General features: G+C 29.2%; 4 protein-coding genes and 2 long non-coding RNA genes across 9 annotated transcripts in view; 4 read left to right on the forward strand and 2 right to left on the reverse strand.

The window, feature by feature from the left end:
* The first annotated feature begins 1,788 nt into the window (after positions 1-1,788).
* Positions 1,789-2,277, forward strand: LOC132926214 (protein GVQW3-like). Its single transcript, XM_060990557.1, has one exon. The coding sequence runs from the start codon at positions 1,789-1,791 to the stop codon at positions 2,275-2,277; it is 489 nt and encodes a 162-aa protein (XP_060846540.1).
* An 847-nt stretch (positions 2,278-3,124) lies between these two features.
* Positions 3,125-44,432, reverse strand: LOC132917720 (signal-induced proliferation-associated 1-like protein 1). Its single transcript, XM_060978603.1, has 22 exons — positions 43,884-44,432; positions 13,582-14,107; positions 11,308-11,821; positions 10,480-10,742; positions 9,585-9,736; positions 9,365-9,489; positions 9,053-9,291; positions 8,876-8,979; positions 8,655-8,812; positions 8,460-8,566; positions 8,236-8,370; positions 7,930-8,170; positions 7,574-7,838; positions 7,380-7,495; positions 7,160-7,318; positions 6,976-7,090; positions 5,877-6,206; positions 5,684-5,807; positions 5,367-5,614; positions 5,134-5,291; positions 4,599-4,805; positions 3,125-4,524 (listed from the first exon to the last, which is right to left on the reverse strand). The coding sequence occupies exons 2-22, from the start codon at positions 14,096-14,098 to the stop codon at positions 4,332-4,334; spliced, it is 4,470 nt and encodes a 1,489-aa protein (XP_060834586.1). The 5' UTR covers positions 14,099-14,107; positions 43,884-44,432; the 3' UTR covers positions 3,125-4,331.
* A 5,615-nt stretch (positions 44,433-50,047) lies between these two features.
* LOC132918620 (uncharacterized) lies at positions 50,048-58,334 on the forward strand. Its single transcript, XR_009660523.1, has 4 exons — positions 50,048-50,178; positions 51,616-51,761; positions 54,837-54,952; positions 58,197-58,334. It is a non-coding gene; the product is annotated as an uncharacterized LOC132918620 (long non-coding RNA).
* Positions 58,335-58,459: 125 nt separating this feature from the next.
* On the forward strand, positions 58,460-59,816 carry LOC132918114 (uncharacterized). 2 transcript variants are annotated; one of them, XR_009660381.1, is made up of 3 exons: positions 58,460-58,961; positions 59,042-59,168; positions 59,246-59,816. It is a non-coding gene; the product is annotated as an uncharacterized LOC132918114 (long non-coding RNA). The 2 variants fall into 2 exon arrangements; XR_009660380.1 differs by having other exon boundaries at positions 59,042-59,164.
* A 1,572-nt stretch (positions 59,817-61,388) lies between these two features.
* LOC132917506 (probable ATP-dependent RNA helicase DDX28) lies at positions 61,389-65,752 on the forward strand. Its single transcript, XM_060978273.1, has 12 exons — positions 61,389-61,678; positions 61,930-62,067; positions 62,155-62,301; positions 62,357-62,470; positions 62,532-62,732; positions 62,821-62,971; positions 63,043-63,149; positions 63,270-63,368; positions 63,449-63,606; positions 64,273-64,456; positions 65,295-65,447; positions 65,538-65,752. Exons 1-12 carry the CDS (start codon positions 61,529-61,531, stop codon positions 65,649-65,651), a joined length of 1,716 nt encoding a protein of 571 aa, XP_060834256.1. The 5' UTR covers positions 61,389-61,528; the 3' UTR covers positions 65,652-65,752.
* Positions 65,753-68,371: 2,619 nt separating this feature from the next.
* LOC132930180 (RAC serine/threonine-protein kinase) overlaps positions 68,372-72,089 on the reverse strand; it is an 8,943-nt gene continuing 5,225 nt past the window's right edge. For all 3 annotated transcript variants that reach the window (XM_060995918.1, XM_060995903.1, XM_060995911.1), the window contains exons 7-9: positions 71,836-72,089; positions 71,609-71,773; positions 68,372-71,521 (exon numbers count right to left, since the gene is read on the reverse strand). The exon at positions 71,836-72,089 is cut by the window's right edge and continues 13 nt beyond it. In XM_060995918.1, the coding sequence (XP_060851901.1) occupies positions 71,291-71,521; positions 71,609-71,773; positions 71,836-72,089 (650 nt within the window). In that variant the 3' untranslated portion in view covers positions 68,372-71,290. The remainder of the gene's footprint in view (positions 71,522-71,608; positions 71,774-71,835) is intronic.

The following is a 72,089-nucleotide window of genomic DNA, read 5'->3' on the forward strand; positions in this document are numbered from 1 at the left end:
AACAGCTTATATTAATTTTTTTTTTTATAAATTATTTCTCACTGATTTAATTGTTTAAAATTTAGTTTTAATTAATGATAATTGGTAGTAGTCATTTTAAATTAAGGTGCTTAAAATTTAAATTCAATGTATGAATTGTATTTATAGATAATGACAGTATCATAATCAAATTCAAAGTAATAATATTATTGGAAATATAGAAATTTAAATATAAATGTTTGTTAAAAACTGCTATTATATTGCTATTAGTTAAAAAGAGATAGAATTATTTAGAAAAAAACTATATTGTTTGCATTATCTGGGTAAAGAAATACCTAAGTTTAAAACTTCGAAACTTCACATCCACGATAAAGCGTGTGCCGAAACGATAAACGTATATAAAATAGTAAAAAAAGTCACTATATTATATTCTTAAATGGAAATACTGGGCATAGTCACCTATTGACGGTTTTGAAAAATTAAACTAATTTGTGACACTTAAAAAGTATGCTAAAATGTAAAAAAAATATTGCCTTAACTTTTAAAACAATAATAATGATGGCAATAATTTAAAAACTTACTACTAAAGGCCTTAAAAAGCAGTTTTTTTTAAAAATATATTACGTTTTGGTATTTCTACTTTTTAGGGTGTAGAAGTAAGTATTTGACTCTGAAACTTCTCATCCATAATTGGGTGTATTGTCAAAACAATACGAACACGTAAAAACGAAAAAAAAAGTCAATTTCATATTTTTCATATTAGACACGTCCACATGTGGCCGGTTTTTTCATCAAAAACTAATTCTTCGTCGTTTTGAGAGTAGATATCCTCATACATTTTTATTAATAGAAATAATAAATTAAATTCAGTGAAATTCAGTAACATTTTTTTATATTTGTTTGAATGAAAAATGTTAATGAGTTTCGCTTAAATCACAAAAGTTTACTTATGATATTGAAGTTAAAAATTAATACAATTTTTAATACTCATTTCTCAGGTTTGTAAATGTATTACGAGGTTCTTATAAATTTTTTCAACCTATATTAAAAAATAATCCTACAAGTCAAATTAATATTTTATAAGTTTTTGAAATTCAATTTTTTTTGATATTTCATGATTACTCATAAAATAACTTTTTCTCCTCAACAGTTTTTGATAGTTTATGTTGATTAAAAAGAAAAAATAACATTAGATACTTGAAATTTTCACTTTATGTTTATAATATTGTTTTCTATACATCTTTCAATTTTCAAATCATTTTGATTATTATAGTTATAGACAATTTGAATTTTTGACTTTTTTTAGTTAAATTAGTGACACACCATACACCTATTGAGCATTGGTTACTGTTCAGCAAAGCGATTCCCATTTGTCCATTTTTTTACCTTGGTATTTGTACTTATTTGCCATATATATATATATATATATATTACCTAATTATCACATTCAAATGTTTGATCATTGTAATTTTTTTTAATCATTATATTTGAAGTTTTATAAGTCTATTTTCTTTTATACTTTTTTTTACATTATACATTTATAGATTGTGATTAAAGTGAAGGAACAATTTTACAACTATGAGAGATTTTCTATTAATTTTTCAATATTCTAGAATCGAACAATATAATATACATAGGCATGTCCCAAAAGTAAGGTCTCCAACTTTCTAGCGGCCAAGGAAAATTTTATTTTTATAAGTTGGTACCGCTGATATAACCATTAACTTCTTATCTGTTTATGTAAGTTTGAACTAGATGAATCGGACGTTTACTGTTTAGTAGTTAGTACCTTCGTAACACGTGAACGAGATGAGCGCGTCAACCTCGTCAGCGTCCGCCTCCTTATTTGTCCATGCTCAGTGTGAGCTTCGCGCGGTAATCCGTTTTCTTCACTCGCGTGGCGAGACGCCGGCGGCCATCCATCTACAACTTAGTACCTCTTATGGATCGACGTCTATGTCAATTAAAAATGTGAGGAAGTGGTGCAGAAAATTTTCAAATGGGAGGGCGAATATCCATGATGAAGCCAGAAGTGGAAGGCCATCTGTTTCAGACAATCTCCAAGAACAAGTTGAGTCTGAACTTCGTGAAGATCGACGAGTGACTGTTCGAGAACTTGAAGAAAAGTTGCAGATACCCAAGTCCTCGATTCACAGAATCATAAGTGATTTGGGATACCGAAAGTGTAGTGCAAGATGGGTGCCAAAGATGCTTACAGAGGATCACAAACGCCAACAGGGACCACCATTAATTCGGCATCGTATTGTGAAACGCTTGAATAATTGCGTAAAGCCATAAAAAACCGACGACCTGGAATGCTAACGAAGGGAGTGCGTCTTTTGCACGATAACGCTCGACCTCACGTGGCACGCAACACAAAAGCGCTTTTGGATAAGTTTGGTTGGGACATTCTCCCCCCCCCCTACAGCCCAGACCTTGCCCCATCAGACTATCACTTGTTCACCAACCTAAAGAAGCATTTGGGAGGGAAAAGGCTGAATTCAGACAAAGAATTGAAGACTGTAGTGATGGAGTACTTGGAAAAAGAGGTGGACGGAGAGTTCTATGACGCTGGCATACAAAAGCTTCCAGATCGACTACAAAAATGTCTCGATATGAACGGTGATTATGTCGAAAAATAGTGTACGAGTAGTATAATATGACCATGTAAACATTTTTTTAATAAAGCTCTTTTTCGATTTTTTATATTAATGGAGACCTTACTTTTGGGACAAGCCTCGTATATCCCCAAATATTTTGGGTGGAGTTAAGTCAAATATACAATTTTTAGAAATTAAAGTCTACTACCACATAAAAAAAAAGTTAGTACTTTCTATTAGATTTGTATTCTCACTATATTTGACAAAATTTAACCATTTTCAGTACATCATTTATATCTGTAAGTTAAATTAAATAAAATCATTTAAAGATTTTTAATACTTCATTATCATGTCATAGGGGATTTTATTATTAGTTAGCAGAATAATTTTGTTACATTTGTTACTCAATGTTATTACTAATTAATACTATAGTTTTATTTATTTAATTAATAAAATAATAAATAAAGACATAAAGTTATAAGTTATCATTATGATTCATGAATCGTGATCATAATATTGTTTAAAAAATAAGCATCAACACGACATACTGAGACAACATTGTTGTTTGATAATGACCTGTATTTAATTTCATAAACTATTTAATGTATACAAATGAACAGAAAAATTCTTACTTAAGCAAATTGCCCAACAATTAAATTTGTTATTACATATATAATATGGTGTTTATCTTGAATGAACACATACATTAATTAAAACGTCTAAGTATCACTGTTCTAAGACCATGTGCTTGTGTGCATAAAAAATGACAAAATAATAATTATAATAATTACTAAGTTTACAAAAAATAATTAAATGTTATATAAATAACTATTATGTTTCACTTGCTTAACAATATTAAATTCAATAACAATATTATTTTAATAATAATACAATGTGTCAATACTCACACTTGGTGTTTACCAAAAGGCACAATGATAGAAATGTTTATTTAAAAATAAATAAACAATTTTATTATTAATTAAATAATGATACTGTTATGTGTAACAAAATAATCATAATAATGTGTATTAAAAGTAGCAATTGTAATAATATAATATAATAAGTAATGATAAAAAATACAAAAAAAAAAATTAGTATAACAACTTAATAGTTAGATAGCTAGTACCTACGAGTAGTCAATTTGGTAGGTACTGAAATATATTTTGTCTTTTAATAACAGTACATTTTTGACGTTTCTAAATGAACAATAATAAGTAACTTTAATGATAATAATACTGTTAGTCGTTTACTCGCAAAATAGAAACATAAAATTATTTGCGCTTATCCAACTAAACAAACGACAAACATTACATAATATTTATGGTTTTGATTATTTGGGCCGATAATTTTGGTAAAACATTAACTCCGGATAATATACCGACAAACAAATTTACAAAAACATAATAATAATAATAATAATAACTATGTAAACTTAGTTAATCTAAAATTATTAATTAACATAAAAGACAGTCTTTTGGCAATGTAATGTGTTAGTAAAAAATAAATAGCATTTACTTTGAATATAAAATAATAACTTAAAATAATGTACTCAACTAATTCAAAAATATATAAGAAGTTAAATTGTAACGACACGAACAACAGTGACTATGAGCAGCACACATTTCTTTTAGTAAAACATTTATACACATATAATACATATAATGTAATATATTAATAATATATATAAAAAAAAAATAATAATAATAATAATAATAATAAAAAAAAACAAAAAAATATAAACAACTGTTACTTTCAGTCAGGGTGTTTATCGATGTTTTGAAAAAACCAGTGTGTGAAGTGTTTAAGTTGCTGTGCAGCGCTGTTAGATTCATCTTGTAATCGACGGTTTTCTTCTCTCAAATGTTTCACCTCGTTTTGCAATTCCATTCGCATTTCCATTTCACTTCGCAACATCATTTCCAAATCATCTGGACTCATGTTTGTTCTAATAAATACATAGTTTGATTAAGTAGACTGTTCCGTATAATATTGATTAATAGAAAATAGAAAAATATTTACTTGTTCGTACTAGAAGAATTTAATATGGTAACACTACCATTCATGCTACTCCAATTTTGATCTTTGTTTTCACTGATAGTAGTAGCCTCTGGTTCTTTGATTTGAGCACCAGCTGATACTTTACGTAATGCTTCAGTAGCTGTATCAACAAGAATTTTCCAATTCATTCGATCAATCGGAGTGTCTGGTAGTGGCAAATCAGCAACACTAGAAAAATAAATAACTTTATCAATACAGGAAATATTTTTTATTTATTCAAAGTACTAGAATATAATATGCTAGACCAGCGGATTCCAAACTTATACAACTACAGCACCATTGAGAAATAGTTTGTGTTTCGCAGAACCCCAATTTTTTTTTAAAATAATATAAAATTATTTTCTCAATAATCACATATATCTGGCATAACCTTTGAGATTGTCCTACAAAATCTTAGGGTTCCGTAAAACACACTTTGGAAAAATGCTCTGCTAGACAATGATGATATCTATAGTATTTAAATCATATTGTTAATTATTATTAATATTTATAATACCTTTCAACTTGATTCAGTGGTTTCATTTCACTCAGAGCTGGACTTGGTGCACTAGATATCACAGTGGCAGGACGAGCTTTGGTGAGAATAACTTGACCTTGTTCTACATTTGATACATTTTCTCTGGATGGATTCTTATTTATTGTGGTTTTAGTATCCTATTTATTAACACAATAATTTTTAATTTATAATGTTTCTATGCTATCTGTATAGGTGAAATTAACAAAACTTACAATGAAAGATGAATCTAAATTATAGTCAGGATCTATTAATTTCATCAGATCTTCTTGTAATGTACTCATATTGCCACTGAGTCTACTACTTGCATTTGAATTGCGTCCAGAGATTCCAGGTCTAAGTCTTGGTTCACCTCGATCCAATCCAGATCTAGGGCTTTGATTCCGACTGCCATTGTTTTTCAAACTTTTACGATGACTATGGGGAGAGCCAGTACTACTGCTTCCAATTGTAGAAACATCATCTTTTAAAGAGGAAAAAATCAATAATACATATTTATTTAGTATTTAAATTAGAGTGTTATAACAATTACCTTCACTTGCTACTAGGATTCTTTCATTTAATGTTTCTGGTATGTTACCGTTGCTCAAATTCTTTTTAAAGTGATTGGTGTCAATCAAACCATTAGTATTTTCTAATTCAGGGCCACTTGTTGCCTAAAAAGTAACAAAATTAAATATATAATATAAAATTACTAATCATTTATGTATATTTATGTTATTAACCTTAACTAATCGTTTTGTTGATCTTCGTGGTTGTTCTAAGCGTTCGTCAAATTGTTTATGGAGATCATTATTAAGGTCAGAAGACTTGTTCACAAAATCATACTGTTGAGCAGCGACACTTTTACTACTCCGTGGATCCGAATACACAGAAAATGAATTATTCATAGTAGATAATGGTAATGAATTGCTTGCATGCACTTTAGAGTGGGTTTTAGTTGAAGTTGGTGTCAACCTTGTAGGGACAGGCGGAGGATCTTCTAATGGAACTTCTAATAGGTCGTACCAACGATCATCAGATGAATGACCACTTGATGAACTCGTCAATGTACCCTGTAACAATATTATATAGTAACCAATATAAATAACTAATACAAACATACATTATATCTATATAGTCCCTCCTCATTAAAGGCACCGGTGGCCGGTGCAATAACCGGATACTGTTCACATTTTTCAAAAATGGTTTTTTAATATAAAAATACTCAGAAAAAAATATCTACCGATGAGTGCAAAAACCAAACACGTCCAATTAATAATATTAAAATAAAATGGTAAAAACTGATTTTTAAATTTCTGTTGGATACAATAACCAAATACATTTGGACATATCCATTTTTTTTTTTTGCGCCCAACGCTTCTATACAAATTTTGGTTTTCTTTTGGTGCTAATAACCAAATATGTACAAAAACAAAATTGGACACATCTGGTTATTGTGACCATTGAAAATATAGTTATCATAATTATAGAAAGTTAATTTGATACTAGTTGATCAAAAATATTCTTATAATTTTTTTTCAATGAATAATTAAACATTTAAATATTAATCAAACAATTTAAATAGTGGAAAAATTAAATAACCGTATTTTTTTACAGTAATTAAGAATGAACATTTATTTGTATTTGCAGCATTATATCACTTAATATGCTAAATAAAAACATAGTAATTGACATCTGTAAAAATGAGAAGGAAAATACAAATTTTTTGGGACTCAACTAGTATTTAACCTGAGATTTAATTGTACAAGTTATTCAGTTATTTAGGAATTAAACTAAGTGGTTCATGGGACCAACTTTATAACTGCCATTTATATCACTTACCTCAGGATTTTGAGGAAAACGAGAATCCATAGGTGTTGTGTAGGATTTATTACTGCCCATGGTACCATAACCTGAACTATTACTAGATCTTGGTGGTGATAGGCTGCGTTCATACCTATCACAATATTAAGAACTATAAGTTAATACAAATCAAGAGACCGTATTTACAACAGTTACTACATACATTTTTCTATGATTGCCAGAAACTGGTTGTTGCAGTGCTGTTTGTTTTCTAGGACTAGTTACAGCTGACATACCTGCAACATTTTCATACTCACTCTCATATCCTTTTGGAGAACTACTGTTGTCAGTGCGATAGGAACAATTTTGAATATGGCAACCTCTGAAATATAATGAACTGAATAGTTTCACAATCTTGCATAATACTATGTTGTATTACATACCTTCTGGGTGAACCATCCGGGAAAGGTGGAATTACAGTGACTGTGACAAGAACACTAGTCTTCAATAAATCCACCATTTGATCATGTGTGAGTGTGGCAACAGCTACCTTACATATCTATGATTAAAATATTAAAATTTATTTAAAAAAAAATTAAAAAAACTGTACTTATGACATAGGTCACATCATCTATACCTCTATGAGTCTGGAGTTTTGCCTGAGACCTGCTTCCCACGCAAGGCCAGATTTTTCTACTTGTGTGACCAGGCCATCAGGTTGAACATGAAAACCTAATTGGCCTAAAGAATTACGGTGTAATGACAGTTCCTGGGCAACAGAACCCTGAGTTACTGCTCGTAATCTAACTACAACTTCCATCAATTCATCTCTATCACCGTCACTGCAACCTTCATGCATATGTAAGGTAACACATTCTCCTTCATGGTAATATATTCTTAAACTATAAACAGTTAAACATATTGTGTTATATTTTAAAAATATTAACCATTCTAGTTTCAACTTAAAAAGTATTTGACACCATAAACACATACCTATTAGTTTGAGTTGTCCAGCCCAATATAGACTTGCAAGGTATAACTAATAATATGTCATGGTTATTTTCTTCTACAAGGACCATGGAGTCTGATGATATGGCTAGAAGACAGTGTCCACCAATAACTCCATTGCCTTCTTCTAACACTACTTGCCAACAAATAGCACCTCTTTGAGAAGCATCGGGCTGAAATCTTGGCCGCCACCTCTCTTTTTTCTTACTGCTAAATGACAACATTGCTGTAAAGAAAAAATATTGATTAAATTAAAGCTCTTTGTCTTATTTAAGATTAAAATTAACTTACAAAATTTTTGCACTGGTTCAATAGTAGTATTTGATGAATGATTTAATGTTAAATCTTTTAAATATGCTTGCCTTGTACGAGTCGCCATTGTAGCAAATTTTTCAGATCGGTGAGCAGCATTCTCAGCATTTATAACTAAGTTTATTAATGTTATACAAATATATTAAAACAAAATTAGGTTGTAATATTACACAACTAATAAGTAACCACTATAGAATACATACTTTTAGCTAATAAGAAGTCACTAAATTCTTTGGATTTTTTGAACACAGCTTCTTTGGGAATTGGAGGACCAAACATTTCAACCTCTTTAGATCTTGTTACGGCAACACTAAAATTTTGATTGACAAATATTAAAAATATTTAAAAACCTACTTTAAAAATATATTAAAGCTCATTTAGAAGCCATTAGTTATTACCTATATTGAGTGTTTTCTGTACATGGATTTATAACTCTGACCACAATAAATACATGTTGAAATTGAGAACGAATATTTTTTGGAGAAAATGGCTGAGCTCCGGGTTCTTGAAATACGATTGTAACAATATCATTTCCTATATGTCTCTTTCGAAGAAGCTATACAATGTTCAAAAATAAAATTTAATATTTGTTTTAATAAGAAAATATAAATTAAAATACCTGTTGCCTGTTGTTTGGAGTAAATGGCAACATGGTAGATACGTGGAACATGATTTCACAGTTTTGAAATTGACTGTAGAATGAATAAAGTCCAGTGGAATCAGCTACAAAATATAAAACATTTATGATGTCAACAAATGATATTAATATAAATAATATTTTATAATGCACACTTACTCTTGTTATCTAATCCTGCTCTGTATTTGTTAAAACCCTTTAGGCGTACTCTTTGAGCAATACTGTCCATGAACTGATAAAATGCTAAACCTGCTTCTTCATTATTGTACATGTGTTCTTCGGTAAATTGTCCAGCGCGACAATACATTACTCCAACTTTGTAGGTATGAGATATACCTTGTTCATCAAGACCTAACAATAGTTCTTCGACTCTATTACTCGATACACCCAACCTTAAACTACAAATGCATGTTTGGTATTTAGTTTATGGTCATAATATTTTCAATAATTTAAATGATAAATTATTTTTACCATGGAAGAGGAATTTCTGGAACAATGTATTCTAAGACATCTTTTGTATTGATGTGTTTAGAACTGCTGGATAGTTTAATATTAGGAATAGCATCTTCAAGAATAGAACCACGAAGAGTTTGTAACTATGAAAAATAAAAAGGTAATTAATAATCAAACATAAAATTTACACAAAAACATATAATACATTTATTTATATAGATAATTAAAATATATTTACTTCACTTGTTCGGATGATAATCCTATATCTAAACATAACCAATGGATTTGAACTACAACCATTGGATGTTAAATCAGTTTCAACTCTTTCTCTTTTTAAACTGATAGCAACAGGTCCCAACGTCTCATCGAGTCCAAACCAGTTCTGGTGTTCTAAAAAATATAAATTAAAAAAATTAATATTTTTGTTTATGATATAAATGTTATAAATTTATAACTTAGTAGTAATGCACATTCACAAAGATTTAAAATTCTTAAAACTATTAGTATAATATGCATTAATGTATTCAAGAGATAATTATTTAATTTATTCTGTCCAATTAGCAGCATTTAACTATTCCATTTAGAATTTTTTTTTTTTTATAGGTAAGTAATCATTGCAAATTTTGTCATAAATATTCATGTTGTAATAAATTATAACCATTGTCGGTTTTTGCAAGGTATTTAAAAATAATAACTTAAAAGTTATAATCTAAAATATAATATATACATAAGTATAATATGGAAAGTTTTTTCTAATTTTTTCAATTTTATCAGAAAATAAAAATTTAAAATCCTATAAATATTGTTTCAGTATTAAAATTTAATTTAGTATGTAAAATAAACATATAAATATAGTAATTAAATGTTTATAAAAATAACATTAAATATATATTTTTATGTATTTAACCATTATTTAAAAATCAGCGTAAATACTATGCAGTATGCATCCCCCAAACAAATATCTTTAGTGCGCCTAAAGGTATTGTACAGCGTATACTATACTACTTAGTACTTATCATAGTTATATAAAATTGGATATTAATTATTATTAGATTAAATACCAAGTAAATTAGTACAAGAGTACCTATCGTTGAGTTTAATTTAATACATAATAATATAATATTATAAATTACCTTGACCGAAAAAGAATGATCGATAGTACAAATCTCCCTCGTCGGAGGTCTCGATCAATTTCGAATAGTTTTCAGGACAAATACTGTCGGTCCAGTGCGTTTCTCCGGATTGGAACTCGAGGACGGATATACCGTAAGCCATACGCGGCCTGTGGTACAGTTTGCCGTTGTTCAGTGTGGATATCTGTCCAGCTTGGGTCCTCTGCGTCAAACTTACTTCCCGTTCGACTTCACCGCCGAGTTCGTTTCGAAAGAACGGACAGCTATCGCCAAATACAAAATCATAATATTTAGAGAAAAGAAGATATTATATAGGCTGTTTAATAACAATTTTAATTCTTATGTTTAAATACTAATTACAAATATATTCATAATACACGTGGCATGTCAATACCAAGTTATTAGTTGTTGCGTAATAATAACGAGATTATAATATATATAAAAATAGTTTCACGTGAAAATGAGCCACTTAAGCTATATACAGTTGTAGTAAAGAAATCAAATTTATACAGCGCAAGGAAAACAATATTTGCTGTGACGTAACGTTTTATTTTATTTTTCATAGAAAAAATTTATAATTGTTATAAAAATCGTAATTTTTATGTTTTTCAAGCTCGAATAATTTTGTTTTAAATTATGATATCAAAAAGATAAAACGTTGCGTAAATATTGTCTTTTATATAAATTTGGTTTTTTAACTGTAGCCAAAGCAGTTCTTTTTTGCGTGAAACCTATACAAGTACATATCTTGTTAATCATTAATATATTAAGAACAACGAAAACGATGTTTGCCATTGTTCAATACGCGTTTCAATTTATTTTGTATACCTGTCCAGTAGATTGTTGTGTTTCCCGTCGCCGAGGTCTTCGTCGCCACTGTCCGGTGTGGATGACCTAGCGGCCAGCATGGAAGCGGCTGAAGCGCCTGTGGCTGTGTTCCTCCGCCTGGACAACATGTTCTGGAGCTTGGATGCCAGGCCCACCGTGGCCGTCAGCGATTGAACATCGTAATGAGCGAAGCCACGTCGTTTCTGTCGCTCATCGCCAGTAAATTCTGCGCATCCAACAGCCGCCGTTTGTACATTGGAAATAGGAGCGCCCGGCAAACCACCGGTGGTCGCATCGTCCGTGGTCCTGGAGAATTTATTGTTGGCTCCCCAAAACTTGTGGAACTTGAGCCTAAGCTTCGGGCTGCTGGAATTGGGACCCTGAGGTGACGTGGTCGTCTTGTCAGCGGCACATGCACCGGTGCCGCCATTGCTCATTGCCACGACTGACGGAATCCTATCGTCTGGCGGCGTGTCGACCGGCATCTCTCGGTACCCAAATTCTCGATTGTTACCTGTATTCGGAAACGATAAAACGGCGTTAGCGACGAAATTGGTAAATTGGGTCCCGGCAAAAAAAGGTAGTAAGTAACGATAAATTGAGTCCCAGAAAAAAAAAGTAGTAAATAAATTGAGTCTCGGAAAAAAATGTTAGTATACGTTAAATATTTAATATAGTACGTCAAATTTTATAATCATGGTATATGAATATTGTATAAATGGTATAAATTAAGATAGGTAATAGGTATATGTGGTTTTTATTATATCATGTTCTCAGTAAAAACTTAAATGATAAAGATTTAACAAATTCAAATTTAGCATGATATTGATATGATTTGGTTTTACAAGTGCTGCGACTGTAGGTGATATGAGCAAGCTCGGATGGGAGTTGAATATTCCAGGGGGCACGTGATTCCGCGTTAAAAAAAATTCAAAAATAAAAAAAAATGCACAAATCATCGCAAGAAAAATTATTATCATAATAAAACGATATTTGATGGTAATATTTATATAATTAAAGGAATAAAAAATAATGAACTGTATGGAATAATACACGGATTTTCTAACTGTTTAATACACGCGTAATAAAGGAATTTAAACGTGTTTTATTTCCAGCATACTGAATGATTTATACTGAAGCGATAAAAATTCTTCAATAAAAACAAAAATTCACCAGATCGATTATCGGTACATTGGAAATAGAATACTTCTAAATTCTTAAGTTACGCGTGTGTTATACTTATACCATTGATTATGAATACTATTTAGATTATAAATTTTATAATCAATGGTTATACAGACATAAAATCACTGGCACCACTGTCCACTTCCAATGATGTCCTCTTAACACCCGTTATATAAAGGGTTTAATATAAGCAGTTTTAATGAAATATTGAGAAAAATTAAAAATTTTTATCTTGAATATATTTAAATATTAATTCACAAAATATTTTCAAAGTAGTTCCGTATCGGTCCTACAATGGCCGTTGCATAATAATCAGATAATATAGAAAAACAGTTTAGCACGGGACAAACTTATGAGTACCTACATTATTTACAATACATTTACCATGCTTTCACATAACTTAGCAAAGAACTTTATCTGTATCATAGCGTTCTTATTTTTTTTTTATATCAACAATTACTCAATAATTTATAATAAACAAATGAAAAAAAAAATGAAAAAACTGAATCTATACGAATAAATAATTTGGATAGTCTTTAAACTATAAAAAATAAATAAAAACGTTACATCATACATAAATTTCTTTTACATGCGTGATAAAAATTTGATAAGGTCACTGAGAATACTATCTCTGTAAGTGTGCATCACTCAAAACCGTTTTCATTGCTAAATTACAGGTAGTGTAGCGTCTTTGGGTTTCTAAATTAGTGAAAACGAGAGTTGTGACTTGTGAACAATGCAGCAGTTCGACTATGCGTATATAGTATATACCTTCTACATGGTATTACCGTTTAATTATGTATACTAACATACTAAATTATTAATTGATATTGGGTGTTTTTGATCAACACACGGTAGGTAATAGTATATATTAGTATTGTAACACTTATTAAAGTATAATTATTGTTACTGCAACAGCGGTAATTGTGATTTGCTTTTACGACAAAGTGCTAAATATCTTTGTTTAATAATTTATAAACATAATTTCTATGATATTACTTTAGTAATTTGCTAGTCTTATTAATTATTTATTTTATATTAATGTAAAAAGTAAAATGATAAAATAGGACGGCGTAATATGCAACTCACTGTTTCCATCGATCATGTCCAACACAGTAGGCCGGTAGTCCTGGAGCAGAGCGAAGAAGTTCTCGCCGGCTGACGCCCTGCCAGCCGAATTCCTGTCCGAAGATATGACGTCGATGGAACCGTGACTTCCGTATTCCCGTTTCAACAGCGGGCTGACCAACGGCCGGTCTGTGGCCGCTGCCCGGGAGTCGACGTATGCCGTACTGCCGCCAAAGTGGTGGCCGGCGGCGACACCGCGTTGTTGATGATGCTGCTGCTGCTGTTGCTGCTGATGGTGATGGTGGTGATGGTGGTGGTGGTAGTCCGAGTGGTGCGTGAGCTCCAGACTGGAGTTACTCCGGTACAACGGATCCTGGATGGACCTCTGCTGTTGTCCACGGGTCGACGACAGGCCTGCGTTCGTGCGGGCCCGCAACACGTTGCTGTTGTAATAGTCCATCGCTTGGGCCGCATGTTGACGCGCCGTGCTAGTGGAGGTGGTGCCGCCGTTACGCGCGCCTCCTTCTAGGCCTATCATCACAGTCCACTGCAAAACGTAAAGAAAAAAAATCGTAAGTACAGTATGGTCAAGAATGACGTTAAAAAAATGTATACACGTAATAGGTAATTATTTATGCAATATTATATTAAAATATGATATTACCTACTAAATTTTAATAACAAAGAAATATGATTCTTTTTTTTTAGGAATTTCGTTTACAAAAATGACACGTACGATACAATAAAATGGTTTGAAATTGCTGTTGGTTCTGTGCTCACAATACTCTCAATATATGCTTATACCATGCGGTACTCGAAATTTATAGAATGTATCTATCTATTCATATAATATATACTAGTATATATATATATTTATATAAATAATATGCATTCATGAATACCAGAAAAACTTAACATTTACTTACTATTATTATTAAAGAATAAAAAAAAATATAACTTCTAAAATGTATACGATTTACTGCGGCACGGACAAGTGCGAATTAGTTTGTATGCGCGCGTTTATGATCGTTCGCAAGCCGGCGTTCACACACACACACACACACACATATATATATATATTATATACATACATGCAGACGGTTAGAAATGTATCGCACGTTTTTTGTTGTTTTTTTTTGTCAGCGTTGCAGATAAGAAGGACGGCCGACGACGAATCGCCACTGGTGCAGTGCCGTATATGACTGCTAATTATTGTACACCACGCGAATCTCCGATTGAAATGTGTACATAATGTATATACTTGTATTATATTATGAATAATTCATCATAAATTCTCTCCCGCACGTTAGGTTCAACTTCAATGGCGTTATCGGGAATACCGCCAATTTATGAATAATACATTTTGAAAATTCGACGGAAGTTTGAATTTGAGAATAATAAGAAAAAAATTAAATAAAAAAAAAGGTAACCGGAAAACGTGTCGCTTGGCTATTATAGAGTAGAACGACGTTGACACAACCTGTTACGTAAACATATGTTGAGAAATCCATCGCGTATATTTTTTCAAAATTACAAATAAAATATGTAAAAATATGTTAAGGTTTTTATAAAACTTCTATAGGTGTATATATTAACGTGAGAGATATCTGCTCGTTGGGTCTCAATTTAAATAACTATTCGCAAGCATCTATATATGTATTTATTAGATCATCGTGTATAATATTGAAATTTAGATACCGAAAGTAAAAAATTATACGAAAACAAGCCTCGTACGTATGGAAATTAGAAGTGATATTTAAAACTCAAAAATATCACACACAAACACGCGTTTAGTTATGTGTTTATCATACAGGGTGTATCAGTAAGATCTGAACGTATAACATAGAAATTAAATTTGAATATTTCATTCATTTGTGGTACACCTTGTATACCTACATATATATATTTATAAAGACGGAAACGATTAAAACCTATAGGTATGGTTTATTTATTTTTGAAACGAATATTATATATTTATCTGCAATTATTATTAAACAGCAGCAAACGCATAATGCAAACAATAACTTAAAGACTACAGAAAAAGTACATTATAAATCGGGTCAATATAGGTTTAAAGTTTTAAATACAAATAGTAAGTAAGAAAGGCCATAATACAGAAACTTAACAAATGCGTAATAGTTAATTAGTTATAAATTTACAATAGACTATATTTTATAAAAGAATTTTGTTAATACAGTGGACTAGTGGACATAATATATGGTAAATTATAATCAACTATTTTAAATCCTTTGTACTATACAATACATAAGTATATTTTATAGACTTATAAGTTATAGTGTATAATATATACAGTATATGCACTATACGCTATTTGGATATATAATGTACTTAGCACGTCATATTATAATGTAGTATATACAGTATACACTGTACCTTAACATAATTTATTTTATTATATATTACCAATAGTTAAGTACCTATAATAAGCTGAGACTATAGTAGATATTTACGAATGCAATATTTTAATTTTAAGAGTTTAGTTAGTACTCTAATGAGTATTAACAATTATTTTAAACAAATTTAATGGGTTTTACATTTTAATACTGTTGTAATTGAATGTATACATTGTTTCAATTAAATACTGTTAAAGTGTAGTGTTAAGGTGCAGTCAGACGGTGTCACACAAATAGTACCAATACTACATGTTTAATATACACAATAATATACATTGTTATGATTATTATTATCCTATACTTATGGTCATCTCATATTCTCATGTTCTATTTGAATAATATAATATGACACGACATAGCCTATAAGAATATTCGGCTCGACCATCGTCGGCGCCGCGTAGGTCGTAACGGAAGACGTTCGTCTCAAAAAACATAAATACGTTAGTGACAAAAAAAAATTTTAATTAACCTCTTACGCAGTACGCACCGATCACATTTCACATTTTGACACATCATCGCTGCCCTCTGGGTTTTATTCAATCATATCATTTTTCCATATCAAAATACGAATTTTTCAGTATATATTATTACAGAAAATCGAATACGTAGGATGGATATCGTAACTTTACGAATTGAAATTGTGTGAAAAATTCGTCACATAGATACACCAACAGCATAATATTAAAATATTATTAGCGTGAAAAAATCTATTACCTGTAGTAAGCCCGCGTGCACACTGCACAATAGTTTTCCATGCAGTCAAATTCATAATATTTTATTAGATTATTAGATTTATATAAAGCTCGGTGAATACTAAAATACTAAAATAAATAATAATATAATACATAAATATATCATTATTACACACAATAATATTTTTAGAGACGAATTTTGGCTTATGTTTTGCCTAGATGTACGAGGATGAAAATTGTACACCCTTTATTAAATAATCCTGCAGATGAAATTTTCGCTATATATTATATGCTACGTATAATGTCGAGCAGGATTACTATCAACATCAATAATAAATCAATTCAAAATCTTCCACAGAGATAATCATAATAAAGGTTCAGACCTCATCTACCATAAGAAATCTATTTTAAGAGACCAACCAGATATATCTTATAAGCAAATCTATATTTCTTTTATTATCCATTATAGAGCTGTGCATTTGAAGAAATATAAAAAAAAATATTAGACTGTAAATAAAGCTTCCTAATTACTACAAAGTTTGAATTAAGTATTAAAAAAAATCAATTTTGAAACTTATTTTTGTTTTCATCCATATTTTTAATTATTTTTTGTCAATTAAAACTTATTACATAATTTATGAATTTTTTTTTTTAATTTTCGTCATAAATATTTTACACATTCTTTATGTGCACAGTGTATTTTATTAATAATATCTTCAATTAAAAATAGTTTACACTTTTAGTATACCTACCCTATATAACGCATTATAAACTAAATTGTTGAGTGTAATGCATTTATGAAGCATTTTAATGTACCTATTAAATTCACAACCTAATTATAACTTTCTTAAATTGTAAAAACATCAAGTAGGTAAACTACTAAATTAATTTAAATAAATAATTATTGCCAAAAATTACTGACATCAATCAAATGCAATTATTACAACGCCCGCCTCCCCTTAACTTAGGTGCACGCGATGGAATGTCGTCATCGTCGTCGTTACGGTCGAGGTATTTTCAAGGGTCGACAATACTCTGTGCGCACATACAAAACGCACACCGATCTACCGACGAGACATCCTGCGGGGTAATAAAATTCGGAATTCCGAGACAAAAACACGTACAACAGACTATAAAATACCTACCAAATATACAACGTACGCATATAAAATAACATAAAGGACCGGCAGCAGCAGAGCAGTACGAGCGATCGAAAGAGGCGACGAAAGAAGAGGTCTCCTCCTCGTGTGCATCGCTGCAGCGTATCCTGTGGACCAATATACCATCTGTCGCGCAGTCCTCTATTTAATAGCATTATATTTATATTATATTTAACATTTAGGTATATTATACAGTATATACTATATATATGACGAATACCATTGCGGCAGGGGCGGCTGCGCATTTTGACCTGCGGGCTGCATGATTGTCGGATGGCAAACCAATTTAATTGACCGGAATGCCGCGAGGGGATGGAGCAGGCATCGGTGTACGACCAATTGGGACGTAGTCGCTAGTCGTGGTGGTGTGTGGAGGACAAGGGAAATTTTCGATCGTATACGAGACGTATAATAATATTATAGTATTATTATACCGATTAAAAATTAAAATTCGATGCGGGCGGCGATACGTATACCTAAAATTCAGGGTAAATCCTGCAATAGCAACATTCTGAAGAATATTCTATCGTTTCCCGAGCCTTTTAGTGGAGTAAAGAAAATCACAAATCTGTAACATATATTTTAAGATATATCATATTTACCCCTGTATTTATCAGTGCCAGGAATTTTCTTTCAGAGGATGGACAATTACAATAAAAAATTATGTTTGCACTGTATTTCTCCAATATAATTTATATAATTATACATATTATCAAATCAAGATCAAGTAAGTGTAATAAAAGCAGCGTTGCTTAATCACCACAAACTGTAATTAAATAAATACAATTATTGTCTAACATTTCGGGTAGGAGGGGGGGGGGCTTGAGCCTGACTACAGCACTGGCATTTATTATAATACTATAATACTCGTACATGCATCGCAAAAGTGTCAAATCCAAATTGTCTCCTTTACTATTATAAATATTTTATTAATACAGGAATTTCAATAATTATCTATAGATAATACATTTGTATACAAAAAAAAATAAATAAAATATCGTAAAAAGCCAGCAATAAAATTCTGATAGGGTTCGTAGTGTTTGTACTTTTAATTTTGATTATAGGTTAATTCACACTAATATTAAAGCCAATAACACACAATTAAACGCAAATTTAATATTTTATACGTCTGTAAGAAGGAGACAACATATGAGGGTATTGCGTGCTCTTGCATGCATTAAAATTGTTATAAATGTTATCAAAGACACCAATGTGCTATACGGTTTCACTAAGATTCTTCTTAAGGCAATCGTACACTGTGTATAAATGTATATATAAATATATTATGTTTAGAATAGTTTGCAAGGGTTTTTTTCAAAAAATATTTTCAGGGATGCAGATTAAAAGTTTTGGGCATTTTCTATTGCAGACAAATATGAGCCTGTGGCATTTCAAACATATTAGAAAATACGATATGACCTGAACACAAATATTGATTTTCTGACATTACTTAAGTTCTTAGTGCCCAATCGCTATATTGTAATGCATATTATATTATAATATTTTGTACAGTTTGATATTTATAATTTAACGTAGCGCTTATAATATATATATAGGTATATATATAAATTAAAGTGTTGTTGAACAACATCTACGTTGCAACTACGTTTGTTTAGGAACATGGTTTCTCGGAGACATAATTGAGAGACGTCGCATTCGACATGTATGATGTATTGTGTATACAGTATATACGTCACACGTATATAATATTGGATACGAAAAAATGAGAATGACGAGATCTTCTGTAATTGGAGCGGACCGAGACGACTGCCGGGCATTGACACGGCCAGAGTATTGTCACGAAAAATTTATTAGTATTAACGAGTATGATACGCATCGACAAAAGTAAATTATAAGTCGTCTATGAAAAAATTGTTTAAAAAAAGTGTACAAGAACTGAAGAACAATTAATATCGAAGAGCCAAATGAAAACCGTCGAAGAATAATAATATGGTTAACTGTCGTAGGGTTCCGTTTTTGTATGTAACTGTGCATAACACGTAAATTAATCTAGTGTTCCGTTCACATGTTAAATAAACAAAATGACACCGAAACGAAAACGGTATCTGTATGCATTCATAACGATCAACGACGATCAACAATCTATAGCCGTGGCACATTATTATGCGAGCAAGGCGCGTTCGTTCGTCCCATTCTCATCACGTCGATAACACACATCCACACACAACACAGCAACAACGGTACGGAATAGAAATAATATAGAATAGAATATATATTATACATAATGTGTATCATCCATTCCAGTCTTACGTAACTATTTTATCGTACAAGTACATGACGTGCAAGCAGCGGTGTATACCTTATGAGTTAACCCGGTTTCGAATTCAACGACTAATCGATATAAAAAATTGTTTTATTTCGTTTGTAAAAGTATAAGCGTGTATCTTTATTCTTTAATATAGAGCATTGTATAACGTATAGGTATGTAATGAAGCATTGATGCGACAGTGTATGGAAAAAGTGTTTTAATTTGAATCATCGTATTCGTATACGATCCACACAATAATAACATTATACTTTTATACTTTGATATCCAAATATGGATTTCGAGAGGTTATGAATAAAGTTCAAGAAAACGGGCGCGGAAACAACAATGTCACGAACATCATGACGATTTGTGTTTATATTTTATAACACTTATATTAAAAATTATAATATTAAAAAAAATGCACGATATACATTGAAGGAAGAATAAAAATATAAACCTTTTATTGAACCGTCGTCATCGAGTCAATTTAGATGTTTAGTGTTTCGAGATCGTGACCGAGAGAAATGGTACAACTTACTGCGTAGCAATATTATCATAATCATATTTTAATGTTCGCTGAAAATGGACAAAAAATGGTTTATAATATTATTAAACAAATACAAACGACCAAACAATTTAAATATAGGTATTGAACGGGCTTAACAAATAATGCACTATGTATTTATTTCAATAGAAGTATACTTGTGCGCGTAAAATTGTAACTGCGGTAAGTGGTTGTTGATGCCAAGGACACGCTGTATACTATCGTGTGTGTGCGTGTATCTAGTAAGTAGCGGTAATAAATATGACAATACAAGTCCGCTAATTATAGCCCGGCTATAAATATAATTATTATATTATGTACCTTTTTGTTCTCTATTTCTAGTTGCGCGCACACAACACACACATATGCATAGTAGTCACGTGCTGCAATATTTATATTCACCGACTTAATAGAAATAAATTCATAATGAATCGAACCAGTATTTGCTACTTAGTTCGCCTATTAAGACTTAAGTCATAACGATTTACAACACTCGTAATATTATTATTATTTGTTCCATTTTACTTAAAAAAATATAAAAGAAAAATTCAATTTTCCTTCAAGTATAATAATAATATAAATTATCAATAGCATTATATTGTATCAACTATCAAGTACTTTTTTATTTATCACACATAAGTTATAAGTTATAATTTATACGTTTACAACTATTGGTCAGTCAAATTATAAGTTATAATTAACATTATATACAATTAAGCTTATGAAGTTATGAACAATTTCATTAAATATTTAATAAGTTAAATCAAGTATTACGATGATAGACTGGTATAATATGTTTTTAGTCTATGTTATCACGCTATGGTCAATATTTTATTAAATTTTTTTAATTGACCCCCTCCCCCACCAATACATGTAAAGAGTCAGCCGACCAAATTTTGTTAAACAATTGATTACAGAAAAAATCATACTCATCTTTATTTGGTGAAAAAATAGTACAGTGATATTTGATGAAAATGAACTCTGCCTTTTTAATTGTCATTATAAAAAAATTATGTTGAATAAGTGCTACTACAGTAATTAGGCGTAACTGTAAGGATTATCATGCAAGGATAGTGCAGTGGATTCGTACACGGTTGGCTTAAGACAAGAAGACTATAATACTGCCTATACTGTCTATTATAGACGACTAGTCAATAGTCATAGAGCCTACGCCCTACTGTCTATAATAGTGGACATTGTTGACCGCAACACGTTTGTGTAATGTATAATAAATTATATTATAATAATATATTATACACGCGCCAAGCGGTCGTATAAATATTGGGAAACTTTAATAACAATAATAAAACAACTAGCAATGCTCAGGTAATCTAACCCATATAATAATATATATATATGTATGTTTATTAAACATTACCATAGGTCCATAGACCGTAGAGTAATAATATTATTATAACGTCGCTACCACACCGCCTAATGCGGTTGTGGACAATTTTGTAATAATCTACATAAAACATTAAGTTTTTGTACATAATATAATATATATATTATATACAAATAAACTGAATCATAATTCCTAAACAATATACGTATACAAGACAAGTTTCAATTGTTCATAGTGTCCGAAGGTTACACTTACTACTTACATATTTAGTATTTACATATTTTTAACCATCACCACATACAATGTTACGAAAAGGCGTATCAAAAGGATGTCAGTACACTGTTTTCTCTCTATACCTAGTTTACACAACATAGACAAAACGCACTCACGCCAAATATTTTTTTTATGTTTTTGAGTAATCTTAGTTAAAATTACTCATTAGAAAATTACAGCGAATATTTTTTTTGAGGTTATGACATACCGATTTGTCCAAATATTGACTCAAAATAATGTAATATCCAGTTAAATTTCTATAAGTGTTTTACGTTTTTGAATGACCACATACATTTTTATATTAATATTATGAAGTAAAATATTTTTAGAAGTATTTCTATACATAAAATCTAAATTTAAACTAGTAATTTAATATTTTTTTTAAAAATTTTATCAAACAAATATTTTCAAAAAAGTTATTATATTAAAAAGTGTTGTTTGATAAAAAAAAAATCGGCCAATATAGAACAACATACATTGATTAGGTTACCGTAAATATAACCGTAGCCTTTAGCGATATTTAAATTAAATGATTTTCACCACATAATATGCGGAAGCCCCTAGCTATATTAGGTATGAAAAAAAAAATAGTACAAACATCTTAATAAATATGGAATAATGATAATGACTAATAATGGTGTAATATGATTAAAGTATAATGTTTTTTTTTTAATCATAACATATACAAACTATTGCATAAAATCAACGAATAAAAGAAAAGACACAAATTACATACTGCATAGACCGAGGGATAAATCCGTTGTAAAACACCATGTTTATATTAGCTAATTACATTTATTATAAATTATGATTATTATTATTACGTTTTTTTTCTCTTAATATTCTAAAGGGTACATTATTATTATTAAGCCATTGCTAACCTAGCCTAAAAGTTACTCGAACAATGTATTATACTTATTCATTTTATTATAACTCAAATATTCCCACCATTCATTATTTAAACTTAAAAACAATAGACTAAAATCCTATTACATTTTGAGAAATACTTGAAGGTCTTAAAAAACAATGATTAAATATTATTATTTTTTCGCAATAGTGGTATTCAGTAGCATGCGAGTAAATGACAGTTAATATTAAATAAGTACATAATGATATAATGATAATTACTAAATAATTATTATAAATTATATTAATAAACATTGAGTATTGAAAACCTGTAAATTATTTTCTATCGAGTTTTATTTTATCATAATATAAAAAATGTTGCATTCACATTTCTTTATTTTTAATTTCTTACGCATACATATTATAATCTTTTATTTATTTAATATACAAAAAACATTATGTTCATTAAAATCTATAATTATTAATTTATTTATAACTTGTAACACTATTTTAACTCAATATAAATTAATTAATTAAATATTAATATCACTGACATTATAGTAACAATAGCACCTAGGTACCAATGTACCATACATATTATTATACAGTCATCAAACACCTATATGTGTATTATTTAAATTTAAATAAACATTATAAATTATAATATTAATTATTGATTAACAATATATAACTACATAACTACATATAATATAATCAATAGTTTGACGTCCAGATAAATTATAATAATAATAATTGTTTAAATAATATTATTACATCAGTAAAGAAAATCAATAATTTCTTGATTTGATAAAGCGTATATGAAACTGTTTTGAAATAACTGCATTTTAAACTTCCACTGTGACACTGTACTATTAAAACGCGACGCCCAGTGGATTGAAAAAAACTGTAGTAGGTACCTACGTTATTTTTATTTTTTAATCTCCTACGGAATATAATAATATTATTGTTTAAATGCGCAAGCATATTCTCGCCGGCATAATATTTTATACGGTATTACGATGAGATTTTTTAGCTGCAAAATGAGTGCACCTGTCCGATAGTTTAAAATGTTTATGTGTTGCCAATTTTGGCCGACCCTCAGTCGAGTAGTAGGTATACACAAAACATAATAAATATAAAAAAAATACGCGTACGTCGACGGCGGCGGCTGAACTCGAGCCAAGAAATGCGGGCAACGATTTTCCGGGTTGCAACAACCCACCCACCGGCCTCAACTGCGGCGGCCTAACCCATAAATCTCAGCCTTCGATGCGACTTAAATAACTATACACCACTATGCGGCATTATAATAATATATTAAACTATAAACAATATTCGTTGTCGACATTTACTTTTTCACATCATTGTCGATTTTCATGTACATACGATACGAAACAAATAATATGACTATAGGGAAAATTCGGCCACCACTGTAGTTGTGAGAATAGACGATGTATACGGTATACATCACATCACCGCTGCCACAGTGAAATAATCACGGGCTGCTTTCGGTCAATAGGCTAAATTATATATATATATATATATATATATATATATATAAAGGTATCCTCCGTGCGCTATATACACGTATTAGTATTATAGAAACTGAAAATTAATTTCCATCAAATACAGATTACGTGATGCACTGAATGCAGTAGAGCAGCAACACTAGAGCTCAATCGACCGGACATTTTTGACCTACTTCTCTTGGTGGGCACGACGTTTCGTCGTGTAGATACAGACGACACGCATTTATATTATGTACAAATAACAAACGACGACGATTCTTTCAAGCTAGGTCTCTCGTTAGTTTTATTAGCTCTTTGCGACTTCACAACAAAAGAAAACAATTTGCGAAAACAAAAGAGTTGAAGTCGTTGGAACAAGAATGTAATAATATTATAATAATACATTAATAAATAATAATTAAAATTTATAAAAAAAAAAATAATAACACACATCTCTTAACAGTCTGTATGATGTTAGTGAAGCATCTTAAATTAAATGAATCCATAAGTAGTCCTAACGATATTATTATGATAATTCTACGTAATATTATACAAAATACAACATTTAAATTATGAATTAAAATCAGAAAAACGAAATAGAGGTGGGCTTAGTGTTTCTTCTATTTTGACAGCACTATAATAGTATAATAGCATATTCCACCCGAGACTGTGTTTGCTTGTTGATCGTTATTGAAAATACGAATACATTATGACTTTATGAGTGGTCAAATTAAACCTAATTATGTCTTTCTTAATAAGTAATGACACCTATTGTATACTATTTCATTTTAATTTAAAATGTATTTTGTACAGTATTATACCTACCTAAATGCCTAACAAATAATTCTAGAATGTAAATAAAACATAAATATTAAAATTTATCATTTACTAATAGAATATAATCTAGCATTTGAATTGTATTATTTTTGTAAAATATTCAATAATTATTTTTATATTCCTATCAATAAAAGTTTTCAATAGAATACATAATATGTTAACCCATCAAAAATAGTAAAATATGTTGAACCTGTGAACTGAGTTGTTTAGTATCGTTAATATAATATTAAAATAGTAAAAGCAGCAAATGGAAAAATTTAAATATGCCTACGTAATCTTAAAACGACACCAGGTATAATAATATGACAAAAATAGGTGCAGCAGTTGAATTTGACAAATTATACAGTGCAAAACTTAAGACACGTCGTCCTTGTGAAGACTGTTTAGTCCGTTACACTGCAGCTAAATAAATAATATAAAGTATAAGTTGTGAATGAAATAAACGCGTTTCGTATTCGTTGTTTCTTTCACTTAAAATAAAAATAATATAAAGTACGAACGTAATACTAAGGAAATACAAATAAATGTAAATAACTAACCCGTGAACGTAACGTTTAATTAAAATAAGACCTGTGGGCTGTGATTGTTTATTAAGAACACCCGTCAGCAGTTTTATGTACTAAGAAAAAATAATAATGAAACGCATTTTATTTTATTATATATTATTATTATTTTTTTTTGTAGTTTATTGTTAATTGTATAATCAACAAGTAGTAATGATTGGTAAACATTATTTGTATAAAACAAATTACTGTTAAAAATATAAAAAAAGCATTATCGTGTACCTCGATTTAAATTATTAAACTAATTATGAATTTATAACTAATAGAAAATTTTATTTTAAATGAAAGGTAGAAATTAATAAGCAGCCGCAATACTGTAACACATAATATAATATACACGACTACAGCAATACAAGGCGAGGTTTCGTTATTATACGAGTAATATTATACATTATAAATGCGTCAATTTTTTTTTTTACACGTAGCAGAAGAACACATTGGGAGACAATAGTTAAAAAATTAATTAATAGATACAAATCGACAAGACGGGGTTATATTTTTATAAAAATATATTATGAAATCGAAATTGCATACACTACATACGCTATACACAGTTTCGCGGAAAAATGCCCATATTTTATTACTTATTAAACAGACTGTAATAGTTAAGTGCGAAACACGCCGACGCTGCAGCATTCGCGCGTGTGCACAATACGGACCACCGGCTGCAAGAACACAACATTGTGGTATAATAATAATATTATGCACCAGGAAAACCGAACGTCGTGTGATTCGTTATCGGACACGTGCGCGGTGCGTTGTTACGTATATAGTAAGTAGTAGTATGATGATAGTCGCACTATCATAATAATAACTGAATAACTGTCGCCTGGGAAAATATAAATAATACATAATAATAAAATAAAATACTGATATTGATGTCTCAAACGATCTACTATAATAATTATTGTGATCAACAATTTGTATTTTTTCTATAATCCGCTAACTACGAAAATCACGCAATTAGGCAAATCCTTATGCTCAATGCTCATATAATTCAGAGAAAAATAGAACTAGGTAGTGACTTGCTAAATATAATTGTAATAAAATATAATTTAAACTTGAAAAAGGATAAAAAGAAATTAAAGATCCACATTTTGACAATTTTGTCAAAAAAAAATATTTTTCACAACAAAAAATAAACACTGTTAAATTTTATTATGAAACATTTATAATTTTATATCAACCAACGAATCTGTCAAAATCAAATGACTTAATATATGAGATTTTCTGAATTATACTAAAGCAATATTTTGTGAGAATAGTTTATTATTCTTATTATTTATTTGTAACAACATTTTATAATGTATAACACCTTTTTTCTGATAAATTAATATTTAACAAAATCAATAATAAATAATTAATAATAAATAAATATATTTTTATAAATTATTTTCAAGTATTATTTGTTTTTAGTATTTCTATTAATATTTATCCACAAAAAAGTTTAATAATTTAAGACATCGTTGTTGCCAATGCATGTGATATTACGTTACAACGTTTAAAACTGACAAAAGAATAAAAAAAACATGTATATTATTATTTTGTAAATTAAAATTTTACTTTTGCTTTTCCGAAAAATTTTGTTTACGCATTATTTTCGCCGAAACACAACAAAGAACACTAACACGTAAATAAAATGTCGATAACGTAGATAACGCGTTGCACTTAAGGAAAGGTAGGCATGTAAACTATATTTTTACGCGTACGACGACCGCGTGACGAGTCCTCGCGCATAGGCAGAGCACCTTATGGTACGACAATGCCGTGACGCCCGTGACGTTGCTGGGGTAAGGTAACGACGGTATCCTGCGCTATCCCGAGGGAGAATCGAGTGACACGAAACCTACGAATAAAAAATATAAAGTAAAAACAAAAGATTCTCTTACCTCCACCCCTAAGTACCGATCCGTTTAAGGTGGTGGGTTGGGTACCCCTATGGGAAAATACCATCATATTAGTATAGTGAATACATACATGCATAATACATGTAATATTATTATTATTTACCTGCCGCCTTCCAGGCTGACGATAAACATTGAATATATTATATACTTATAAAAACGTCAATAGGCATCGGTTCTCGTGGCACGGAAAAGCCGGTAAACGACGTCCCCGACACCCCGAACGCACACCGTTACCACGGTTATCTCCTCAAATAAGTAGGTATAGATAACCATGGTTGCGGTCGTTACGCGGTCTAGTCAAGTCGGGCGCACGCGCACGCATACACACACACTGCTGCACACCGTTGGCTTGATTTTTTCCAGATCGTGCTTGATAATAATTAATAATTAAATCATTGTTTTACTTTATTTTTTTTTTTTACAGGTATATGTAGCAACACTTGACTGACGTTGTAGTCGTAACATCTAACCGGCGAGAGGAGAGGGATGACAGAGACAGTAAATAATGATAATCGCAATTATTATTATTATTAAATATATTATCTCCGCCACCCGTAACAACGTATTCGCGTGGGAGGAAGACCTCGTTTTCGGCGAGCACTGTATAAACGCGTTGCCCCGTGTCCGTTCTGCAGTGTTCGGACTACAACAACTATAATCTTATATAATAATAAATATATAATACTAAAATACTAAACTACAACAGGCACTATTATAATAATATATAGGTACACGACGACGCGCAGGTGAACGACCTATGTGTGGTACACACTACACAACTACTACTATACTACTATTACTACTACCATAATATATATACCATACATTAATACCATGACCATTATACGCACACATTTAATACCGTGTTATTACTATTTTAATACACTACATACAACTTAGAGCGCTTAACACTGTAAACTTATCGTAAAACCGACTTGACGATACACACAATATACGGTTCGATTAGTAGCGATAAACACCCAACTCGTCGCATAATAATATAATATTATAGTATTATTACACGCAATAACGCACGTACGGACCGCCTTGACGACGTTTTTGTTTGTCTTCGAGTATATTGTATAATATAATATACGAATATTTTTCCTCTCGAAAAAATGTATTATTAATAATAATAATGGTTATGAAAACTCTATCTAGTTCAACAAATCTTAGTCGCTGGCGCAGTATAGGTTTTATATAATTATAGCCATTATATAGTGTCAATAATAATAAATTATCTTTTGCAGAAAACAGCTTTAGTATTATGAATATACGTATTTTTTAAGAGATTATTCCTAAAATTCAATGATGTAAGTCATAACATTTTAAAAACCACATACACGTTACCGTGTTACCTTGTTGACCGTAATTATTGTAACTATATAATATAATACATTGAAGTGGTTATTTACGATGCAGTCATGCATTTAACGAGAAATGGGATTTCAAAATCAATAATATTTTATATGTAAATTGTGCCGTCAAAACATCGCGTTGTCTGTGTCTGTATGTCACCAGCAGTCTAGAGTCTAGACTAATCATATTCAATATAGATAATAAAAGCATCACCCGACGGCCGACACCGACTCTTAAGTTTGGCCGTAAGAGGAAAGTCTACTTCGGAGAAACAACATAGACACATAGTTACTTATCCATCATATAGTTATTATCGGCGCGTAACTTTGGTCTTTGATATCTGGAATATTCGCCAACGATCACGCATCGATCGACGTGTCAACGTGTGTGATGGGAATCTTCTCGGCGGATACATTGAGTCATAGGCATGCACAGGGGGTATGCAAGGTATACCCTGAAGCTCTTCAAGGGGCAAAAATCAACTCTGGAAAAACCTTTTTGGCGCAAGAAAAATAATTATAGGGGTGACAGTGGCCTTCTGCATACCCTGAAAAACCGGCCTACGCACGCTTATGCATTGAGTCCAGAAAAAGATACGCCAAAAGTAGTGACGTGACTAAGAGGGGCCAGAAGAGTGTATAGTAGCAACTAGACCGGACGCTAAGAGCAGGATGCACAATGTTTTTCTTTTAACATTAAGCTATCATTGATATTATCTTTTTAATAATTCAAATTTAAATCACAATTGAAATTAATTTATATTTTATTAACCTGTTACAATATTTGTGTGTGAGGAAATGGTATAACTTATGATAACTCAAAATTCAAAAATTCAACTAAAAACTAGAAATATCTTTATGCGTATTTTCAATTTGACAAATTGCATTAAAAGTTATAGGCACATTAAAAATCCGTGCACATTTTATGTTCTTACTCAAACTACTATAATATTATAATATTATACTTGATGGTCTTGGAGATAATCTCCCTATATATCTAATAAAATACGTAAATAAAATAATTTCAGCAAATAGATATAATCTTGTTAGATTCTTAGATACTTGCGCTGGATTGAGAGGGGGGAGCTGTTGAAAATTTCTCTCCCGGGAGACCGGGACCAAATTTTGATATTACGCCTTTGGTCAAAAGACAAAAAGTGCGCCGTGTATTAAGTACCTACGCCACTTGCACTACAGTTGGTTTGCTTATCCGTCAGACGAACGTCACAAAAACTTCTACTGGCAGGCCAACACCCCCCCCCCCCCTCCACCAGCCATCTGCACAACACACGACACGTTTTAATTGTCGTTGCCGAAACGTGGTTCTTTATTGACCGGACGATTTGTATGTGTATATGTATGTACTGCAGTGTTTATAAACGCGCACTTATTCATGAGCACATATAATAATATACGATATTATCACCGCGCCGCTCCTTCGGGCGGACCGACATCATTGCGTCGTTCAAAATCACGTTCGTCGTTTATATTATTAAATATTATTATTATTATCACTATTATACATTTTATATTCCAAGGCCGTCGGCCGCCCGTAGCGCAGCCGTGGTCTGAGGGCGATGGCGGGCCGGGGGAATGCGTACGCGAGTCGTGAATAGGTGGTGGTGAAGCAAGAGGAGAATTAAAAAGAGGAGAGAAAGAGGAGGAGAACGACGTGTTGTTGTACTCGTCGTCATCAAACACGGTACGATACTACGATGGTTTTCGGACACCCGCAAGACACCAAGAGCATACAATGCGTGCACGTGCACACGCGCATACACTAAAGAGACCCGTTAAAATACAAGCGATCGTGTACACTAAATACAGAGAACGCTTTTCTCAAGGTGGTGGTGGATCTTTTCCCGTTTTTCATTCCACAATATAATAATATAGGTATAATATTATAAATTTATAGAACAGTATCTACGTTGTTTGTATTTTTTTCTTCTGCTTATCTTACAATGTCTTCTATTCCAGCTCTGTCCCCCTTTTTCCTATAGTCACATATACCCAACTATTCGGGTCTTTGCGGTGTAATGTTTACACGACACGAACGGCAAGCAACAACATCGGTGAACGGCTGTTTTCCCCGTCGTTTGGCGACCGAAATCCTAATAATATTTGTTCGAATTACACGACGCGTTTGTTTTCCGTACCGGTAAACCGCCGTCGCCACCGCAGCCCACACGACGCGACTTCGGTGAGAAGGGAAGTTGCGGTAATCGAATGCAGCAATAATAATAATAATAATAATAATAAAAGCAATTTGAATTTTCTATACGAGTGAGAGAGACTACATGTCACAAGAAAAAAACACCACCACGTATTTGTGGAAGCCTCGCAAGGGACCGGCAGTCAGCTTTTTTGTCGTCGACAACACCGATGACCGCTCCAAATCGAACTAAAAAAAAAAAAAAAAACACCTAACATTTCATCCTATATAATTTTACTGCACGCATTTTTTTCACCGTCCAGAATGCGTGTTACGGTATTATAATAAGTATCGTCAGTATTGATGGGAAAATCGATAAAAGCATATGATGTGGTGCCGTGATGGCGAGCGGGATAATTGGATAAACACGAAACACTGTTTACATTTTATACATTAAAAAAAAAACCAACTCTTTTACGAACAAGAATAACATAAGACTATTATCATGTATACAAGCCATTAGAGAGGGAGGTAACTTTTCCAAAAATTAATGTAAGAAACATCATATAAAACAAAATAAAGTAATAATTTTATATTTGTATGTGAACAATGCAAATAAAATTGCCAAATACCCCTTAGTGCTGCTGAGGTTGATTCTCCCACTCATGCATTTGTGTGGGAGCGGATTCATGGAAAAAAAAATACCTATTAACTCGGTCTGCTAAAAGCTATTATACTTTTACGCATATCTCGTACTGTTTTTATACACATAGTATGACGTGCACGGATGTGTAGTCGATCGGGATCAAAATTTAGCGACATTCCACGAGCCCATATACGCATGACAATCGTCCCACACGCATCCTCGTCTTTGCACTCACGTACACAGTAAAATATAACGTGTTACTCAAAGCGGATCTGGCGTACAATATTATTTATATTTTTTGGTTGTTTTAATTTCTTTCCCTTATGAATCTCTTTTCCTTATCTAATCCCTATGAATCCTATGTAAAGATGATATTTATTAGTGTGTTTATAATAACAGTGTGATAGCTGATAGGGATAGACATGGTCACATGGACATCCAAAATACACATACTGCTACAACCAGTGGTGTGATTGAAAAACGAAACAAAATAGTTACAAATAAAACATTTTCTCAGCCTGAGTACAGTCGGCGAAGGCAATAATTACCGTGTCCACATACTGAGTGTTACCCCGTATATATACGTATTAAAAAAAATATGTAATCATGTAATACACAAACACACTTCGCCACCACTTTCTATACACACGCACGCATCATTTTATACGTATCACTATTGTTCGCATATCGACAACTGTTCAACAATATTACGCCTTAACACCTACCTAGTACCAATATATACGTACGAACGAATAATGCATGATCTATGACCTACAGGCGTGTCATCATAGATTATTATATTATTTAATTCACCCTGGAGAACTATACCTATTCGTCTTGTTCAATGTCAAGTTTTTGCGTCATATCATCAACAATATTACATACACGGAGCAATATACATTTAAAGAGAGATATTTATATTGTTTGACGGAGATTTATGTAGTTTACTAAGAAAAAAATAAAATATAATTTTATGAAGTGCACGATACATAGTCATCATATCATTGTTTATCAGTCGAGTCTCCACAACATTTTTTTATAATTATGAATCTGGGCGTTTACGAACTAGATCTTGTCCTATAAAATAATTAACAATTTCACAAATAGTGTTTAAAACAAGTTTTGTGGATCAATTCGTAATGCAACCACTTTACATAGAAATACATTTAATTCAATAAAATTATGTATGAACATTTTTTCCACGATTTTTGAAGGCTACGAAAACTATTGAAAATGAAATGCACTTAATAATTATGCCATCAAAACGCGTCACCTAGAAAATGATTAAAGACATCTGTCTATGATGTGTATATGTTCAAGAAATATATTCAATGGTTGTATTATTTTATACGATTACGACACTATGTCATTTTATTTTGGGTATAGATGGATATACGGCGTACAAATAGTATCAAAGGAAAAGACTATACAAGAGACATTTGGCGACCTACCTTGACGCGATATGTAATTAAAAAAAATAAATAAATAAAACATGCGTGCATGTACTCATTCATTTTCAAACTGTATAACGCACGAGAAGTCAAGGCCGAGTCAATATATTTGTGTAACCCTGTATGACACCGATCATGCAATATTGGGCTTTGGCCGAGAAACCCACCTACGTATGTAAGAATATTGTATATTCAGCAGAAGAAGTAGAAAAAATACAGTTACTACAACGATAGACTGGTTTATTGCTCCAGGCCAGGCTCACCGTGTTTTGTGCCCAATAATAATATTACTAAACCGGCTGCGTGGGTCATTTCGTTTGATAAATTCAGACACGTGCTCTTTTATTGTTAGTACTACAATATTCTCCACTGATTCCTCGCCTAGAGCATAGTAAACAGAAAATAACGAAAAACAGAAACAACATTAATTTCAAACATCGAAGTATTTTAGTACACGCGTAACCGGAACTAATAAGTTTTCTTATCGAAAATACTACAATAATTTTATCAAACTACGAAATATTAGCTTGTGAACAGCATTTATTTTGTAATATTGTTTTATATTTTACTTGATTGATTACATTTTTTTTTTATAAGTATCTATCAATTTAGTTATTATTTATACTTTTTTTTTACACTTAAAAACCAAAAGTCAATGATTATATGATTTCCTTTAAAATACTAAATTAATCATCTAACTCTAAATAATATATTCAATATATTATATTGTATAGAAAACTTAAATATCGTAATAACAATTTTAGAAAAATAAAAGGTTAGCACCTATTATATACCAATGTATTTTCCTTTTTTTCACATCAAATATTGAAATGAAATACTAAAAAGAAGATTATAAATTGATTCAACCAATTTACATGAAATATAACTGGTATAGACACCTAATACTTAGTTTAAATTCTTGTAATTAATATAGATATATTTTAGAGATGGGAGAACCCACGAGACAATTTTGATAATTTAACCAATTAAATACATATATAAAACTTTATAGTTATTCTTTAAAGTATAACATTAATAAATGAGATTTAAAAAAAATATAAAATATTCATTTTTACATTAAAAAATGAAAAATAGATGAAGTATGACTAACACAGGTATACCATGGAGATATGACAATTTTGCATTACATTTAAATATGTTAGATCATTGTAATACATTCTGTATAATACTACACGTCATAATATTATTATAATGATTATATTACTGATACAAAACATGATAATTTATAGAAATCTCTAATTTTTTATTTTTTTTTTTTGTAAAATACCTGACAACAATTTTGGTCATTATTGTACAATTATATTATTAGATAATCATTTTAATTGATTATAAATACTTATCTATCTTTAGAACTCAATAATAATTAATTTAGGTAAAATACAACCTTAATAGAAAACTGAATGATGAAACTAAAATTTAAATAAAACATAATATTATCTCAAAATATTGGTTTTAAAATCTATTTATACATAAATAAATTGTGTAAGAATGTGAAAATTAAAAATTAAAAATCTATAAACAATATAATGACGTTAAACGCTAGCATAAATGTGTCATTAAGATCTCTCATAGAAGTAGCGGGATGAAACATGAGTCATCGAGTGCGGATGATGCATAAAAATTATTATTCAGGAATTTAACCGTAACCTGTACACATATTAATATATTATCATTTATTGTTACGCAAAATAAATAATAAGTGTTTAAATTTACGATTAATCTTTAAAATATAAATATTTTACTATAGGGATTACTATAAGTTATAAGTTATAATTGTTATTCTATAGTAATTCTAATAGCCATTAACAGATTAACTAATTATAAAATAAAAAGTACAAAAACTTAAAAAATAATGACACAAGTTTGTAATATTATTATACTTTATCATTTAGTAAAGCTTTTGTTTTAATTATTTTTTTATTTGTTTCCAATTACGCAACAACAAACATTATTTTTTTTTTTGTATTTTCGTATTAAAATAAAACATAATAATGTTCGCAATAATTATTATTACTATTATTCCGTTTTTTTTAATTATTTTCGATAATATTTTATAAATCATTTAAATTAATTAACCATGAAATGCAAAAAAAAATAACTAATTAAGTAACCCATTTAAATTTGATTCAGTTAATTTTAGACGATCTGTAAGCCAAATTATCCAAGGACAAATAAGGTTTAGTTTATAAAAATTATAACTTATAATTATTTAAAATAATATCAGATATTATACATATTATGTACATCATAATAATATTATGTCTGTACAACATACGAATCTAATTGCATTTTTAAATTTGCTTAACTTTTGGTTACTATTTAACGAATGAATACTATATATAAAATGATAACATACACGCCGTAGTGTCATACACATATTATATCAACAAACAAAATTGTAGATTACAAGTAGTAAGTGCCTTGGCTTTGCAAATACTTTTTAATAATGAAACGACTAATTGCTTTATCTATATTTTCATTCAGAATATTACTATACAGGTATGTCAACATCCATAAAACATGCCGATAATTTATTAATATATTAATATTATACATACTAACGCATATAATGTGCTTTTGATGAAGTATTTTTAAACATTAACAAAAAATACTATGTACGTATATCTGAAATTAAATGACTTATCTTGTTTAACTATTAATTATCATTTATACGACAGGAAAATATTATTACATTATAATATTGAATAGGTGTATGTTTGTATAGGTATATATTATATTTAAATGTTTTTATAATTATGGATAATTATTAATTATACGTTGATGAATTGACACACTTATTTACAACAGTGCCACAATATAATAGACGCAGACGTACAATATTGATTATTTATCGTCATATCGTCAATAAATCGATTTCAGTATAAGAATTAAAAATAATTTATAAAATTTTAAAATTGTATATTCATAATTAATAAAATAAATAAATAAATTAAGTGTTTTTTAAAACAACATAACTTATTCATTTTAATAAAGTATTAGAATAAATGACCTGAATAAAAACTACCAACATCTAATATGACCGCTGTCAACATAAATCGGAAATGGCGGTCAAATCACCAGAGTAACACCGGAAGTCATAAAAAAAATGTATAATTTAATGCATATTTAAGAAATTACTGTTCCATAACTTACAGTATCTAGTATAGATAACCAGTAAAAGTATTCGAATTTCAGTAATAATTAAGAATTATGTATATACCTACAATTAAATTATCTACGTAAATATTAATTTAAATGTTAAATGTTTTAATTAAATTAACTATACTCGTTTATTTATAGGTAATAATATGTATAACTATTAGAATATTTAATAAATAATTTTCTTTTTAAACTGGTATACAACAGTATAATGTTTAAGTTACAATTGTAAAACATATAGGAATCAGTAATTTAAACTGGTGTTTATAAATAACTATTTGTACATATACATATTATGTAAATATATAAGCGCTTAAAATATTAATATACGCACAAGATTTTCAACCAGAAAAAAGCTCAAGAATATTTACAGTCTTGAGTCACTGATTATAGAAATGAGTAAGTTGTAGTTGCACAATGCGCAAGCACGCAACAACTAAATTTAGATATCTAGTTTTTAAAGTCAAATTAACATGTACTAAAACATACACTACATAACAGCAAAATTCAGTTTTTAAAGATACCTAATATATAGATATTAGGCGATACACTTTACATGTTGTTATTTAAAATATTATATTTATTGTTGCCATATTTCGCTTTATTATTATTTGTCTTTAATTTAAATTTAAATAACATTTGACCAGAGAACAAGTCAAAGAAACGCGTATTTGTTCTTTGATTTACGAGGTCATACACCGTGTGCTGACATAATAACAATTATTATGCTGGTAGGTTTTTGGGATTGTGTTGAAGAGAAATACACAGATAACGGGTTGAGAGGCCTAGCGCACGGTGCATATTATATCGCGCATTCCAGCAAAGCCACGTCACGACGACGAGAACCGTCTGTAGATGTAGGTGGTACCCCTAAAGAAAAGAAGAAAAATATATAATAATAACGTTTTAGCCGCATCATCCCTGAACAGCTGCAAATGCCAGCGGCGTGCACCCATACACTCACATACGTGCAAGCAAGATGGGCACCAGAGACGTATTATATTATATGGTATACTCTTAAATAGTTGTATTAAGGAGTACAACAGCAACAACAGCAGCCAAACGAATTTCTACTCGTTCCTATATCTTTGTTTCTATGATGTATATAGATCCCTTAACAACGCACAGCTTGCTACACAATATTCGAGGTTGGTATAGGAGGTACGGACTTTGAGTTCGTTTAATTAATTAATTTATGCTACTACTAGAAGAACATAAAAAAAAACGAAAAATAATAATAACATATTATATATTTATATGTACTTACTACTTATATTAGTATATTATAATACACAGGGTTGGGCTAATAAGCAATGATTTCACCGGTATATAGACAGTCTAAAACCGGAAAAATCATTAGCCCACCCCGTAAACGTGACGAAACACATTAAGCTAAGGGCGGTGGCTTCAACGGCACACACGTAAATACCGATAGAATATTATAATATACACACAGCGAAAGACAAGGTTGAATACACCTCTATAACAAAATATGTAATGTACATCTGGATTCTTAACTATATAAACATTCACGCACGCAAAATTCAACCCCAAGGCGCATTTTTTCTCAATTAGTCATTGTGATTTGTATGAGTACAACGACTACAACGCACGAAATGCATTTATACAATAACTTATTTAGAATTTTCTCTCACCCGACGATTAACGAATACAAGGTTTGCGATATCGATATAATTACACCACGTGGTCTTTCGTCAACTGATCGTGCACGAGAAAAAAACCATTCGCTATTCAGCGTGTATTTTCAAAACGAAATAAGAAAAAAAATTGAATTAAGTGTTTAACCGAAACAGTCAATTCTCACGAAGACAGTTTATCGACAACCGATCGGGCTGTAAAATAACATAACACAAACAATGACCATTGATCACAGTTCGTTAAAAAAAAATGTATATATACACAAACATGCACCCATAATATTAATATAACAGTATTGAATCCAAAAATTCGCCTCGGCAGCTGCTAAACCGCCCGCTCGCCAACTATGACGATGGTCTTTTTTTAATGTGTAGTACACAAATTATAACATGCACACACGCATAATTGCATAATCGCATAAACGATAAACACACTTAAACACATTCGGTATTCTTTTTCGACCTACTACAAGATGGGGCGCGTCACGCGAACATGAACAGACCGTGATTCGGTTATCGTATAGAAACGTACAGCAACGTTCACATGCACGAAAATATCGGTGAAACGGAAATCGCTTGTCGTCCGGCGGCGACGATAGCATAAAAATACGGGCCAAGACAAATTTTTGTTGCGTTTCAGTCGGAATGTGCGCCCGGACGGCCACCAAAAGACGCGCGCGCGGTTGACACATCCGCTGCCGCCGAATAGCTGCTAGCTGGATGCCTTCGCTGTCGTTGCTTTGGTGCTCCGTTCACGCAGTATGCAGTGTAGCTGGTCCGGCGCGCGGTGGCGGCAATGACAATGACCGGCACCGTCGAGTCGCAGTGGTTCTCATGGTGTGCACAAGAGAGAAAAAATAAACTGTACACACACACCACAACTAGGTATTAGGTATGAAGCGGAATACGGTGGCCATAAACGCCCGTAGTAGTGTTAAAAAAATCTCAAACCGGAAATTATATTTACTGAACCCGAACAAGAATTATATCGTCGTCGTCGTCGGCGACCAGGCTTCTACATCAACTATTACTATTACTTACTAGTTATGTGCCTACGACGGACGGGACGAACACCTTCCGTGCGAATGAAATACGACGATGAACAGAAGCGCATCGAAACACAAAAGCGTGTGTTCAGAGAGGAAATTGCAAATCGGTTTTGGATGACGGGCTTTTTACGTTTTTTTTTTTTATTATTATTATTATTGCCGTCGTCGTTTTGTTTATTTTTTTTTTAATTTAATCTTTTTGTTTGTAGTGCGTTTTTTTAACAAAACGATCGTTCCGAAAAACTAGTCTCGTTATTAATACCTTCCGTACGAGAATCCTTACGCACCGGAAATCCTCGGGTGGCAAACAATGATTAGTGATTACTTTATAATATAATATATGAAAAAATTATAAGAGAATAAATAAATAAATATATAAATATTGTATAAATATATATCGTACAGAGCTATTTTTATATTTTTGTACAAACCGTCCCGCCTATGCTGATATATTGAGACTGGTGATAATTCTAAGTATATTGACACAATAGAAAAAATAATTTTTTTGAAATAACGCGCTATTCCATAGAGGACTTGAGCGAACCGACATAATATATTATATAATCCAAAACGCGGTATTTTTTTCTTTCATTGTTTGTGTGTTTTGTACATTATAAATTAAAATATACATTAATAATATCTTATAGCCTAGCCTATAGCCTATATTAGTTATTATTCAAGTATATTTGTATAACTTTATTAACGTGTATACGCAAATATTCAAGGGTGAAACTACTATACTACAAATATTCGTTCCTGAATAATACTTATTTCTATATAAATATAATATTATGTTGATTATTTCTACATTCGTCGTGGAATAACTACAAGACTCAGATTACGTGTATTTCTGTGGTTTACATAATATTATGTATATTTTCCTACATATTATTACTATTATTGAAAATATAATACAAGGAAGATTTTGCAACACTAAAGATGACGTATAAATTGCAATATGATGGGATAGGCTAACCATTATTGCATGTGCATATATATATTATATATACAATGTATAGCATATATTCATTATTATACCAATAACGTGTTTATATCACAGATATATAAATTTTATATAATTGTGGTTTATACCAAACGGAAAAATTTTTTAAAAAAAATTGTTCATGTCAAAAATACTAAGTTCAATGATTAAGGAATAATAGAGTGCAAGTTATTATTGGCCTGGTCATTTTTATCTCAAATATTGTATAGACCAACATAGGTTAACCATAGCCATAAAAAGGCATTTTATATAAGTTTTTTTAATCCGACCCAGTTCTATCTCAACGTAAAACAAATCGCTCAATGATTATCTTTCTTGAAAATATGTCGAACAATTGCTGAACCTGACGTTATAACATGCAAATCAACATTGAATCGAATTGACGTATATTATCTAATACTACGCACATAAACTATTTAGGACGTTTTACTCAGAATTTTGGCTACGAGATTAAATTTCATCCAATCAATTTTCGTAGGGAACAATTATTGGTGTATGTGTCACTTAAGTATATACAAAATTGAAATTGAACATTGTATATTTATATATTGTTATAACTTAATACTTATATTATTATTTTATACCGGGGACAAACAGTGGAATAATGCACGTTTTTCGATTCCTTCAAAATAACTTAAATAACCCAATATTTTTATAACCCATAATTTTCTACAATCCAATAATAATCTAATAACAATAACAATTCAAAAAAATACATTTTCAACAAGTGCAATGAAAGCCGACCACGTGTAAAAAGTACAGATAAACCGCATTTACTGTAAAATAATAATATTATCTGCGATATCCACTCTCATCACGCGCGCTCGTTTAACAGTGGAAAAAAATCAAGTCAGTATTTATAGCTTTAGAAAGTGTAATGAAATAGCAATGTCTAATTAATTCGTAATATAATATGTACATGTTATCATCGTAGAAATATATATATAATTTTCTTACACAAAACATGCCTCGTTACAATAAAGTACGATGCGTCGCCGTTGTCGTCGACCAAGGATGCGGCGGTGGCCGGTGGATGGTTAAGAAAACAAAGTAAACCGAATCATAAAAATGTAATTATTTTCTCCTATTATTATACGGTGCATTGTTCCGTAAACTTTACACGTCGGATAATTGTGTACACGGCACAACAGGAACCAGGGGAAAACAATGGAAACGCGCGATATTTGTGAAAAGAAAACCAGAGTCTGCTAATTTCTGCAGCGCGCGCGTCCGCTTCGTTTTTGTTTAAAACACAAAAACAAAAAAACTTCTATATACGGTCCACGGTTTGTAACTAATATATAAATAGGTATTTAATGACAGCATGGAATGACAAAAACAACGATTATTATTATTATTATTATATGTCATGAAAACATTTCTTTTAAATTTCAAAACGGAAACGGTAATATGCACTTAAACACGTTTGATTGCGCCCTTCAATCCCCGGCATTTCTATTCTGTATCGATACCATTGTATATAGTAAAATAACTTATTGTACAATAACCCATTTTAAGGGATGCTCAATCGTTTTGAAATGGAACGATCCGAACCGGAGCGCGAAGACCTTAGTTGACAAACCTCAAGAGAATAACAACAGTAGGGTTGAGTAGCTGCAGGGAGGACAGATCAACAACGTGATGACACACGTAAATACAGGATTATACGAGATAGACGTGGTATCCTGGAGACCTTCGTTTACGTAGTAAAATAATGACGATGTATAACCCCAATGGACATTCAGAGATTTGTAACGATCGAAAACTATTCCCCTGGGATCGATGTATCAAACGTTAGTTATCGACGTAATCGTATACGACCGCATGCCGATTTGAAACCCATAGTATTTATGTTTATTATTTTTTTATTAATTAATTTACATATTATTTTTTGATATTCCTGTAGAAATGCGACACGTTTGTATGTTTTAACGCAGCACCTATGTCATTTCACCGTACAATACACACCGGTAACTATTGTTACCTATTATATAATCGATTCATCCTTGAAACACCAAATCATCGTTTAATTAGTAACTAGTAAATACCGTAAATTGTACAAAATATAATACATACCATCTAATTAATAAAATAATAATAATTAATATATAGTTGTATAGAACACGTCGTATAATTTCCAAGTGAAAAACCTAATGTATACTGACCATACAGTATACATAAATCGTGTATATCAATCATTTATTATATATTTCAAGTATGCGCAAACGATGAGAATCAAATTATATTTCAGTACATTGATTTCACAAAGATATTTAAAATCGTAAATTCACTGTTTTAATAATGTATTGCGTAGTTTCGTTTATGTTTATAAACGACTTAATCACAATTATATAAAACGACTAATGAGATCATATATAGTAAGTATAATACTACAATACAAGATGTACATCGAAACAAATACAGAGCAATTATATAAATGCGAAGTATTGCTTATATTAGTACAAGTACACAACGATAGTACGATACCGATAATGCAAATTCGCAGTTATCATTTATAATGTTGCACAAAGCACTCTACATATTATCATATAGATAACTAATGTCTAATATTGTTCTACTTAAAATAGCTTACAATATCCCGAATAAGATTTTGGTCAATTAATACGGACTACTTTTCGCGGTTTAATGCGTTGCAACCGTCTTAATACGATTTTACAAACTACTAGAAGCAAAAGAAAGCAAGTAAATATATTATTAAATAAAATATAAAAATTTTGAGGTGACCCTTATGTACACAATACTAATACTATTGGTGTAACAAGTCAGTCGTAAAGATACACAAAATGTCAAAAGTCTTCGATGAAAATATTAGGTGTAACAGCTTCTACTATTATTAAAACTACTCCACAGCTATATTACTGTCAAGGTTTCTCAATGTGTGCGGCGTCATATTATATGATAATCCGATGGGGTTATTCTCACGTCGTTTACACTACTCCCCCCTCCCACCGAATACAGACCGGCGCCTAGCAGTCGGTGATTTAATAATAATTATTGTGTAACTAACACACGTGTAATTTATACACTTGACGTCCTGCTCCTACAATTAATTAAACTACACACCTAACTCGACGTCGTCCGAAAAATGCAATCGCAAATGTGCTGTTTTGTCACTTAGAAAACCAAATTCGAAGACGAAGAGGTCACAACAAACGATGACGGTGGTAAGAATAATAATCGGATTACCGGAAGGTAAATAGCGGTGGTCAACGAGTGGAGACTACAACGACGAAATTAGGTACTCGATGTTTAGAGGGTGATATAGCCATATGCAGCCGTTATTATCGCGTTATCAACGAGTGTACGGCAATTTGGTATGTGTGATAAGCACCACTAGTGCGGTGCAACAAGTAATAACCACAGAATAGATTAAATAACTAACATTAATAACATTATAATCTTAAAATATTTTAAAAGCATTTTTAGTTTGTGCGCAGCTCTACTCACTTCAAATCGACCACCGTCCTAGTGTAATAGTAGTAGTAGTCGCAATAACGATGGGTCGACAACGTGCTGACGTCCATTTGTCGACGAGGCACGGGGTAGAGCGGCGTTCGACCCGCCGAACGCTAATAATATTATCGTTCGTACGACTACACTATCGTGACGACACTCGTTCGACTCGTTTCAACGTGCGCCGTACAATATTATTATTATTATATTTACTATTCTACGGGACGCAATGAGTACGATGCGCACACTGATCGATTGGCACGTAAAAATGATTGTATAAAATATTGCACGGAGAAAAACGAAAATTAAAAAAAAAAACCCAACTCGAAAATCGAACGTATGTCAACGACGAACAAAACGTACAAGTAACGCACTCGACACCGACGGACGGACTGCCGACTGACACGAAGAATAATAACAACGACACAACCGGATTCGGTGCGCTGGAGGGACGCGAATCGGAATTCGTGGTGAACAGGCGCAGCGGTGGTGCTGGTGGTGGTGGTAGTGGCGGCGACAACCGATGTCTCTCCGGTGGCGGCGGGGCCGGTGCTCTCGCATCCTGCTGCCGCCGCAACGCCCGGTGTATGAGAGTGCGATAATTAGGGGTTACCAAACTACGGACGGACTCGAGTATGCGCGCGCAATCGGCCAGGCGTAATCGTCCGTCCGCCAGCTGCGTTTTCAACGTACGGGTATCTGGCTTGTCACTAACATCCGATCAGTCGAACGTTCGTAGTTTCGGTGAACGGTCACATAGATCCCTCGACAGCTAGATCCCGGTGACTAACTGACGCAAGAGGATCCAGTTGACGCGAGATTAAAATGACGCATGAGGATCCAATTGACGGGGGATTAAAATAATCATAAGGATTTTACAAATTAATTAATTTTGTAATTAGTATTATTAATTTTTAATTATCAATGTATTTAAATGCTTTTAGGTTATTATATCGTAGTAACACTAGTATAACAGTTGTTATCTAAGTATCTAAGTATCTAACATAATCTATATAATTTTTGTTTCATAGGTAGACAAAGACAATTAAAAAATATTTTCTATTATAACCTAATGTTTTAATAATATACGCATAAATTATTTCATAAATAAAGCTTTCATAATGTTTGGTTTCGTTTATACATCTAATAAAAAATTAAAATGTAGTAACTGAAGTTACTGGACATTTCATTTCTCAGAAAATAGCCATAACTCATGTCTGGTCACCATCTTATGTTTTTTTTATATTAATCAGAATAGTATATAACAGTATAACTATATAACTATAGCTACTATTATATTATTATTATTGCTTAAAAGTTTTAACTTTATACATATTCTCACTCCCAGTCTCAGAGGTTAGTCGTAAGTCCTGCAGTGGCGCCGATCTATATCTCATGTTATGGGAAAAAAATGCTGGTGTTAAACTCACCTACTAAAAAAAATGTTTAGCTAGTTACGTTCGAATGGTACTATATTTATTTCTAACTATATACATACAAGATACAGCATAACAAACTATTTTTGATTATCACCCACCCACCCATAAATATTTCTGGGGAATTTTTTGTTTGGCACTACTATTAGTACATATACCAAATTTGAATATTGACAAAACTGGATATTTTAACGAAAAATAACGATTATAGGTATAGTTATCCATTTTGTTTTAAGTTATTACAAAAATATTATTTAATAACAACAATTCGTGTATTATTATTTTACACTAACAGAGAAGTATTCAAAATATTATGTAGATTAGTTTTAAGTTGTTTATGCCATAAACTTATTAACACCTGCAGTGGCGGCTCGTCAGTGGTCTTTGAGACGGCGACTTACCATAAAAAAAAGTAGTAAAGCAATAAAAAAGTTTGAAGAAAATTGTAGTATAATTTAATATTTTTTATCTATTTTGAAAATAATTCTGATGGTTTTCGATATTAATATTGATTACTGATAATATTATAATATTTTGTATTATATTTTTACATTAAAAATTGGAAGACGGGTGTCATTCAATAATAATACGGGCGAAAAATATCGATAACAACAACTAATTACTAATTTATGCGATGTCAATGGCAGAAACTTTGAATGAGTCTAGTCTCAATGTACTGAACAACATCTATACAATCTACCCCGCCCTCCACCATGTCATGCATATACAATTTGTATAAGTACACAATTGAGTCTCCGGAACGGCAGACTCCCGAATAAATTTAAATGTCTGGCTAATAATAATATTACAATATAATAGTACAGTATATAATCTATGGATATGGATCTATCATATTAATCTATAATCTATGGCAATCATCAATCTTCGCTATTCGTCGGAGACGATCGACGGTTGTAATAATTTTAACGGAAACAAAAAAATAGACGTACAAATCGTTAAACCGTACTTTAATATATTTAATATTTTACACGCATATGCCGTTCTGTTCAGCTTATTTTTATGAAATATCTCAATATCTTCAATTCGAAACGCAGTAAAGACGGACGAGGAAAAGTGTTCCTGGGTCGGCGATGTGGTTACACTGAACGTGTGGACATTAAATATGATACAACTAAGTTTCACAAAAAAAAACCGATGTTTACGTGAGGTGAGTTTAATTTTCTATACTTTTGGAGCTTTAATTTACTTTTTAGACATAAAATAAATACTTATTGCACCGGACAATCTGCTACCCGTAGGGTGACGTATATACGTATGCATATTTTATTCACGAACGCGCGATGCATAAAATACGTGAGACCGAAAATACATAATCGTCATATTAGTATTACCAGACCCATTTTATATAATAATTTATATTTATATTAATTGTATAAATAGCATTTTTCATTTATAACTGGCCGAGTACCTGACTAATATAAGTTTTTTTTATCCCTAACAAAAATAAAAAAATTTCCGAAAAGACACATTAATATTTTATAATTGTCTAAATTTTTAAGATATTGGATATTCATTTCATATTTCCGTGATAACTATTTCTGCTCAACCTATTTTGGTTTTTTTGTAGTAATTTAAAAACGAATAACTGTAGTTATTTGAACATTTTACCAAATGTTAATGTTTGCATTTCTTATACATATATTATAATTTTCAAAATATTTTGACTGTATAAAATAACAATAGCATAATACCATAAATAGATGCATTTATTATATATATATATATTAATATCGTAAATTATCTGAGCATATTAACATTAGAACCTATTGATTATTTTAAAATCATTAAAAAATAGTATGAGTAGGTATGTATTGTTCCTAAACAGGACGGTACCGAAACGGGAATGATATAGTCACCTGTGTATATATAACGAGTCGAATGTGAATTACTGCTTGTATTTAGAATTTAATTTTATTGATTTTGTAACTCCTTCTTTATTATACGTAGATCATAATCGATTAACTATTTAGTATGTAATATTAATTGAATGATTAAACTTTTAAATATTTTTAAAATTATTAATTATTTAGTTCAGCCAAACCATAAACTGCTGTATGCCTGTATAGCTACTATAGTAGGTGACTACAATACTACATGTAGACTAGGTTAAGTATGTCACTATAACGAATTTGTACAATATAAAATTCAATGAAATTAAAATTAAGATAAATAAAATTCAGGATATACAATTATTATGGTTTTATGTATGAAATTAATTAGATACCAAAAGTTTCGTATGTAAGACAGCTGAAATATAAAAATAAATCCTATAATATCACATAGAGTTCTATAAAAAAAAAACATAATATGATCTATCACATTATATTACAATATTTATCATCCGTGGCAAACGACAATCGTCGTCATTTGTAGGAGACGATTAACCATTCCAATAATTTTATTGAACAGTCGTCAAACAACAGCCTTCATTACATGACAAGTGCTCTCATTTTCATAAAAAATTTCAATGATTTCATTCCGAAGCGTAAAGAAGACAAATGAAGAAATAAACTATATATTTCTTAGGTGGCTGTGCACTTTGAACTTTAATATGACACGCCGAAATGCGTCGAAGGATACTTACGTATGTTAATTTTCCTATAATTTTAGGGTAGTAATAAATTTAATTTTTATACTTTAAATAAATATTTATTGACTTGTACAAGCTGCCACCCCGATTACTTAGAAAGTTAGAACTATATTTTATTTCCGATAGCCGGCAACCGGCGGGTTATTGTATAGACCCGTTTTAAATTCTTAAACGATGAAATCTTTTTTTTAATATTTTATTATTTTAAAGTTCTAGATAATATTTTTTTCATAGTAAATAATTTAAGAATATAAAATTTTTAACAATTTCGAAACAATTTTTTTTTAGTTTTAAAATAAAATATAAAATATAAAAATTGGTTTTACTTTTTGTCAGTGTAACCCGTATCCTTGTATGATTTTCAATGTAAAAAAAAAAAAACAAAAAAATATCCCTCGACTTGCTATGCAACACAACCTCAAGTAGGTCACAGGGTAAGTTATGTCGTATAGTATGTGCAGTGATTACACGTTTTGCTCCTCTGTGCAGTCGCTCTGCTCCGCAAATCGAAAATATCCCGTCACGCGCCTGAGTAAAAAACCGAAAATCGTGAACTTCGTAAGTCTATAACTTCAAAACTAATGGTTTCCGCAAATTCATTTTTACACCATCGTTTAAGACTCGTTAAAATACATAGGTTTCCGAAAAAAAAATCGAAAAATTCGAGTGGCCGCTAAACTAGACTTATGCCAAAATTTTTATTTTTGTCTGGTCCGCAAACTGTTTTTAATTTGTGAATATGGCATGAGAGTTCTAAAAGATTAAAGTTAAAAAATAGCCAAGAATAAAATAAATTCGTCAATTATACCTTGGATCCTGGACGTAGCATTGAATGTATATTGATTTTAAAATTATTTGGTTTTTTTTCTATCTGTTATGATTTTTTGTAGCAAATATGATATATTTAGTACTTTGGATGGTTAATACTAAAATAAAATAAAAAAGTTCAGATGTTATCATAATATTGAAAAACTGGAATTATTACATTACCTTTATACTTGTATAATTTCGACAAAATTAATTCATTTACTAAGTTTTAATTCAAAAATGCTAATCATAGAATGTTGAAAATTTTATCAACTGTCTACATTAAGATTTTCTATGCATTGTATAATTATAAAAACATTTTAACAATTTTAAATAATTAAATTTTTTTTTTTTTTTAAGCCGATAAAAATTATTTATAGCAAATATGATTTAAAATTTAATACAGTGTTCCTGAATTTTTTAAATGTTCAAATTATTTTTTTCATTAGTATTCAGATAATTCTTTTTATATCTACAATTTTAAAATGTTCTATAGGAATTCTCATGAGTTTTTTTAATGCAAAAACAAAAATAAAATGCTCACTGGAAACTTATATTATGACTGTTTGAAGTTCATTATTATATAATTGATATATGAATTAATAAAATATGAAAATTAATTTATATAAAAATGAATATATTTTATTTTAAGTTTAAAAAGTAAATTGATTCCCCAAAGCATTGACTAGTGACTAGGTACTATTTGTTACAAGAAACCACAATAAACGAAATGTATGAAATTTTTTTCTATTATGATAGGTGTCTTCAGACACAATGTCTACAGACAGAGATAATTGCATCTAATGTAATATAGGTATGTAAGATTAAGTTAAAACACTGCGCGTGATTAGAAGCAAAATAATGCAGAAATAATAACTTAGAAACATAACGATATTAATCATAATTCTTTTTTTTTAAATATATATATAATAATATAATTATTTTTATTTAGTTCACTATTTTCATAGATTAAATTAAATAATTTTTAATCATCTTCATTAGAATAAAATATTAATACTTTGCAATATCTATAAAGATTTGGTCTAGTTTATATGTTTCAATTTTACGTATCTCAAACAGCTAAAATAGAAAAATAGATCGTATAATATCACAAAGAGTTCTATATTATAAATGTATCATATTATAATATTCGTCATCCGTGGCATACGACAATCGACGACATTCGTCGGAGACGATTAACAATTCTATAATAGTCTTAATGAACAGTCGTTAAACAACAGTCTTCAGTACATGACACGTATTCTCATTTTCATTTCACGCAGTTTATTTTCATAAAATATCTTTATACTCTCATTTAGAATCACGATGAAGATCGGATATAAAGAAAATTTGGAGTTTCTTCGGCAGCGGTGCACCACTCCGTATAGACTGAAGATTGACACAACTCGGTTTCCCGGGAACAGTCGATGATTACGTAAGTTTTTTTCTTATTCTTTATTAGGATTAAATTTACATTTTAAACTTAAAATAAAATATATTCATTTATATGAACGATTGGCTACCCGGACGATGTAATCGACAAAAGCACATATTTTATTCTACTATTCATGCCGGGTGACGTATACGTATGCATATTTTATTCCCCAACGCGCAATGCATAAAATACGCGAGACCGAAAATATATAATCGTCATATTACCAGATCCATTTTATAGAATAATAATTTATATTTATATTAATTGTATAAATAGCATTTTTCATTTTTAACCGGCCGAGTACCCGACTAATATAAGTTTTTTTTATCCCTAACAAAAATAAAATGTTTTCCAAAAAGACACATTAATATTTTATAATTGTCTGAATTTTGAATTTTTGATGGCATTATTAGATATTTATTTCATATTTCTGTGATAACTATTTCTGCTCGACCGATTTTGGTTTTTTTGTAGTAATTTAAAAACGATTAACTGTAGTTATTTGAACATTTTACCAAATGTTAATGTTTGCATTTCTTATACAATATATATTATAATTTTCAAAATATTTTGACTGTATAAAATAACAATAGCATAATACCATAAATAGATGCATTTATTATATATATTAATATCGCAAATTATCTGAGCATATTATTTATTATTAGAAATCTTTTTTTTAATATTTTATTATTTCAAAGTTCTAGACAATATTTTTTTCCATAGTAAATAATTTAAGAATATAAACTTTTCATTTTTATCTGGTCTGCAAACTGTTTTTAATTTGTGAATGTGGCCTGAGAGTTCAAAAAGGTTACCGATCATGCATTAATGATGAAATTGCCAAGAATAAAATAAAGTCGTTATATGTACCCCTTAGAATTTAGATCCTGGATATGTAGCGAAAAATGATTAATGATTTTACAATTATGTAGTTTATTTTCTGTCTGCCATGAATTTTTGTAGCAAATATAATCTATTTGGTGCTTTGGTTGGTAAATACTAAATATTAAAATAAAATTAAAAAAATCAGATCTCGCCATAATATCGGAAAAACAAAAAAGCTGGAAATATTACTATATTTATATGGTTTTATTTTTCGGTGAAAAATTTTATTAAAAAACTATTGAAATAATAAAATTATAATTAAAAAAAAAAATTCAGGATATACAATTATTATGGTTTTACGTATGAAATTAATTAAATACCAAAAGTTTCGTATGCAAGACAGCTGAGATATAAAAATAAATACTATAATATCACATAGAGTTTTATAAAAAAAAAACATATGATCTATCACATTATTACAATATTTACCATCCGTGGCAATCGACAATCGTCGTCATTCGTTTAAGACCGTTAATAATTCTAATAGTTTTATTGAACAGTCTTTAAACAACAGCCTTTAGTGTATGACAAGTGCTCTCATTTTTATAGAGTATTTTAATAATTTCATTCTGAAGCGCAAAGAAGACGAATGAAGAAATAAGATTTAGCTGTTTCTTTGGCGGTGATGGTGCACGCGTTTGAACTGTAAATGTGGTACAGCTCGATTTCGCCGAACAGCGTCAAAGAATACTTACGTAAGTTAATTTTCCCATAATTATGGAATATTAAATTTATCTTTTATACTTAAAATAAATATTTATTGACGTGTACAAGCTGCTATACTTGGATGACAGACTTATATTTTATTTCCAATCGTCCAATGCAATGGCCGGCAACCGCAGTGAGCTATTGTCTACGGCCCGCTTAAAATTCTAAAACAACGAATTTTTTTTTTAATTTAAAGTTCTAAACAATATTTTTTTGCATAGTAAATAATTTAAGTATATTAAATTTTTATTCTTTTCTTGCCCGCAAACAGTTTATAATTTCTGAATGTGGCCCGAGAGTCCAAAATGGTTGACCACTGGTCCAATGTATAAAATAGTCAAGAATAAAATTAAGTCGTCAAGTATACCTTGGATCCTGGACATAGCAATGAATGTATATTTATTTGACAATTGTGTAGTTTCTTTTCTATCATAAATTATTGTAGCAAATAATATGATCTATTTAGTACCTTGCAGGGTGGTTAATAGTAAAATAAAATAAAAAATTTCGTATCTTGTCATAATATCGAAAACACAAAGAAACAAATGTATTATAACGCTATATATAGGTACTTGCATAATATCGACAAAATTAATTTATTAATTTAATTTTAATTAAAAAATGCTAATTATAGAATTTTGAAAAATTTACCAATTATCTACATTATGATTTCTCTATAGGTAAATTGTATAATTTTAAAAGCATTTTCATTATTTAAAACAATTAAATTTTTTTTTTTTTTTTTATTAAGCCGAAAAAAATTATAGATATGCAAATATGATTTAAAATTTAATACAGGCTTCTTTATCAATCGTTCACTAATTTACTGTAATAAAAAATGTATAGCCACGGTATATTTTATAAACGTTTAAAATTAAAATTTTGATTGTATTCTGCTAAATCTATTAAATGTTAAAATTAATTTTTTCTTTAGATATTCATATAAAATTTTCTTTTTATATCTACAATTTAAAAATATTATATTGGAATTCTCATTAGTTTTTTTTAACCTAAAACAAAAATAATATGTTTACTGGAAAGTCACATTATTTTTTATGACTATTTGAAGTTCAGTATTATACCTATAAGTGCTAGGGCTAGGGACTTCATTCCCTAAAAAACCTTAAAATATGTATGCATTTATGCCTTTAAAAATTACGAAACATGCTATTAAAATATGCACTAAAAAAAATAAATAACAGTATTTAATAAAAACCTTTTTATTTTAATATGAATACATAATTAATAAAATTTTAATTTATAGTAAAAAAACTTGTCATAATAAATAATTGTCATAATTTCATAATTTCATAGAATGTTATTTTGGTAATATTATCGGCTATCGCCTATCGGAATCACTTGTGAAGTATACCATTAAGGCCATAGTCCATAAATAACAATGGGAGCGTTCGGCGAGAAAAACAACAATACTAATTTTATATATATAAAACCATAAAATTAATATTTCTGGTCTAGGAAATCGATCTAAATTTAAAATTGTTTGTATAAAATATTTATTTAATTATAAAACTACCATTTTAATATTAAAAATGCTCAAATATGCACTTATAATTAAAAAATGGTCAAATATGCAAAATATGCAACTATAAATTTTAAATATGAACTCGTATTACCATGAAATAAATTTCTATATTACTTAGCTATGTTTTTAATGATTATTGAAAAACATGCAAACTCCTAGAAGTCCCTAGCCCTACGGCTATAACTTATTAAATGTTCATTATACACCCACCCTAAAAATAAATATTTTTTCTCAAATAATTTTTATATTTTGTTATAGTTCAAAAACGAATAATCTTAGATACTTAAAACTTTAATTAAATTCTTATGAGAGTATTTCTTACAAATAGTATTTTTTCAAAATATTTTGAAATTATGTATATTTACGATATTATATATTTTGTTATTATTTAAAACATTATTTGTAGGGACATAAAAGGTTTTTGTACATGTTATACTATACGTATACAATGACATTTTTGACATACGTAGATTAATCTTAAGATATTATTTATTCAAATTATTTTACGAAAGAGTTGTACCTATTGACTCAAAAGCATATATAACAAGAATATAATACGGTATAAATTATATTTATTATTTATACAATATTATAATAATAATTATGATAAATGCAATGTTTTTGGAAAAAATGTAGCTTGTCAAACTTTACACAAAAAAAAAATAAAATACTTAGCAATATCAATCAACATATAATGTTATCAGTCATAATACATCAAAATTATACTTATTAATGAAAGTTGACTGACTGTCTCTTTCAAATTCAAATTTCACCCACTAATTACAGTAATAAACTTAATCACTAATGTATAAAGCAACACTGTAATAATTACTTCTTTATCTTTAATTTAATGTAATTTTTGATTATTTTGTAAAATGGTACTGAAAATTGAATTTCTCAAAACATTGACTAGGTACTATTTGTTACATGAAACCATAATAAAGGAAATGTATGAATTTGTTTCTATTATGATAGGTGTCTTCAGATATATATATATATATATGTAAGTTTACATGTAAGAATATGTAAGATTAAGTTAAAGCACTGCGTGATTAAAACCAAAAGAATGCAGAAATAATAACTCAGAAACATAACGATATTAATCATAATTCTTTTTTTTAAATATATATAATAATATAATTATTTTTGTTTAGTTCATTTTTTTTTTAAATTAAATAATTTTTAATTATCTTAATTAGAATAAAATATTAATACTTTGCAATATCTATAAAGATTTGGTCTATAGTTTATATGTTTCAATTTTACGTTAATATGTCAAGCAGCTAAAATAGAAAAATAGATTGTATAATATCACAAAGAGTTCTATAAAAAAAAAACCATAGATTTATCATATTATAATATTCGTCATCTGTGGCATACGACAGTCGATGACATTCGTCGAAGACGATTAACAATTCTATAATAGTCTTAATGAACAGTACTGAAGTATATGACAAGTACTCTCATTTTTATTTCGTGCTGTTTATTTTCATAAAAATGAATTTTTATTCTCATTTAGAATCACGATTGAAGATCGATATGAAGAAAATTTGCAGTTTCTTCGGCGGCGGTGCACTACTACGTATAGTCTGAAGATTGACACAACTCGGTTTCACGGGAACAGTCGACGCTTAAGTAAGTTTTTTTTTATTTTATTTTTTGGGATTAAAATTATTTTTTAAACTTAAAATAAAATATACAAATTTATATGAACAATCCGCGCTAGTCGGACGAAGTAGTTGATGTAGACGCATATTTTATTCTCCAGGGTCCAATGAAAAAATATCACACAATGCCTACTTATTTTACTCATTAGTTATAGTAGACAAAAATTGTGAGAAATAACAACCATGTATTATTTGTATTATTCGCGATTATATTATATTAGAATAGTAGTAGAATAGTACACCCAAGGGCGTCCGCAGGAATTTTTCAAGGGAGGGGCAAAGCACCTATATTTTATTTTTTATTTCATTATTTTATTAGTGATATAGTACCTCATTGTTTGTGAAGTGTTTTCTTTCAAATAGATAGAAAATGTAAAAATTAAATTATTAATTATGTCTAAATAGTTAGAACAGCATTAGTTTTAATTAATTAATGTGCAACTTTAAATTAATAAATGCGATTTTTTTATATAAATAAAAAGTAATTATTAATTTCATAATTTTAGGTTTCCTATAAAATTAAATGTTTCTAGCTTCTACAAAATAAATAAAAAAATACCAAATTAATTAGAAATTATTAATTTTTTTAAAAAAAAAAAAAAAAAAAACAAACATAACTATGTTATCTATATTTTCTAGCTTGAGATAAATCTAACTGTACTGCTTGTAATGCATTTGTTATAGGTTCTAGTTGAGCAGAAAATGTTGCCATTATGAATAAACATACAATAAAATTTGATTTAGTTGCTGCACTGTGTAACTGAAATGCTTGACTTTTTGTTTGTGAATCAACGCCTGTCTCCATAGATATTATTTCTAATTGTTCAACTATCTCAACAAAATTTTCACTAAAAATTCTTATAGTTTTATATTTTTCTGACCATCTAGTCTCACAAAATAAAGGAATTTTTTCTATTCTTTTTCTTCTTTTAGGACTTAATCTAAAAAATTTAATAATTGACCTGATACTCCCAGCACAGTTTTGAACATGCTGAAGTTTATTCAAATCATTTATTACTAAATTTAGTCTATGTGATGAACAGTGTACAAATACAGCTTTAGGAAATTCATTTTTAATAATTGCTTGGACACCATTATGAATACCTGACATAACACTACAACCATCATACCCTTGTCCTACTAAATTGTTTAAATTAAGTCCAGAATTTCTCAAAAAATGTATTATAGATTGTGCTACAATTTTAGCATGCATATCTGTTAAAGCAACAAAACCTAAAAAGTCTTCTTTGACTACAGGGTTTTCTGATTCAAATGAGATGTATCTTATGCCTATGGATAACTGTTCTGTACCAGAAATATCAGCAGTCTCATCTGCCAGAATAGAAAAAAATGATTGCGATTTCACTAAATAATTTGTTATTCTGCTTAAAATTATTTTTCCTGTAATATCAATTATTTCATTTTGAACTCTAGCTGAAATATATTTGGAATTTTTGGGGCTTGTTTCTAAATGACTTAATAAAATTTTATCACCAGCTTCAATTCTAAAGTTAATTAAAGCATTGAAATTTCCTTCATTTGATTTTTTTCCACGCAAAGCAATTTCTTGAGTGCCACAAAATAGTATACTTGAAATAATAGGAAAAATTTTTTTCCTATTATTATCAATCAGTAACTTATGAGAAGTGTTAATTTTATCAAAAACAGTAGTAGCTTTGTTAGAAAAAACTTTAATAAAATTTATAGCATTTTCTGTGCATTGTAAGTGTGTCTTAGAAACTTTATGTTCACATGCTTTTTTGTGAAAGTCTTTAAACTTAATACATGGTTTTTTCACAAACTGAACTTGTTTATAAGAATTACCATGATCACTAGATGAATGAAATAGAACACAGAATACACAAAATGGACCTTTCATTTTTTTAGAATAAGACAACCATGGTGAATATGTACTTAACCATTCATAACGAAAACTACGAGCAACTGACGTACTATCTTCCTTAAAACTATACTTAATTTCTGGTGTCCAGATATTGGTTAATAGTTCATGTTTTGTTTTTTTATCAATAACTACTGTGCAAGGAAGATTAACAAAGTTACCAATATCTAGCCTACTAAAACTATCATTTTCTAAATTAGTAGAATTCAATAAATTTGGATTAGATGACATAAATGAAGATGGTGTTGTTGGTTTCGGTGGTAATTCTATAACTGGTTGTTTTTCAAAAGAATTATTAAAAATATTATTACTTGATTTATCACATGGTTCACTATCTTCATTATAAATCGTACAGGTTTGATTTTGTTCTTCATCTTGTTTAGAACTATTATTACTCTTTTTTTTTAATATTAAAAATACTAAACATTATTAAGCTACTCACTAAGACACTAGGTATACTCAAAAATTACATTAAGTCGTAAAAGAGTAGATAACTTAGCTAAGTAGATGTTAATACGTTGAGTGTCGCACTATTTATGATGGGTATAACATAAATATTGTTATTTTATTACATAATATCCAAGCAAAATATATGCTAAACGTTATTAAAATAAATTATTATTATTGTCATTCGGCGACAATTATAAAAAAAAAAAAGTAACAACACAAATAATATTATATTGTTATATTATTATCGGAAATAAAAATTAAAAATAGCAACGCTGCGTTGTCGACATCACTGTCGCCGCCGTCGTCAACAGGGAACAAATAATTAATACAAACTAAAAATAGCTACACAAAATCCAAATATTATATCAACATTGATTATATTAAATATTATTATTATTTTTTTTTTATAGTAAAATATTTTCGAGATATTCGAGTATGAGATCCTACTGAATATTCACATATTAAAAAAGTCGAAACAGTGCTTCTAAAACTGATGACTTAATACACCCATAAAAATCTACATAACATTTTTTGTTGACTACGTGTGTCGTGTTGACCAAGGTTGACACTCAATGTTTCAAAAAATGTTTTTAATTTAAAAAATATTTATTTTGTGATATTTTATATTATCTAATGATAATTGACCAAGGAAAAAGCCAAGGGAGGGGCAGATGCCCCTACTTGCCCCCCCCTGCGGACGCCCTTGAGTACACCTTAGATCCTGGACGTGGACGTAGCGAAAAATGTATAATGATTTTACAATTATGTAGTTTATTTTTTGTTTGTCATGAATTCTCGTAGCAAATATGGATCAATTTGGTACTTTGGGTGGTAAATAGTAAAATAAAACAAAAAATTTCAGATCTTGCCACAATATCGGAAAAGCAAAAAAACTGAAATAATTACGCTATATCCTTGTATAATGTCAACCCGGAGGACGATTGGCAGTATCATTAAGAAGCTCATCTGAATAACAAAAATAAGCAAGGCTGTGTTTGATTAATACTATAATTTTTTGAACAGTAGTACGGTATATTATGAATATTTACTTAAATTATATTTAATTTTTATGGTTTATTTTCAGATAATGTACTGTACTACTGTTTTAGGTGTTATTTTTATTTCTATAATACGTTGATAAATTACCAATTTTTTCAATTTTTTTTCTTAACACAAATCTAGTTTGTCTTTGTGTATGTTTAAATTTATATTTTTTATAGTTATTGTGCTGTTTAACTTTCTTATAAAAGAGAGTGAGGAATTAAAAAGGTGGCCACCGAACAGAAAGTTAAACTGCAATATACTATAATTGTTTTAGTTCTTGTTTACATTTTTAACTGATAAATTATGAATATAAAATTTCAAATTAATTTAAATTCAAAAATAAAAGAACACCAACATAGATTTCTTAAACATTAAAATTTTACTATAAATTTAAATTACATTTAATCAGCACATTAGTTGAAGTTTTATAGGAACCGAACATATTTGGCTGGATCATGGACTACCCACCGACGGAGAATTTGTCATTGAGCTGAAGAAAATGTGTCGGCACTCGGCTTCGTTTCAACCCGGAGGAAGATTGGCAGCATCAATAAGAAGCTCATCTTAATGTCAACTGTCCAAAGTATTTGTTTGTATTATATTATAATTATTAGAATCGTAGTAGGTACAGTATACTATATATAAATATATAATATTTATTAGTGAAGAAGGAATTCGTCACAAAACTGATGGAAAATGTGTCAGCACTCGGCTGTATTTCAACACGGAGGACGTCTAGCAGCAGCAAAATGAAATTCAACTGATAATCAACTGTCCAAAGGATTTGTTTGTATTATATTATAACTTTTACTTTTTAGAATCGTAGTAGGTACAGTATACTATATATAATTATATAATATTTATTAGTGAAGAAGAATTTGTCACAAAGCTGATGGGAAATGCGTCGGCACTCGGCTTCGTTTCAACCCGAAGGAAGATTGGCAGCATCAATAAGAAGCTCATCTTAATTTAGTTGTCCCCCCTTTACGCATTAGCGCTCATCTCTCATATCCACTCATCCAACACATTCACTATCGCCGGCCGGCAACACACATATATTATACACATTACCCGTTTTATATTATATAGTATTATTAATATCCACATAATTTAAGTTATTGTATATTTTTTTTTTATTATTTGAATGCATTCATATGATCAGTTGCGTATTTAGGAATTTTAGGATAAGGGCAACACATACTTTGCCGCCTCCCCCCCATTAAAAAAAAATTAAAAAACTTCTACGCCGCGCAATAGTGGTCAAACTGTTAATACCATAGAATACCATGTTGTATAAATACTATAGTATTTTATACCTCTATGGCACACATTTGTTGTGAACATTATTAATGATTGACGTCACTGCGCCAGTACTCATAAAGTACGAAATAAAAATTTGCCGTTCTGGACAACTGGACCCAAAGCCCCTACCTAAATACGCCGCTGCATATGATGCGTTCTCGCTTACGATGTGGATTAGGCCTACTGGGGACACCACAATAAAAAAACGCGCCTCGTGTAATACCTCATAAAGTTATTAAACAATACGGACAATGTTATTGTACGTCGTTTAATAATATAAAGGTGGTGTGGAAAATTACCTAACATTGTTATTCTTATCTTATAGTTACCTTGCATACATATTTTTATTAAATACCAATTAAATAATTATTTATATATCAAGAAACGAGAAATATTAACGTTTTATAAAGTATAACATTATAACAATAAAATAGTTTTGAAATAAAAATATTCTTTGACTTGTTATAAAAATACTCCAAGTAGTTATTATATTAGTTCTTATTTTACAAAGACACTAACAAAAGCGGGTCAAATTTGATATTGCCAGAAATATTGTAAGTATTACTTTACTTAAAACATTGAATTTACACATATTTTTATTTACTAATTATTGTGTATTTTATTAATAATTTTATTTTTATTTCATGTAAATTTGAAACTTCATATTTTACTAATTTACTGACGCATTGGTTACGTAGGTATTTGTGTCTTATAATAAATTACAAATGTTTGGATGTGAATATATGATTGTACACATTTGGATTTTATTAACCATAGGCTACAATTACTCTAAAATCATTATGTTCTTAATCTCTTTTATACGCTAACCAGTTTTCAACAAAAGTGATTTTTTATTTTCTTAAAATTCAAAAACGAATAGCTGTAAAATTTAAAATGTTTACTAAGCATTTATATTATCATTTTTTCTATAAATGGTAAAATTTTCAAAAAATTGTAATTCATTTTGAGCTTTTTATAGACCATTTATATTTGCGTGATTTATTACTTATTAGTGTTTTTTAATAGCAATAATGGATAAATGGGTCAAAATCCTTGAAAAAATTGATTTACTATTTTTACGGCTTTTTTAATACATTAAGTTTTCTCGATACTACAAAACAAATTACTATCTTGTAGAGACATAGACATACAAACTTATATTTTTCTTTTACATTTATTCAGCAAAGGAAAAGGCTCGTAAGTTTTTCACATTGGAGCCAAATTTTTAAATTTAAGCCACTGTATATCTAAGTCGTTACTCGTTCACATGACATTTTCAAACGTATTAGCCATGAACTAATTCTTCTCATTACTGAAAAATACTAAAAACTATACTAAAAATAGGGTTGGGGGCTAAGCCCTGTTAGAATTGCTATAGCTTCCCCAAAAACAAATGATTTAACTACAATAATACATTTGAAATCCAGTATAGAACTGAGCTACAGCCCCCCAAATTTCAAACACTATTTGCGCTTATGATTATACCATTGATTATAAACACCCGTCACCCGTCACCCACAAAAGTATATCTTTGAAGTAAATAAGAATTATTTATTTATTTTCCTCTAATGAACTAATGGTTAATTACGGAATGCAACTAAAAACTAAAAAAAAAATGTATTTGTAAACATTTAAAACAATCATATTATCTTATCACTATGCACACGTGCTGTATCGTGTTCCATTATCACTCATCAGTATCACTATTTTTTTGTTTATGAATATTATAGATGAATTGAAATTTCCTGTTTTTACAATTTACTTTGCCCAAATTGGTTTCCCAGCGACAATAATGCGTTAATAACCAATAATATAAAGAATATACACGACGGTTTATAGTTGTTTGAAATGGCATTTCATGTTCGTGCTGTAAGATTCAGTTTACAAAGGATTTGTTTGGTACCTGTGTCGTTTCGACTCAACACACACGCCACATGTCGTTTGGGTTTGAAATATGGTTTGTTAGAATCTAACAATGTCTCCAAATGTATCTCAAACGTGAGTTAATCCAATTATTTAATTGAAGCATGTATTTACTTGTCTACATTTCACAGGGATTAAAAAGTTAAAATGCAATCTGATAATTATTAAAACTATTACTTAAAAATATACTGTATGGATCATAATATTTGCTTTTAATGTTGATATTTTATTGAACTTTCAAGTTATTGTCCTTTATACTGGTCATATGATAAGCATTTAGTTTTTAAATTAAAATAATAGATTAAAAATGTATTTTATTCTTACAGATACGATGCTTTAGCTCTAAAAATGAAAAAGTTATCGATCTTAGTTACACAGACATTGATCCAGTGTATATACCTGTTAAGAAAGAAATAGTTGATGAACAAGATTTATATGAAGAAGATCAACATTCAATCAATTCTGTTTGTTTTCTATAATTAGCATTAAAGTTAAAAAATAAAAATAAAAAAAATATATTAATTTCAATTGTAGGTTATTATTTGTTTTAGGAAATTGTTATTAAATGCAAAAGAAAAAATTTAAATCACGAGAGGAATCAAAAATATGATAAATTCAAAGAAATTCCCTTAGCATCAAAAGGATGGAGAAACAAGAAGGCTAAAGATGATTATTTTACTATTCATATTTATAATGATGTAAGTTATATTTTTTAATACTTTTATAATATATTTTAATTTATTTTAAAACTAGGATTATTTACCGCAAAGTAGAAAGAATTTATATGAATTTAATAATACTGGACTATCACAATCTATTCTTCGTGTTTTAAAACAACACGGAATCACCATTCCTTCACAAATTCAAGTAAACATTCAAACCCTATCATTAAAACTGATAAAATATCAACTCATATTCATTTTTTTAGGCACTTGGAATTCCATCAATACTAAAAGGAAAGAACACTTTACTTGCAGCTGAAACAGGTTGTGGTAAGACATTGGCATACTTGACACCAATAATTCAACAAATATTAGCTTATAAAGAAAAAGTAAAATTTAATAATCAGTTCAACAGCCCTTTAGCCTTAGTTATTGTACCTGGCAGAGAATTAGCTGATCAAATCGGAGTATGTTCAGACCCTATATTATATTAAATTAATTAAATTATTGATTTTGTTAGATGATAAGTATATTTTAATTAAACATTAATCATAGGAGATTGCCAATTGGTTTACTGAAGATTTACCATTGAATGTAAAGGTAATTACTGGAGGGCACACAAAAAGGCTGATAGTTAATCCAGTTTTCGAGGAAAATGATATAGTTATTGCTACATTAGGAGCACTAAGCAAATTAACTAACACTGGTATGATTTTTTAATCCTTATTTTTTTAGCCTCAGACAAATTTCATTTATTTTTTCTATTACTTATTTTAGGCATATACTCAATGCGTTATGTTCGTCATGTCATACTTGATGAAGCAGACACTCTAATGGATGATAGTTTCAATGAATTAATGACTCGTTTCTTATCTAGATTCCAAGTACAGTATATATATTTTTTAAGCTATTTAAAATCATATGCATGATTATAGATTTTAATATTGTTGATTATTTAATTATCATCATACATTATACATTATTTATTATGTTTATTATTACAGTTTAAAGGTCGTAATGAAAATTCTAATTTGACTCAATTGTTATTGGTTAGTGCCACAATGCCAACAAGTCTATCCGATATATTGGGTGATATAATTGATGTAATATTATTATAACTTGATATTATGATATATTAATTATAAAAAGGAGAGTATTTAATTGTTTTAACTTTAATTTTTAGATGGACTGTTTGAACAAGATCAAAACAGATAAATTACATGCAATTCTTCCTCATGTACAACAAAAATTTATTAAAATCAATCTGGGTGAAAAACCATCAAATTTATTATTACACGCAAAAAAACTTGCTAAAAGCAATACTCCAACAATAATATTTTGGTATCTTATTAATAAAGTATTTTATTATTTATTTTAGTTAGAATAATTTGAATGTAAATAGACCAGGGAAAGTTTTCTTCTAATATTCTTATAATAGAAAATTATTTCCAACATTTTACATACCATTGTGATAATAATTTTTTTTGATCAATTAGTTACAAAGGTTAGGTGTTTTCATTATTAGAAAGTATCCAACATTAGTGCGAAATAAATAACAATTAATTTCATCATTTTATTATTTACATTAGGTTTTTTGTAACACTTATTTTCGTGTGTGGGTATGACTTCGTTACTAAGATCTCGGGTAGTCACCCATCCAAGAGCTAACAATGTCGGATGGTTCTTGACTGCAGCCAAACACTATACCACATTGTATTCCAATTTCATCATTTAGTAACTTATTTTACCTAAATCTTTTTTGAATCTTAAAATTTGAAACTAAAATATTTTCAAGTATTATTTGAGACTAATTAGCATTGAAATATAAATATAAGACCTTATTAGGAAATGTAAGTTAATACAAAATGCAAGTGTTCTTTGGTATCTTATGACAGAAAATATCACAAATATTCATTTACTTATTTATTTTGTTAATTTGTTATACATTAATTATAATTAACCTATTAAATATTAATATTAATATTTATCAAATTTGTATTGTTATAGTAATAAATCGAGTACCTGTGATTGGGCTACTATGTTTTTAAATGAAAATGGGATCGAGGCAGTAAATTTGCATGGTGATATGCCATATGAAATTAGACTAGGTAAATTCAAAAAATACCAAGATGGCATAGTAAACATTATGGTTAGCACAGACGTGGGATCCAGAGGATTAAATACAATTAGAGTAATTTGATTATAATTTTATAGAAAATAACTATTAATTAGCTTACAATAAAACTTCTGTATAATGGTTACTGAAGGAGCAGGAATGACTGCTGTTCAGAAGTGTTCATGAACAGAAGTGTAATACTTTCAAATGACAGCTTTATATAGTGCATCAAAATTAAAATAATATATCAATTAGTTATTGCCAAATAAATTGACTCAGTGGCGGCGGTGCAATAACAAAATCCAGGGGTTCTATGTATTTGAATGTTATTACCAAAGATATATCAATAAACTTACAATTGTCACAAAACATTTTAAAACATTTTTAAATATTATTAATTTAAAATCAAATATTTTGGTAATATTTTTTCATTTTAAAACAAAAAGTAGAAATTTTGCTCGTATTAATTAATAATAATAAGAATACGTTAATGATGACATTTATATACACACCATAACTAGTTTGAGGTACACCTACTGAAAAGTGCCACCCCCGTGTCAATCTATCTGGCAACGACTACATACTATATATAAGATACATACCTACTAAAAAATATTTTTTACGGCATTTGCAACACTGAAAAGTTATTTTTATGTTAAAATTAAAATTTATAAAGTTGTTACATAATAAAAATATAAAATTTATTAAATACAATTTGATGTTTTTGTTTGGGTGTTTTGAAAAATGTTGATTGTTAGTTTAAATACCAACTATATACAGACATTAATATTTCTTCCATAACACTTGACAGAACCAAAAAAAAAAGAAATAAAAATACTATTACATAGATTCAGAGGTTAATGCAAATTGAAGTTTTACTGTACTTACATAATCATAACAATGTGGTTTTCAGACTAAGCATATAATAAACTATGACTTCCCCTCCTATATTGCTGATTATATTCATCGATGTGGGCGCACTGGACGGTTAAATGCTGGTACTGATGGCAAAGTCACAAATTATATCAGTACAAATAACGATTCAGAATTAGTTCAAAAAATTGAAGTAATTACTATAGTTGTTAATTACTTTGAAAAACACAAAATAATTTTTTACTAAATATTTCAAATAATTTTTCTTGTATTTATTTAATAGTTAGCTGCACGAACAATGAAATCTTTACCAAACGTCAATGGGAATATAACTAAAATAAGAAGATTCCACATATTGAATGAACTGGAAAATAAAGCAGCCAAAAAATTAGATTAATATTTATTATTATTTTTATTATATTTTATATTTGTGCATGTTTATAAAATTGCAATTAAATGTGTTATTGATGACAATATATTGCTATACTTGCATATACATTTTTCATAGTTTAATGCTTATTATTTAATTGCCAACTATTGTCTATAGTTGTATCGGAGGATTCTAATTTGAATTTATCCTATAGATCTGGAAGAATTTGAACTTGAATAGTATTAATAACACATTTTGATGTATACAAATAAAATACAATTAGTAATTAGTATTATCTACATATTTTGGTATTTACATAGGTTCGTGTGCATAATCTCGACAGTGCAAAAGAGTACCCCTGGAATTTTTGCGAAGGTGCAATACTATCATTTTGTAAAATTAATTATCTATAATCTAAATTACCTAAATAAATATATTATTATATCAATGTTATAACTAATAAGTTACAGTATTGACTAATTATTTATACAAAAAATTGACTTAATTCATCTTAATGATAATATTGAATAGTGAATTGAATTATACTTAAAATTTTGATTGAGAAACTGGAATTGAGTAAAGTGGTAAATAAATTTGCAAGCAATTTGATAATTTGTAACTTTACTGATTAGTTTCGCAATCCCTGTATTTTAGAAAAATTATGCCTATGCATAGGTTATATTAAAGTAATCAACATAATAAAATAGTTTCCTATAACATATTTATAGTTTTTTTTGTTTTTTGTTAAAATTTTGTAGGTATCTACTTAAACTTAAATGTTAAAAGTTAGCTATCAAAAAATTAAATGCTGATGGAATGATGACTATTATTAAATGAGGACCTCTTGAATTATGATTTACTAATTTAGGTGAAGAACTGAAGAACAGTGTGTGGTGGTGTTTTTGACAGACCAAACAACTTTTTATCAACATTTGAGAATTTTAAATGCCTTTAAATATATAAAGCTATTATAATTTAATCAAAATATTTTGACAATTTCATTGAGTATAAAAAATTATGATTTAAGTTAAGGAATGCTTTCTTACACCTTCAAAAATTTCGTGCATCAAATCCATACTTCCACTGTGTAATAATTCTTAACGAGTAACAACATGCTAAGATTTAACAGTGTTAAACATGGAATTTTCAAGTATTCCTGTTTGTTTTGAATTATTTTTTAATATGTATATCTTTCTTATACTTAAGTTTAGTACATAAAGAATCAATAATTATTATGAGTTATAAAATTAATCTCTTTTTTACTGTTCTGACAGTCGTTTACTCGTTTAAAGGGTAAACGGAAAACCAATGAAAAAAAACCACAAAAATTAAAACCAAATTTTTATATTTTATAGTTAAAATAAAACAACATTTTTTTTTTTAAATTTTTACTTTTTGAATGATAACACATTTTTAAATTTATATCCTGAAGCAGAATATATTTTTGAGTACCTATTTTTATACATAAAAATCAAAATTTGGACAAAAGGTTTATGAGTTATAATTTATAAGTATTTAGTTTAGGTTGATTAGTAGAATAGTGTGCTACCCTGGAATATTCAACGATATAAAAAATTTAATTTAAGATTTATTTTTTATTTTACTGGAAATTATGTAAATTATATTTTCAAAAACGTTTATAGAATTTGAAATAATATTGTGGTCCCAACTACTGAAATGGCCAGCACCCGGCATGGCGGCATTATATTATTCCGACCAGAATAATGTCAAATTATTGTAAATTCCTGTCACAAATGACACAAACTTACGATTTGTAGATCATCACATCACAAGACAGAAATCAATGAATTAATTAAATCTAAAATCAATAACCAATAATCATGTTCATGACATTCACATAGAAATATAGAATCCTTGTTTGCAATTTTCTATTGCTAATTGTTTATAAAAAATACTTAACTACTATTTTAGTAGTTTACCATTTATAGTATTAGTTTTTTTTATGACATAGACGTTATATAGAATATTGAAGACTAGTTACTTACAGTGGAATAGCCAAAGGGAGGGGTGAGGGGGCTGCAGCCCCCCCCTAAATATCAAGAAAATTTAAAAATTATTTCAATTTTTAATGATCTATGAAAATCGGTACAAAAATCTTAAATTGTACTTAACAATTCAGCCATCCCCGAAAAAAAATCCTGGCTACACCACTGGGTCATTTATTTTTATAATAGTAATATCATTCATTAGTATTCATATTCATATTCATACCTTATAGCTTATATTGTCTACATCAATTATTTTACGATGTAGTTGACACCGTACCACGCTCAGTAGGTTGTAGCAGATGACTGCCTCTAGTAGAACGGGATCGTAGTAGTTATATACATTTATATAGACTATAATAATATAGTAAGTCAGTAAGTGTAAAGTGATTGGACAATTAGTACTTACTTAATAGTGAATATTGAAATGACAAATTACAAACCATATGATTCGTCGAATAGTTATCACTTTTTTTTTTGTGAGAAAATAGTTATAATTTCAGCAGGAACAAAAACAACCACTGATGATTATATTTTTTTAACCATCAAGAGCCGATATTATGTTTTTTTCAGGATTCATTAATTTAATAATTTTGCATTGACCATCATAATATGATATATATTATGCATTGTTAAGTTCATCATGCAAACTATATTAGTAGGAGAGTACTTGGAAAATGCACATGTAGAGTTTAGAATTATATTTGTGGATTTTTTTTTTAAATCATCTATACACACAAGTATAAAAAAAAAACATTTACTAATCTAATGATAATAATATGTCTACATAAATATCTTACATTTTTAAGTTTTTATAAACATCAAAAATTCAAAAATTTATATTTAAGAAAAAAAAATACAATAGTTATAGTTCTCATTGATGTCTTATAAATATAGTACCAATTTTGTTATCCAGAACCTGTGTAGGTTAAAATACCTTTATTAGATAAGAAAACTAAAAAAAAAAAATATATAAATATCCCACTGTATGTTAACTTTAAAAAAAATCATAATATTCTATTTATAACAATGAATATTATTGAATATACAACTAATAAATAATAGTAGTTACGCGAAAAAATTTCACAAAGATAAAACTTACATAATTAATAGTGTTTTCTACTTTATACAAATAGAAATCATTGATAAATGTAATTTGTTTTTTGAGGTAACAATTTTTTTCCTTGGCATTTTTGTAGTGTAAATTAAAAATATTTCATTTTTTTTTCTTCAAAATATGGTTTAGAAATTAATTAATGATACTTAAGGGAAATGCTTTTTAGGAAAATAAAAATAAAATGTTAAGAACTTAAACAATATTGTTGACAGTGCAAAATATTAAAATAACATTAACATAAAATAATCGCAATAAATTTAAGTTATTCTAATATTAGTCGGATAATTTAGCTGTTTCAGATCTGAATGTAATAATAAACAGTTATATATGAAATTTGGAACACATATTGTGTACTCCTGCACACAATAAATATTGATGAAACAGCTGCATATTGTGTATCATTGAGCAGTATTTTAACAAAATAAAAAAATTTATTTTTCATGCTATGTATGGTAAAAATAATTTTTTGGTTGCAAGTATCAAATGAAATTCGGATTTTTTAAAAAAAATTTGTATAAACAGTGTAGCGAGGTAATTATTAGCATCTTTGCACTACAATCCAAAAACATGATTTTTAGACAGTAGGCATATAGTAATTCTCGTTAGAAATGCCTTAATACCTTGCATTTTTAAATCGGTTAGTTATTTTAATGTATTTAAAGTTAGATCAATTCATTGTTAGCAATTCTAGCGTATAAACAATTTATGAATTCTTAGTAGCATCAAATTATTAAATTGAAGATAAGTCGTTTACCAATATTGAGTTTATTATTAATTGATAATATTGTATTTAATAGTTTTACAACTATTAAATTAATATTTTAATTTTTCTACATAAACCAAAAATGTTGATTATAAATGTAAATACTTGATTAAAACTTGTCTAATTTTGTAATACAATAATAAAAATAAATTCTCAATTAAACATTTTTCAAAATGTGTTGATCACTGATAAAATATGAGGAAGATTATCACATAAATACCAAATAACAGCTTTTTAACAGATTTTTTTTTATGAGATTTTAATTCTGCAGACAGTTATATATGTTTAATTATATTTGTTAATATTTATTGCCATAGAGGTAAGACGGTTTTTAAGTTTAATTAGTGTTCACTCCGTAATACTTAATATAATATGATGATTAATTTGATTAATAAATGTATGACAATTATTAAATTTAAAAAGTTTACACTAAGAGATACTTAAATATTTTAAGCAGACTTTAAGACAAGAATATGTATATCAGAATTATTGTAACAGTATGTTATTTTGATTTTTTTGGAATATATCAAAACAAAATTAATGTAAAAGAAAACTGATGGGTTAAGGTTATACAAAAATGTATAAGGAAACAGGAGTATCTATCCAAAGAATGATTTCATATTTAAAAATGATGTAAATTAATATTATTAGAACATTAAATAACTAAATACTGATTCAGTTTAAATTGTTTTTTAAATAACTATAAAATGTAATAATAATGAACTTAATTAAAAGAATAAATATCCAATTAGTTATCTGTTCTATAAAAAAAATATTACTATAATAATAATAAAAAAAAATTCTTTTATAATTTCAAATAAATTTGATTACAATTTTTGGTAAACATAGGTAATTTTTATTTTTTTCTTCTAAACAAACTATTTACTTCTAGAGAAAAAACCATAAGTTTTTTTCAAAGTAAGTAAAATCAATTAAGTTTCTTTTAAAATTGATTACTTAATATTATGCATACATTCATTAACAGTATTAAAAATAACGATTTAATTTATGATATATGGAATTTGAATGGTACTTGGTTTAAAATGATTATTTGACAATAAGTTCACATAAAGTGTAAAGGCTATATTACAAAATATAATTCATAATGTATAATTATATAAAAACTTGATTGCAAGCCTTTTAAATAATTTCTAGAGTACAAATCCCGCTTGTATACATTTTCTACCTACAATTTTTCCCAATCACACTCCCTTATAACCCAATACACTATTTCTAGAGCTCTCTATGATATAAGATTAAGACAAACAGTAAATACCTTATCGAAAACATAAAAAAAAAAAAAAAAATGCTTTACAATTTGTAAGGATAAAAATGTATCCTGCATACAAGGGAGGCCGGTAAAATGTTTTTAGAATAAATTTTCAACAATATGTACACAAAACAAATACTTTCAACAAGACAGAAAAAAAAATAATAATAATAATTGAAAAAAAAACAGCAATAATTTATAATAAACAACTACATACAAAAAAAAAAAATAAAAAATAAAAAATTAGATGAAAAATTCTATAAATACTGAACGATCTTATAAGAGTGACTTTTGTATGTTAAAAGTTTCAATAAGTATTTGACCAACGTTCAAAAAAAAAAAAAATTCACTAGTTCAAAACATTGTATAATATTAATATAATTTATATACAGAAAATAGCCTAATGTCAAAAAGAAAAAATATGAAGAGTAAAGTCAGTTTATCATTTGTAGTAAATTAATTAATTGTTAAGCAATATTTTACAGAATCACTTACATATTTTTATTTTGTTCACGTATGACTGAAACACGAACTGGCACTTATTGATATTGATCCAGCTAAGTCTTGGTAGCTGAATTGTGGGAAGTATGGTTGTGATTGTTCCATTTCTTCTGCAATGCTATTGAGGTGATGCGATGATAGGTCAGGTGGAGTAAGTTCAACAGATTCTCCAGTAAATTCTGAGTCAAAATATCGTGTGTCTGTGTCTGATGATACTTGAGGTTGGAATGGAGGAGGAATCTAGCATAAATGTTGTTGTTTTTATATTAGTTAAAATAGAATCAAACAATTAGATTTAAATTATATTCTAATGATAATTTCTATTACCTTCTTTTGTTCCAAATCCAGCCAATTAATACTACTAAAGAAAACATGGCTCATGATTTCTTGGGCATCATCAGGACCACCACCTAATCGCTTTTTGGGATCTTTGATTAAAAGACCAGTTAGCAAACTTTTTGCAGCAGCAGAAAGACCTCTAGGAAATCTTACCTAAAAATTAATTAAAAATATTAATTAACGAAAAAAAATTCCTTAAGTAAAGCTTAACATACAGATTCCATCAAAATGAGAGTGAACAACTTGTCATGATCTTTGTTATAAAATGGTAATCTTCCACACATCATTTCATACATGACTACTCCTATTCCCCACCAATCAACAGCCCGTCCATAATCTAAATCTTCTAACACTTCTGGAGCCAAGTATTCAGGTGTGCCACAGAATGTCTTGGTTGTTGATCCATAGGTGATATCTTCTTTGCACAATCCAAAATCAGCTATTTTAATGTGACCATCTTTATCTAGTA

This window comes from Rhopalosiphum padi, chromosome 1 (genome assembly GCF_020882245.1).
Source record: "Rhopalosiphum padi isolate XX-2018 chromosome 1, ASM2088224v1, whole genome shotgun sequence".
Lineage (NCBI taxonomy): Eukaryota > Metazoa > Arthropoda > Insecta > Hemiptera > Aphididae > Rhopalosiphum > Rhopalosiphum padi.

Bases quoted from the DNA above. Each gene is read 5' to 3' on its own strand.
- LOC132926214 (XM_060990557.1), top strand. From the start codon at position 1,789: ATGAGCGCGTCAACCTCGTCAGCGTCCGCCTCCTTATTTGTCCATGCT.
- LOC132917720 (XM_060978603.1), bottom strand. From the start codon at position 14,098: ATGATAGGCCTAGAAGGAGGCGCGCGTAACGGCGGCACCACCTCCACT. The intron at 8,371-8,459 runs GTATGTATTCTA...TAATAAACTTAG, and splicing joins TGACTTCTTATTAGCTAAAA to TTATAAATGCTGAGAATGCT. The intron at 5,292-5,366 runs GTAAGTTTTGTT...GTTAATAAATAG, and splicing joins ATTTAGATTCATCTTTCATT to GATACTAAAACCACAATAAA.
- LOC132917506 (XM_060978273.1), top strand. From the start codon at position 61,529: ATGGCATTTCATGTTCGTGCTGTAAGATTCAGTTTACAAAGGATTTGT. The intron at 62,302-62,356 runs GTAAGTTATATT...TTTTAAAACTAG, and splicing joins CTATTCATATTTATAATGAT to GATTATTTACCGCAAAGTAG. The intron at 62,972-63,042 runs GTATGATTTTTT...TACTTATTTTAG, and splicing joins AAGCAAATTAACTAACACTG to GCATATACTCAATGCGTTAT.